This window comes from Arachis stenosperma, chromosome 2 (assembly GCF_014773155.1).
Source record: "Arachis stenosperma cultivar V10309 chromosome 2, arast.V10309.gnm1.PFL2, whole genome shotgun sequence".
Lineage (NCBI taxonomy): Eukaryota > Viridiplantae > Streptophyta > Magnoliopsida > Fabales > Fabaceae > Arachis > Arachis stenosperma.
In genome coordinates this window covers 120,358,791-120,420,653 of record NC_080378.1, presented here as the reverse complement: position 1 = coordinate 120,420,653, position 61,863 = coordinate 120,358,791, and the positions used below count along the sequence as shown (strand labels likewise).

Below are 61,863 nucleotides of genomic sequence, written 5' to 3'. Positions count from 1 at the left end.
AGTAGTGTTAGACACATTAAAACTGAAAGGACAGAAATTAGAGAAAAAGTTGGATCCATAATAATATACTTCTCCACTAATTATGTATTATTATATGAAATCATCAACTAACTCATGGTGTCTTCACAAAAATGTCTCAAATTTACGTATAAATTAAATAACATCATTTGTTTTTTTTTAAGAGTAAAGTATTAATTATTTTAGTCTCTAATATTTGAACGCTCTATTTTTATCTTAAATTTCATCCTATTTTAATTTTTTATTTAAAATTAAAAAAAAACTGTTATTATTATTTTGTTTTTTCTTTTTATTATTCTGTAATTTTACTATCAAATTACTACAATCACAAACATAGCCACTATAATTATGATATTTGCAGCTATATAAAAGAAAATTACAAGGGAGAAAATATATTTTTGGAAATAACATCCAAACTACAGTAGTAGAATAGTAAATTATTCAAAATAGAAATGAGTCCAAAAAAATATTACTCTTAAGTAAGATGAAGAAATGTAACACAATTCATCATACAGTAACATCAGCAATCCCTATACATATATAACCTCCAGCAGTTAGATAACTTGTGCTTACATAATGTGAGACCATCTCAGATGAAAAAGCCTGCCAAATTTTATTCTTAGCTTCTACTACTTCTCATGAGTCAATCACCATTCATTATTTCACTCTTATATTGGTTTTATTGGCTTTACTTTATTCACTTCTAAAGGTCAAAGCAATATTTACTTCAAATTTATCAAATAAATTCCTGCCTAATCTTTACCAATGACTATATAAAAAAATTTCAAATATGTCAATAAGTTTAGTCATTAATTTTAACCATGTATAAATTTTAGGTTTAATTATATTTTGCAGGTCCTATAATTTTATCGATTTTTTGCAAACAGTTTTATCACGATAAGGACTAAATTAAAAAAAATTAACGTCTAGAGACCCAATTAAATAAAAGTATAAGAATCTAATTAAAAATTTTATAAAGTTATAAAAACTTGTAGAATAATTAAACCTAAATTTTATGATTAAATCAACGATTAAAATTATCGAAATATCTAAAATATTATGTCTCCCTTGGATCATATAATATATACAGGGAACATATATGTTATTGATCATTGTTCTCAAAATTAAACAAGAAGAAACTTTTCTTGGATTTTCCTTTTGCTTCTCATTTTTTTTCACTTGAATAGTTGCCACCCATTGCTGACCTACCATTTCTCCTTCCACTATGCAAATCAGTCCTTTCATGCCCAAAAGAACCCATGCTTCTGCATCGTCACTTCATTTTCTCCCAACTTGTAACTAACCTCTCTTCTTTCTGAACAACAACCACTTTTTGTAAACCTATTATTGGTCACTCAATTTGTTTGAAGTTAAACCCTCTAATAGCAAATTTATATTTATATATTTATGTATATGAATATTCAATAATCTTAGAATATATATGATTTCGACTCCAATAAAAATGCTAAAAATATATTTTATATAAAAAATTTTGTTTAAAAATACGATTTATTTGTTTAGTCGCATTTTAAATAAAGATAATATTTTTATAATATATCAAAATCAAATCCTACGATTCATCATTATTCAATAATAAAAATAAAACATCTTTATATAAAGACAATTATAGAATCTTCATTTGAATATCTACCTGTATTTACAACTGAAAATGAGTAGCTGTAGATGTTTCTGGTGCATGTATTAAATGTGCTTCCGAAACATACATGTATTTTTCTCTAATATCTTTGTTATTATTCTCGTTATGATTTTTGATGATTTCTTCGTCTCCCATCATCATCATCATCATCACACTATCATCTTGATGATGATGAAAATGATGATGATGATGAGGAGCTTCTTGATCATGTTCTTGTTCTTCAGCCTTAATGATTTCCCTTCTCCTTGTTAACTTGTTAAAAGAATCCATTAATGCAGCATCCCTTGCTTCAATCCATGCTCTTTCTTTGGCCCAAAACATGTGCTCCTTCTCCAACCTAGTTGCCTCTTCTCTTCTCCATTCTTCTTCTCTCACCACTCTTTCCTTTTCTTTCTCTTCCATTGTCTTCACTAACTTCTCAAGCCATTCCTCTTGCTTCTTCACAAGCTTGCTCATTTGCGAGTCAATGAACTCCTTCATCTTCATCTTCATCTTCCACCTCCTCCTCTTCCTCTTCCTCGATTCATCATCATCATCAGTCTCTGATGATGATGTGTCAAACTCATTAGTGGAGTTTGTGATGAGGCTTACACTATTATTATTATTGTTATTGTGATGATGATGAGAATAATGATGATTATGAAACTTGTCTTGATTTGTTTGTAAATTAATAAGGTTGTTGTTGGTAACAAAGTTGTTGGAATTGTTGTTGTTGTCTCCAAACAAGGCTTCAAGTTGGCGAAAGAACCTATAATGCTTCCCATCTTGTCTTGCTGCTTTTCCTTCCTTTGTCTTCTTATAATATTTGTACAGATTCTCAAACTTCTCCCTGCATTTCTTTCCACTCCTTTGGTATCCATGTTCTTCTAACATTATCCTAATTATTCACAATTAACCACCATCATCAACACAAATTAAGTTCACTATTTAACATTTCATCGGTTAGAATTCATGATAATTAATAACTTAAGAATAAGATGGAAATTCATATGCAGTCGACTTCACATGAAGTTGATAGCAAAGAGTTGTTAGATTAAAATTTAGTTAAATCAGTTAAATCATCTAACGACTTTCAACTATTAACTTCACGTGGAGTCGACTGCACCTGAGTTTTCATCTAAGAATAAACTTGATATCTGATGTTGTTGTATTATATCAAAATTAGAAATGTTTTTGAGATAATAAAAATTAGTTCAAATCAGTTTAAAATTGTTTTATTTTATATTTATTAATTATTTTTAAAATAAATACATAATATCAAATATAATAAATATATAATTTTAAATGTTATATCTATAAAATTATGGACATTACATTAAAAAAAAGTAATCTAAATGACTGTCTCTCTAGTATTACTATATCAAATTAATTAAATATGAAATTGATTTGAAAGATAGTTAAATAATATATTAATATATAATATTTTAAATATATTCTAATAGCTTATTGAGTTACAACTTGAATCATAATTAAGGATATTATATTACTATATTGACCTACAACATCTTCTAAAATAAGATAACATGAAACATAACATTTTTATTAACAAAAGTATGTCCTAATAAGCATTTATTTTTGGAATTTAAATTATAATTTAATTTTAATACACGGTAAGTGTAAAGTAATTTTATACGTACATCTAATTACATAATATTATATTAGTAAAAAATTAAAAATAACTACTTTTTACATTAACAGCGTGAATGATCATTCAAAAAACAGATATGATTGCACGACTATGTAAAATACTTTATACTTATTAATGTATCAAAATTAAACTCTTCAAACTATATACTATGCCTAATATTATATATTATAAAATAATTAATGGGTACCATTTGTAATCATCAATTGGACAACACTATTTAGTATTTACATAATTAATGGTATTGGAACCCTAGTTTATGTGAACATTTTTGGTAATTAATAATTCTATTGAATGTGCATGCATAGTGACGTCTTTGTGTTCTTCTATTACTCCAATTGCCATAGAAAAGTGAATGTCTCCGAAGGAAGAGCCTCAATTGGTTTATGTCATTTCATACTATAAATATGTAGAAGACATACATGCAAGGTTCAAACTTCAAATCAAAGGGGGCAAAAATAATAAAGGGAACATTAAATTAAACTTAAACCTAAAAAAAAGTTCCAAATTTTGAAATTTCCAAAATGGAGAACGAGAACCGTACTACTAGATTTGATATGCAAAGGTTCCCCTTTAATTATACAGTAATTAGTACAGGATTATCAATCATAGAAAATTTTAATAATAAATATATATATTCCACCTTCCAAGAAACAACAAAATTAATAATGCATAATGATGCTTAATTTTTTATTTCCATTAAAAAAAGGCATAAAAATTAATTAACTAATTAATGAGAATGATCACACTTAATTCACACTCAATTTTATTCACATTCTTTCCACAAAAAAAAATCACAAAATTAGCATATTAAAACTTGAAGCTAGAATAATAATAAGATTTTAGCTAATATATGTCTTAAGTGCACATGATAAACTTAGTATTAATAAAAAATTTTAAAAATTTTTTATTTAATAAATATAAAACAAATGTATTAAAAATTTAAATTTTTTGTATTTCAAATAATTTTTTTTAATTTGCAATATTAAGGGCAGAAGATATATAAATAATAATTAGTAATAATTAATTAGTAATTAAAATTGAGAATAGTACCTGGAGACTTGTTCCCATAAGGGACCTTTGTGATTAGCATCTTTGAATTTAGGGTGAAGCTTAGATCTGATCTCAAGAAGAGTGAGAGTCTCTTGTCTTGGCCATCTTCCGTTGTTTGAGGATGCATCCCCACCCATGCACCCTCCCACACCTGATCCTCTTGTTGTTGATGCCAACTCGCTATTCATAACCACCCCACGTGGCGCTCCCATCATCTCAAACATCGTCATCGTTGTCTCCGGCAACGGTGGCAGGTTGCGGTGGTGGTGGCTGGTGGCTCCGCCTAGTGTTATTGGTGGTTGCGGTGGTTGGGATTGGTGCATAGGAGCGTTGTTCATTAACAGATCGGTTAAACAACCGTAGTGGTGGTTCTGCTGATGATGAAGTTGGTGATGATGATCTTCCATTTCCATTATTAGAATCTCTGTGTAGGGTAGAAGAAAGAAGAACAAAGAGAGAGAGAGAGTGAGAGAGTGAGAGAGTGAGAGTGAGAGAGGAACTTCTTCTCTATTTCAACCTTTTTGGCTTTTTATAAATTAAATATGTGGTGGAAACTCAGGTGCAGTCCACTTCACGTGAAGTTGATAATTGAGAATCGTTAGATGATATGGCTAAATTTTCATCTAACACCTCTCCGTTATCAACTTTATATGAAGTCGACTGCACTTGAGTTTTCACTTAAATATATATAATAATAATAAAAAAAAAAATAAAAAGTTAGTTAAAATTTTAAATTTCTAATAAAAAAAATATAGGAAATTAATTTTTAATGAATTAATGTTAACTAATTTTAGTGTTTAAATTTATAATTTAAAATTTAAAGTTAAAGAGTTATTATTTAAAAAATTTATATTTTAAAAAAATTAGCTGATATATTAACTAAAAAATTGGTTATCTATTATTATTATTCGATCTAATATTCTAATTAAGAGATTTTTTGTACTAAATTTCTCTCATATCTCTTTTACATAATACATAATATGTAAATATAATTATTTGTTTGTGTGTCTTTATATATCAAGTAATTTTATAATATGATATATAATTTATAATTTAATTATTATATTAAAAAATAATTTTAGCATAAAGTAAATAAAATAGAAAAATATTTATGCAAAAATTTACACATAAAAATTCAAAAGAAAAAAGTTTTATTATATGCAGAGGTGTATTAAAAATATAATAATTTATATATTTTTACCTATCAGTTTTTAGAATAACTAATTTTATGATAATAATTAAACTAAAAAAATTAGTCTTAGTATTATCCTAATTTTCTAAATAAAACAGATTTGTAAAAATCAGCTAACTAAATTAGAGAATATTAAAAAATTTTATATAAAAGTTATGTTGGTTGATTATTAGTTGATTTTTATTGTTCTCCAAATTTATGCACTTTTATTGCTAAAAAATTCTTGACTAAATATAGTTTTTACCATAATAAAAGTAAAGAAAAAAGAAAATGGGTGCATATCTTCATATATTTTATAGGTTCAGAAATTTAGGGTTTATTTGAAATTTAAATCATAATTTGGACAAAAGATTTTATATATAAGAAGTATTACATGAGAGGAGTACTTTATAATAGTAAAAGTTAAAAAATAGGTTGCATAACTTTACATAAATAATGATGAAGATAACTAATAATCTAATTGTAACATTATTAATTAGTATATATATAAACCCATAAACAAATTCGTATATCTTGAAATCACTTATCTTAAAATTAAAACTTTAAGTCAATAAGAATTACTTTCTTTTAATATACGAATAATTATACTGAATTACTTTCTTTTAGGATAATAAAAATTGAATTCTAACTTTTTTTTATCATTTATTATTACAATATCATGTTATAAAATTATTTATTTAAAAATTTAAGTAATAAATAAAAACACATAAATTATTATATTTCTAATAATATGATTTTATATTTAATAATCTTACTTATTATTCAATTTACATTTACTTTCACATAATTATTAATCTTTCTTTTTTACTTAGTTCTTGTATAGCACCAATGATTTGAGAATAGTGGAGAGAGAAAAAAAACGCTATATATTAATGTAGTTGGTATATATTAAGAGTGTATTATCTGTCAAGTTATTATTTTGGCTTTTTGAAGAACATCAAAATAACGTTGCTTCGTTGTGTGTCATTGTTCAGGTACAGTATAAGAAAGACTGAAAGAGTAAGTAAGGCCCTAAAATAATAATAATAATAATAATAATAATAATAATAATAATAATAATAATAATATAATTTTTGTTCCTAACGTTTGTATTTTTTTAAAACATATTCATAATTTTTAATTCTATTCAATTTTGTTTTTAACGTTTTCGATTTATTCAATTTTATTTTCAATATTTATAATTTGCATCAAAACTATTTTTAAAATTTTTTAATTTTATCCTTAATATTTTACATAAAATAATAATTTTGTCATAAATCGAATACATTAAGAATAAAATTAAATATAACTAAATGTTAGAGATATTAAAAAAAAAAACATAAACATTAGATACCAAAAATATATATTACTCTAATAATTAATTTACTAGTATATTACTGTGGAATATATTAATAAAATATATTAAATAAATTTATTAGGGTTAATGGAAGCATGTGTTAATATGAATGGAAGACAGCAAGTTTGCAATGCTGACGCGTGTATAGTGAGTACCATTGGATGCTGCACCTTTTAACTTTTCATAATGTTCCAAATTTAATTTCTACCCCAAGTTTTTTAGAATATTGAAACTATATAACTGGAAATACTATGACGAGAAATCTTTTTGTTATGCCTTTTCTCTCTCACACACACAATTAATTCTTAAAAATATTAAGTGTAATTATTTAATTAGAATTTCTCCTAACTATAAAAAACACAGAAAACTATCACAAAACCTGTGCAACTTATAAAATATGGATACTTTACTGAATTATTATATTTGTGGGTTAAATATATTTTAATTTTTAGATATGATACGTATTTAATATATATCTTTATTATATTTAATTGTGTCTTAATAAAAAATAATTATTTTAATATATTTGAATACATTTAAATATCATTACGTGTCAACGTATTAATTTTGTTTGGAACGTATATTTTTTAAATCGAAATAAATTTAGAAATAGTATATATTATTATTTATTAAAATAAAAAATATTTTAAATATTTTATATAACTAAAATAAAATATTAAAAATTAATCTAAATTTTAATATTAATAAAATATTAAAATATTATTATAATTTATTTAAAAAATACTTTATATTTTATATATATATATATATATTCATATCTTATAAAATTTTAAAATTTGTATATCAATATATCTTGTATCATGACGTATCTCATATTCATATCAGTATCCATATGTCATAGTTTGCATCAGATGAATAATACAAAACCTACTTGCTACTCGAGTCATTCATGATACTTTTCTTTATGTCCTGTTTATTTTTTTATTGTAAACTAAGCTTAATTAACAATATATTTAATGTGAGAAAAATCAAGGGTTGTTAGGAAAATTAACATTAGTTTATAATATGACACCTTCAGCGTATCAAAAGGCTATGATATGATACTGTGTAGGATGATGGAAGGCAGAACTTTCACTGTATCACATTTCAAGTTTTTTTTTTTAAGAGTTATATATATAATGATTTATATATTTTCTCTTATCCATTTAAATCTTTTGGATAAATAATTTAGTTACATGCTAAGTACTTTAGATATTTATTTAGACCTCCAAGATAAAGATATAATGAAATGATTATTTTTTTAGAAGGATCTAATGAGATAGAATTGATGGGTTTAAACTTGTATAAATGATATTTTGACCAAATCATGATGAGTTTACATTTATTTTTTTTTAAGTTATGATTTGAGTAAAAGTGAAAAAGATAATTATACTGTTAAAACATCTCATTTATTTAAAATTTTTAAAAGGAATAAAATGTATAAATAAACGGTTAGAGATATAATTATTTAATTTATGTTCTTCTTTTATTGGTTTAAATTAAAAAAAATATATAGTTTCATGACATACTTATTTATTCTCCTTATTATCCCACTCATGTGTCTGTAATTTATGATTATTAGTGTTTCTAGGTTTAACTCCTTAGATTTGAAATAATTATTGGCACACCAAAAATAAAAAAATTGAGTTCATGAAAATAATCCTATACTATACTCCAGAATTTATCTATACTTGATGATAATAATAGTATTAAGATTTTTTACTAATTGAGATAGTTAGCTGAAAATTTCAGCTAAGAATATTTTGGCAAGTTGATTATTTCAAATAATAAATTATTATCAGTTAAGCGAATATAATTAATGTAAGCTACTGCATACAAGTATACAACAATAATTTTTCTGTTTTTTCGTCACTTTTTCTCAACCTGTTGAGCCTTTAATTATTATGGTAGCGTATTAACTTGCCTCTTCTTTATAAATTATTTAATTGATAAATGATGTTTGAAATAAATATTCTTTCATCAGTTCTTTTCATTACTTTTATGTTTTAAATATTATTTATTTGGTTAGATATATAATTATTTAAGTCTTTACTTATTAATATCTACGGCAGCAAATTATGAGCCGTAAGGATTGTTTAGCGACGGTTAGATTAGTAGTAGTTGTTGGATATCGTCAGTTTCCAACACTTTAAAAGAGTGAATATTTCACTCGACGTCTGACAATTATTTCGAAAGGACAACGAGGTCTTAAAAAAAATATCCAATTCAGTCCCTGATCTTTTTTTTGGATTGATTAGTTTCTGTGTCCAAAAAAAATAACATTGACTTTTTTTAGCACAGGGGCTAAGCTAATCAGTCCCATAAAAATAAAGCTCAGAAGTCAGATTGAGTATTTTTTTTTAGAAAAAGTATAGGGAGCCAATGACCTAAGTGTACAATGTGTACAATGGAGGTTTAAGAAGTATTAGAGATATGATCATTAGTGTTACATTGTCCTGTCAGGTTACGCTTTTGGGATGAGTAGTTTCAGATATGGTATTAGAGTTCTAGATTCGAAAGGTTAAGAGTTCGATCCTTGGTGAACCCCAAAATTTGTTTAATTTTTTATTGAGATGTTTATTATCCTTGGTATCCGGATGGTTATCCTTGGTATCAGATGGTTATTCTAGATAGTATGGTGATGTTCATTTTATTCATAGACCAAAGATTTAGCCCATTGTACACATTGTACACTTAAGCCATTGGCTCCCTAGCACTACCCTTTTTTTTTATCAAGAATCTCGTTGTCTTTTGAGATAATTGTCAAAAGCTGTTTTGTGTTTTTTTCTAAAAAAATGTGCTCCATTAATTAAGCACCATAGAACCATTTAACGACATTTTATAACTGCTACAAAATTCTTATAAATTAAAACTACCACTATTTGAATACCGATTGTTGTCAATCTTTTGAGATAAATAAAATTGATATAAAAAAATGACTCTTACATAAAAAAAATTTAATATAAATACTTATATATTTTTATTTATTAATTTAATATTTAAAATAAAAAATTTTATTAGATAATGTATTTAATTGATTAATTTTTTTATTTATTGAACGTGTGTTATACATATAAAGATATAATTAGTTGAAATGACAAGTATTTATAATTAAATTAAAAAAATTGGATTTAAGCCTTGTAAATAATAATAATAATAATAATAATAATAATAATAATAATAATAATAATAATAATAAAATAAATAAATAAATAAAAGAAGAAGAGTTAAAATCTCTGTGGGAATTTAAAGAAGGAAATAATGGAAGAGCAGACAGGGGCACGTAATGGTGCAAAGAATCTCAAGTACTATCTACTCTCAGTTTGGCAGAATTGATGCGTTACTTTTCAAGAGTGTGTATATACATAATATAGCAGAAGTTGCAGTAGAACGTTAAATCCATGCATAAATAATTGAAACTTACACCAATAATCACGAGGAGTAAGTAACTCACATGCGTGCCTATATATAATTCACGTTTTAAGAAAATGATATATTCACTTTAGAATTTAGTTATAGTCTTAATAGTCAGATTCAAAATGACTAAAAAAGGAGTCCAAATTTCTTTATTAATATAACCATTTAGAGATAGAGAGCAAGGGTGTTGACATACAAATTTCTAACAATAATATACAATCCAATGGACAGTGTTGAAAATAAATATATTATTAGGTTACAATCGGGATAGTTTTGGTATGATTTAGTGACGCTTTTAAACTGTCGATAAATTTCATTTAAACCGTCGCCAAAAAAACTGTATTTCTAATTCATATATAGAGATAGTGCTTCATTGAAATCAATGTTGAAGCCTTTGTCACATGATGCCTTCGGGACCCAAGATCCATGAAAATGAAATCCCTTAGTTTGTTCAAATTATAACTTCAATTTGGCCATCATGAATTCACATATAAGTTTCTCTTGGTATGTGAGATTAGTGGGAAGAATAGAAAATGGGTTTAGTGGCTCATTTGGATATTTAATTTGAATAAATTTTTTTGTTAAAGAAACTTTACTTGTAGTCATATGATATATATTCGACAATATTATCTTTGCACCATTAGATGACAAATTATATTTTTAATGTTAGTATATTTTTTGGTATAATTTTACCACAATCTTAACTATATATACGTAGAATATCACTTGCTTAAGTTGTCATTATCTTTGTTTGATTTAACGTCATTTGATTTTTTTTCCTACATATGACTAGGTTTGTGTTTTTTTTTTTAAATAATAAAAATAAAGTTAGATAAGTTTGCCATTGGCTAAAATGAAGAGATCATCATATGCAATAAACAATTGCTCTAAATCTTTTTTTATTTTTGGGCCCAGTGGGAAGGGGATTATGTTTGAGGTTAACTTGAGTGTTTAATATTGGGCCTTGGCCATGGTCCAATAACCTCACAAAAGAAAAACAACTTCATGGAACCTATAATTAAGATATGGGCCCAGACAAAAAAAATGGCCCATTCATGACCAAAAATGGACGGCCAATTGAAGTGGTAGATTTTCTCTTATATATTGTTTAAAAAAGATTTCATAAACCCCATGCATACTACCTAAACATAATTAGATACTGACTTTTTCTTTCGTCACGTGCTTCAATAAAAATGTCAAAAATATTTTTTTAATAAAATATTTATTTAGCTACATTTTAAAAAGGTTAAATATGTGACTTATAGAAAAAAAAATAATTTAAAAAAATTAATGTTTTTAGTAAAAATAATACTTTTATAACTTATTAAAATCAAACTCTATAATTCACAATCTAATAATAAAAGAAAAAAACATCTTTATGAATAAAATTATTGTATCTAAAAATTATTTATATGATAATTAGTAGAACAGAGATAATAATGAGTGAAGAAAAAAAGGGTTGTCGCTACCATAAGAAATGAGCAACGATGACCCCAAAAGAATAACTTATTAGTTGAAACTCAAACTGTCTTAGATTCTTAGTGAATGAAAAAATTCTGAAAATTCAAAAGTGAAAAACACTAAACCTTACCTAGTAGAGATCAAAAGGTGCTCTACTTTTTTATTTTACTTTCAAAGAAGAATGGCCAATAATAATTAAAATGATTAATAAAACACCCCATCATCTCACCTCAAATTTTATAAGCCCATAATAGAAACAAGGTAATTAACCCGATAAATATTCAATCTAAGAATTTAGTTCAGAGTTTTTAATGTTCTGTAATCCACTGAATCAGTGTCTTGTCTATTCAAGGCTTTTCACAAAAATTCAGTGCATCAACCCACAGAAATAAAAGGCCTTTTCAGTGTTTATGCAAAAACGCGTAACAATAATGTAGTTTTTTTTTTATGAACTTCTTTAGCAAATTGAATAAACTGTTTTAATAAAGTTGCAATTTTGTGAATGTACATTTTGAAATTTGTATGTAGGAAAACAAAAAAAGGCTTGTCGACTGATAAATTAAAACATCTAATAATAAATTAATAGTAATAATAGTTAGTGTAGTATATATTTGCACTAATTATAACAGCAATGTGTGGAATAAAAATCCCGTAGGTGGGTAGATATTTTCAAATTAAAATCATATAAGTAGGTCCAGATAAAAAAAAAAGAATCATATAGCTGATTTAATATTGAAAAATTGAAATTCAAATATGAGGTTGCTAAGTGGGTAGTAGTTAACAAGATTATGACCCCAGTTTGAAATTAATAAAAAATTTAAAATCTGATTTGATATTTCCAAATAAAGTATTTTGTTTATAAAGTGTAAAAATAAAAATTTGAGTTTGTTTGACTACTATTTCTTTTTAATAATAATAATAATAATAATAATAATAATAATAATAATAATAATAATAATAATAATAATAATAATAATAATAATAATAATAATAATAATAATAGATTGAACATAATGATTAATTAATAAACTACAGGAGGACAAAAAAATATATTTCATTCAAAGGAATTACTAATAGCACCTAGCCACATATATGTATAAAGAAGTGTAACAATGAAATAACGCAAAGGGTTTAATTTTGATATATTAATAATGTAAAATATTTTATATTTTTATCTATATTTATTTTTTTGAACGATTATTAAATTTATCTTATTTAATATTTATTTATATTAAATAAAGCTACAAGTAATAAATTTTAGTGATTTTTAACTAATATTTTTTTCTTACTACATATTTCTGTAATTTTCACTACACTTAAAAAGTTAAAAGTTATATATGGTAAAAAAGAAGAGCTACTTAATTAACTACACATTATATCTATTGAAATTTTACCTACCAACAATCTCGCACTCTCTTTCCAAAATTAGAAAGCCTAATAATTAAAGTCATTATTCTTTCTTAATTATTCTATTCTACATTCCCAAATATCCAAATTATTGTAATATCATATATATTGAAAGTGAATTAAACGTTCACTATGGTTAAATTAAAGTAATTATTTTGAATATACACAACTGTTTAATTCGTTGCAAGTTGGTACTTTCGTTCCCCCATATATGATTCGTCAAGAAGTAATGATACAAACCATTTCAATTATTTTTTAAGTGCATGCACATCAGTCTCAGCCAAATGAATTACAATATATATATAATAAGGGTAATGTCACAGTAAAGAATATAGTTTTGGTAAAAAATAAAAATTATTTTTTTAGTAAAAAATTTCACAAAAAAATTATATTATGTACCATATATATATATATATATATATATATATTATTTTATAAATTTAGTAAAAATTTTTCTCTTTACTCAATTTTATTTTTTACTAAAGAAATTTTGATATAATAATATGACCTAAATCCAAAACAAAGACTGTAATGAATTGATTTATTAGAGTTGAAAAGAGAATATTCTTACGAAACTTAGATAATGTAAATAATTGAATAAATAAAGAAGCTTATATTGTTAGGCTGGGTTCCATTTTTTGATTGGTGTTAGATATACAATTATTTATATTATTTTTTTATTAATTTAATCTTTTAGAAAAAATAATTTTATTTTATGATATCAAAGCTATGTGTCTATAAGATTTAGAGTTCAAGCAAACATAAAATAAGAATCTGGTATATTTGAGAAAGAGTATTATAAATATAAATATTTATATTATCTTCTTCTATATATTAATTTAAATTTTTAGGAGAAATAATTTCATGATAATTAAAAATATTAAAAAATTTGATGTTTTAAGATTCTAAAGTTAGTTTAATCACGGAATAAGGTATAAATAGTTAAAATATCACTAAATAAAATTGTAATGCAACTCTGAAAATGAAACATGTATATTTACTATTTTAAATAAGAGTTTAACTAATTAAAGAGTTAATTTTAAATTTTTTCAGCCAACATCAACTCATTTTTATTATTTTATATTTTAAATTTTAAATTCTAAATTCTAAACATAAACTCTAAGATTCTAAGCCTTCTAAAAAATAAAGATAAAAAATAATTTTACAACAAAATTATTAATTTAACTAATTAACCCCTATATATTTATTCCTTAAATAGTTAAATTATTTGGTATTTTTCACTCTATAGACACACACACATATATATATGACACTAGCTAATGGAATAATGGGTAGCACCCCAAAAAAAAAAGGTGGCTTGTAAGGATTTTGTTTGCATATTTTCAAACTATAATATGAACAAAAAGCCTTTGAGGATGAACTATATCAAGTAACTTATAACTTTTTTCTTTTTTTTTTTGTCCACGGTATCTCTTAACTCAACAAGTTAAAAATTAATTTGTCGCGGATCGGAGTTCTATTTAAGGGTTTATCGTTGATCAATGGATTACTGCATGCACAAGACAGGATTCGAACCCCCGACACTTACTTAAATGGACGAGTGAGCTGATCACTCGACCAACCCAAATTGGTTTCAAGGAACTTATTACTAAGATTACACTAGTGCTGCTTTCCACTTCTACCTCCATATAACAATCAAATCTATGTATACATATAGTGATGTGTGAATTGCTCACTACTACTACTATTCACAAATTTGACTTTGTTTAAATGGAAACGATTTACCTTCTTTTCTAAAAGAAGAATATTCATTTAATTTTTATTTTTATTTTTAAAAACCAAATTAAAACACGCCCTCCAACCCAGATATCTTCGTGCAAGTAGCTGGAAACCCTTAATACGCCGCAAGATTCATTCATCAACAACTGGTTTGCACTAATCTAATTCATATCCCTTAATCTTCTTCTCCAACCTTCAATTTTCCCTTCAATTCTCAACCCACCATAAATTAAATGGATCCCCTCACCAATTTCCAACCCTCATCAAATAACAACAAACACGAATCGTCATGCATTCTACTTCTGCTTCTACTTCTACTGGCCGTCACCCCGTGTATCGCGGGGTGAGGCGTAGAAGTAGTGGCAAATGGGTGTCGGAAATTCGGGAGCCGAAGAAGCCTAATAGAATTTGGTTAGGAACATATCCTACTCCAGAAATGGCTGCGGTTGCATATGATGTCGCCGTCCTTGCCCTAAAAGGCAAAGACGCCGAGTTAAACTTCCCTAACTCGGCTTCTTCGCTCCCGGTTCCGGCTACCTTATCCCCACGTGACATTCAAATGGCCGCGGCTAGTGCTGCCGCGGCGGCCGGAGCAGCAAAAGATGCCCTAAATGCTGAAGGATCAAGTTCAAGCCAAGGGAATATTAATAAAAGCAATGAAAATAATAATAATAATAATGTTCCTTCATCATCAATGGCACATGATTTTGTGGATGAGGATTTGATCTTTGACATGCCTAATGTTCTTGTGAACATGGCAGAAGGAATGCTTCTTAGTCCTCCTCCTTTTGACATTGGTGGTGGTGAAGATGAACCAGAAAACATGGATGATGAGCCAAGCCTGTGGAATTTCCCTTAAGTAATAAACCCTTGGTTTTTTTATTATTATATTATTAATTATTATTGCATGATGAATAATGATAACAATAATGAAAACTAAAATAAATAAATAAAACCAAGGAAAAGGTGTCATGTAATATAAATTATGGGCGAACCCTCACATCAAGGGTTTGCTTGGCCAATAAGAAATTAATGTATTGTTTATTTAGAGAGTACTGTTCCATTGTATGCATGTATTATATTACTACTTTATTTCTAGCATTGATGTTTAATTAGTTTCCATTTGTTTGCACCTTAATTTTTATTTTGTAATGTTCTCTCAATTTATTAAATGTCATATATGTATTTAGTGTGTGTAAACTTTATGTTATCGTTTATTAATATTATCTTCTTCTTTATTTATTTTTTTTCTCTTTAATTCTTTTTCTTAATATTATCTTAAATAATGTTGTTTAGTATATAATATATATGTATATATATATATATATATATCACTTGAAAAATCTTATCAAATAATGTTGTTTAATTTAGTATAATTCTCTTCTGTTTTGTACTTGATATTCTATCCTAGAGAGACACACACCACATGCAAATAAATATATCAAAGTTAAATCATTGAATTTAAAAATCTAATTTAAAGAAATAAAAATTTTCAATACTTATCAAAATCTTATCTCTCTAGCTATATATAATGTAATATTAAGAATAATATAATGTTATATAACTAGCAAATATTATCATTTTTTAACTAGCATTTGACCAATAATAATTTATACATATATTTATTAGAATTTATACACATAAATTAATATATTTTGTATTGTATTTTTCAAAATTTATATATATAAATTAATAAAATTTATTTATTAAAAATAATTTAATATTTATGCGAGTGAAATGATAACAAAAAATACTAAAAATTACTTCTCCTAGTAGCATAATACAATGGGTAGTTACCTTCTTCTTTCATGACACTGAAGAAGTTGTTCACTCACATGGATGAGAGAGAGGATAAGATAACCATCTTAATTAGTTTGGTAGGTAAAGAAGAAAGAGTAGGAGATAGAGTTTAGTCTTAGAGAATCTATTATTACTTTGTTGAATGAATGTTCTTCATGTCCTAATCTATTATTACTTTATGTCCCAAACTATTTGTCTCCCTAATTTACAAGAATGAGTTTACCATAAATATCACAACATGCATGTATATATGTGCTCCAACAATTACCCTTCCTTGACCACTCAATCTCACAACAACTTGGAAATTTTACATGTGGCATTTCCAACAGTTAAAAAATAAAAAAATTAACTTTTAGTTAATATCAACTAAGTTTTTAAAAATATTTTTATTTTAAATATTAAATTCTCTAACAAATAAAAATTAAAAAAATAATTTTACAATAAAAAATTAACTAATATTAATTAAAAATTAATTTTTTATACTTATTCTAATTGAAAATAGAAATCACTTAGAGGAGAAATATTGTGTTTATGGAATACTAAGATAAGCATAATTATTATTTTTGGTTAGTTTTTATAATTTTATTAAATATATAAATACATAATGACTGATTTGATTAATATTTGATTTTTTACGTACAAATAGTAATTTTTTATAATCGCATCAACCAAAAGGATAGTAACAATGGGCTGAGTCAATATTAGTGATAATTAGGGTTAAAAAGCAATGGTTTAAGCACCAAGAAAAAGCTTAATTATTAGCACCCTTTCCATTTATTCACTGTTGTTATGATTATGATTGTGCCTTTTAATTCTGTTCATGACCACAAATGACACATGCACCTTATCTAATCTTAGCATAATAGTGTTTTAGATTATCCATTGCGGTTTCTTCAAACACAACAAAGATTTTGTACAACCCATACTAACATATATACGACTGTCTCATAACATAAACCACTAACTAATTAGTGCTTAACATATTTAGATGCATTGAATTTTGTATTAAAACTTAATCACAATTTTATTGGCTGAAGAACAAGCTCTCCTAATTGGGAGAAGTAAAACCCTAGTAGAGTCCGAGAGTTTTATTTGTTTTCAATGAGTATTTTGTTATAATAAGTTTAACCCTAAATTATTAGGGCCAGTATGTCTAGGTTTTATTTTTTAAATTATTTTTTGGTATATTTAATCATTACATTAAGTTAGATTATTATTGTACTTCTTTTTTTTTGGTCATGCACACACTTAGAGACATTAGAAGGAAAGAGCAACACAGCAATATATATATATATATTAAAAATGAAACTAGTCGCCAAGCCTCAACCACTATTATTATTATTACATTTTTTTTTGTATTAAAACGGGACATAAGTCCACAAAAAGATTTAAAAATAAATTAAATGGGGATAAAGAGATTTTTTTTATTATCGGCTTAAATGTTTATTTGTCTTAAACAATCTGTATATTTATTGTCTTCTTTATAAGGATGTACAAAAAAAATGTCTCATTACTTTGATCTTAAGTTATAAATACTTCGCCAATGAGTCATAGCTCATACGACATTCCGTCCCTTCCCCATTTTAAAGGTTTTGGGTTCGAGTTCTATCAGCTACAACCAAGAAAAAAAAATTGGTAAGTATGTGAGAAGTGTGTGGATGTGTATTGTGTACCTAAAATTAGGAGTTGTCCAATCCATTGGGGTACTATTAATAATACTACTAATTTCTTATTTTTTGATATTTTAATATATTTTTTATTATATCTTTTCACTCAATTGTCTAAAAATTTAAGTTCTTTTTTTTCTCTATGGTATTTTCTAATTCGACAGGTCAATGACTAATCTGTCGCGAATCTAAGCTCCATTTAAGGATCTATTTAGCCAACAGATTACTACATGTACAATGCAGAATTCGAAATCTCAACATTTATTTAAGGTTACGAGTGAGCTAATTTATTTGTTTTTTTTTTTTTTTTTTGTCATTACCACATTTGGTTTAATAATTTCTTTTCTATTCGTTTTGGTTTGACAAGGGGGCCTAAGCCCAAAAAAAAGGTAGGCCAACTCATTTATCCCAAAATGTGAAAATGGATTTTGTCTTTTGTCTGACTTGATACATCAATCTTCTTTCATTTTGGTCTAAACTTAATTAATCAATCTTGAGGAATATAATATTGATTAATGTTTTTAGTTGGGCCGAGTATTGTTGGGCCCATAATCAATCCTTATATGGTCCAACATCTTCCCAACGTTCCCCCTACAAACATTTGCCGCAATTTTCAAACCACTTATTCTGACAAAAAAAAGAAACACTTATAATAAAAGGGAAGAAAAAAATTGGTAATGTCTTGGGGGGAAAATCCAGTTGCAGTTTTTTCTATCATGTCTTATTTAAAATTTTAAAAAAATTCAACCACTCAGAATTCATAAAAAAAAAATATTGGTAGACGAGTTAATATTTCATGAGAGAATGACCAGAAGTCAAACTTTAAAAATCAAAACCCCAAGAGTAATAGTGGACATTAAGATGTAATGTCTTTTACATACACCTTAATTTTTCTAAGCATTATTTATATTAAAAATGGGTCAAACTTTATATAATTTGACAAAATATGTCATTACTAGTTAAAAGAATTGAAATAAAAAAAAATTTCTGACCTTCACATAAATTATGAACACATAATATATAAATGAAAAAGTAAAAAAAGAAAAAAAGAAAAAAAAATTATTTAGTTCAAGTAACAAATAAAGTTTTATGTTCAATTATAATGCAACCATGTATGATTTCATTACTCTTCGCTACGATTTTATAAGAGATATATAGAGTATGGTGGGTACTTAACGTATAATTATTGATTATAAACTAATCGAAAATATTTGATAATAAAAAAAATAGATAAAAACAGTCAGAATTTGTCTTATTTAATATTTATTAATTTTAATAATAATTAATAAATATTAAATAAAATAAGTTCTGACTATTTTTTTTCTATGTAACATTTTAGGGTTTATGATTAGGTGAAAACTCATGTGCAGTCGACTTCACGTAAAGTTGATAGTTGAGAATCGTTAAATAAAAATTTAATCAAATCAATCAAATCATTTAATGGCTCTTACCTATCAAATTCATGTGAAGCCGACTGCTGCACCTGAGTTTTCACGTTATGGTTATTAATCACCCCATAGAGTTAAATCTATAGTAGTTTCTACACCAACCCAATTGAAGCCTCTTTCCAAAGCCGGTGGAGTTATAATCAAGGCTTCAGCCAAGCTATTCATCAACCCTGGCATGTTAAACACTTCCTCTTCATCCCAATAGAAGCTTCTAGAATCTTCTCCAAAACTACTATCCGAAGACAACTCCTCCTCATGAGAAGAACCATCATTACTTCCACGGATACTCATGATCTCTTCTGTGCCTTCAACAAAGTGATTGTTCGCGACCTGCGTCGCAGTTATCTGGATGCTTTTGAGAGAAGTGGTTTCAGCATTGAGTCGAGGCAGCGAGGCGGCCGACTGAGGGAAGTTTAGGGAAGCATTGTCGCCCCGGAAGGCCAAAGCCGCGACATCATGGGCTATAGCCGCCATTTGAGGGTGAGAAAAGGTTCCAAGCCAAACCCTAGTTTTGTTGTTTGGTTGTCTAAGCTCACAAACCCATTTTCCATTCCTTTGCCTCACACCTTTGTAAATAGGGTGCCTTGTCTCTTGGAATTTCTTCCTCCCTGCCTTTCTTTTTTGCATGTTTAATTTTCTATTTTGTGTTGTGTTTGAATGTATAAGGATTAAGGAACAATATATAATGTGCCTTTTAAAACTTTATAGGGTGTAACAAAATTTAATGTGACACACATTCATATAATATAGCACGAGGGAAAATAGGATAAAAATGAGTGGTGTTGTTGATTTTGGATACTAATTAAAATAAATAAATTGGAGCTCATGCAGCATGCAATTTTATATTTTGTATTTATTGATTCTCTTTTATATGATTTGGGTGACAACAACTATACATATAGTAGATGAGAATAGAGAGTGACATGCTTGACTTGTGTGATGTGTGACATAATAAGAGATATTTATTTTCAACACGTGTTCTAGAAACATTTCATTAGTCTTGTTTAATTTACTCTAGCTAGTTCACTCTTTGTCGCATATACCAAAATCAGTTATCATATATTTATATATTTTTTAACTTGTTTATTTTTAATATATATTTTTAATATATATTTTGTTTTAATAACTGATTTTAATATATACTTAACACGATTGATTAAAAAATATTACCTAACATTTGAAAGAGAGATTAAAATTGAGAGACTGATATTAAAATAAATCTCAATATTATGTTTGGTATAAAATAAAAAACAAAGATTGAAATAAGAATAAAATTTTAATTTAATTTGTATAAAAGATAAAATCGAAATTAATTAATTAAAATGAGAGTATATTAAGAATAAAATATTATTAAATTTTTAGTTTTTGTCTCCAAAAATTTTAGTTTCTGTGTCTCCATTTTTAGAAATACTGAAATTCTAGAGATAGTGATGAAAATTTCTAGATCAACAAAATATAATATTGAATCTCAATTTTTTAATCTCCATCCCAATACCTCAAAATAAATGTTAGTTAAAAAACTTTAATGTCAATTAAATATATACTTTAAAAATTCCTAATATTAATAAAAACATTAATTAGTGTCTTTGAAGCGATTTAAGATATTTGTGGTAGTATGACTGATTAAGACGGTGTGAGAAACGTGCTTAAATGTTTGAAGCCACATATTTTAAGCTCCACGTGGAAGAGCGTGAAGCCTGCTTCACATATTAAAGTCACGTGGTGGAAAAGGGAATAATGAAGGCATTCGTGTTTTTATACACGTAGTTAATAAATAAATAAATAAATATACTAGGGAAAAATGGGTTCATATGCTATTTTAGTCACGAAGATAATGTTAATTAATTGTTGATCCTATTTTAGTATTTTTGTTGTTTAAAAGTGATTTAAGTATTGATCATTATTAATTTTTATATATATGTTCATAAACAACACTATGAAAAATTGCACGTGTAGTGCGAGATAAAATTAATTAATTCAATAATGGAGGACGAAGAAATTAAAGTGAAAAAAGAAGTCAAGAAGTTGAAGATATATATTTCTTAATTAATGTGGAGTCAAATTAAAATTAAAAAACTTAATTAAAAAGTGAAGCATAGTGTATGGTTTAGACATGATGATAGGAACAAGAAGGCCCACTAGAGGTCGGTTAGTGAAATTAAATAATTATTTGGAAGCTTTTTAAATATTTTAGGACTATATATATATATATATATATATATATATATATATATATAGTTATTTACATTATGGTCAAGTTTATATAATATTTTATTCTTTTAATAATATTATGATTACAAAGTGAATATTCATGTGATATAAGAAAGATTAAATATTAAGCAATGCAAACTTAGCAGAATATAATAAAATACATAGAAAAAAATTATCACTTTTTTTGCTATAAAATATATATTTCAGTTATATCTTGTTAAATATTTTCACATATACAGTTTTCACATGAATTATCATCAACAATTAAATTATATTGATATTTTCACCTTTCGCTTTCTGTTGTAGTTTACAACTTGTCACCTTCTTTAATTCATCTTCTTCTCCCAAAATCAAACATTCAACATCACCATACTAATACCTAAAAAAACTGCAGATTAATGATAATAATATGTATCCTTTCAGTATCAAACAAATAAAATACTGTATCCATTTATAAAAAAAATTAATTAAAAAATAGTCAGAACTTATCTTATTTAATATTTATTAATTATTATAATAATTAATAAATATTAAATAAAATAAATTCTAACTTTTTCTTTATCTGATCTTCTTAACATTATCGTATATAAAATTATTTGATGACACACTCATGTATGATGTAATGTATATATCTAACAGTAAATAATCCATTTTTTAAATGTTAAAAAAACCCTAAATTCCAATATGATCACCTAACAAGTTAGTTAACCGTATGCTATTTTCATCAATTATATATTAAGTAATAATCATATTTATATATATATATAATATTATTTGATAATATTAGAAAAACAAAAATAGTTTAAATATATCTTATTTAATATTTATTAATTATAATAATAATAATTAATAAATATTAACTGTTTTTGACTTTTTTTTGTTATTAGATATTTTTAAATATCGTTTATGATATATTAGTGATAAAATGTGTCGTATACAAACTTAAAATTAGAAAGTTAATCATGTTTATTAGTATCGTAGATGTATTTTATCCTTAATTGAATTGTGAGTGACACATAACTACTTAAGTAATAGAAGTATTGGGTTGGGCCAGATTAGATTTAAGTAGACTCAGATCCAACCTAAAAAGATAACGGATTTACTTTGATCCGACCTAAAATAAAATCGGATCGACCCAACGAAATATTAGTGTTCATACCCTGGCCCAATGATAAGGGCCCAGGTCCACCCAAAAGGCCTGATTCGATAGATTAAGCCTAGCAAAGCACCGACCTCCACTCAAGAAGTCGGTGTCAACCACGACTTAGCATGAAGAAGTCGGTTATGAGATTAGCTGGCAGATAAACGCTCATTCGAATGAGTAACCGCCCCGAAAATCTCTCTAACCACTTCACAAAGCCGTATCTTAACCTCCCCAAGATAATGGGACGGTTAACACCCTAAAGATACGGCACTACACCAACGGTGGTTATTGGCTCACCACTATAAGTACACTGACACCAATCAGGTATAAAAGAGAGTTCCAATACATTCTAAACCTGCTTAACACTCTTGCTAACTTAGGCATCGGAGTGTCTTTGCAGGTACCACCCCCCATTCACGCGCGAGCACAAGTCGGACGGAGCCTCCCGAGTTGCGGACCTACCTGGAGTTCTCCTCCATCACACACTTGGGCCGCCGAACGCCATTCATCGTATTAATCTCCGGTTACCTACCGTAACATTGGCGTCGTTGCCGGGGACCCGAGAGATCATTCAACGATGGCGGATAGATCCCACGAAGAAGGCCATGTGGAGACAGATTCTGAACAAGAGAATCTGGACATGGGTAATGATAACGAAGACATGGCCCAACAACAAGATAACGACCAACACAGAGAGGGTACCTCCGGAGTGAAGAATCCGAAGGTAAACTCCTCAGATGGACGTGAATCAGAAAAGGGCGGACCATCCCACATAACTGAATTGATGGGACTAGTCCATAGTCGCCTGGAGCAATTGGAACAAGAGCGGGAGAGGCAAAAGGAAACCGAAAGGTACCTTAAAGAGGAGATGGAACGGCGAAAAAAGTTAGAAAGAAAACTCTTGCAGCTAGAATCCTCCCTCAAGAACTCCCGCGATGAAGGAGAAGATCAACTCCCAGGTGGAGAAGACCCTTTCAGCGAGGACATAATAAGGGCAAAAGTTCCAAGGAACTTCAAAAGCCCTGATATGGATCTCTATGATGGAACTACGGATCCAAAGCATCATCTTAGCAATTTTAAAAGTCGGATATATCTAGCCGATGCCTCCGACGCTACGAGATGCAAGGCATTCCCGACCACTTTATCGAAAGCAGCGATGAAGTGGTTCGATAGCCTCCCCCCAAGATCCATCACTAGTTTTGAAGACCTCTCACGGAAATTCTTGATGAGGTTCTCAATCCAAAAAGATAAAGTAAAACATGCGCCGAGCCTCCTGGGAATAAAACAGGAGGTCGGAGAGTCTTTACGAGCCTATATGGAAAGGTTCAATAAGGCATGTTTAGAGATTCAAGACCTGCCCACGGAGGCAGTAATAATGGGGTTAGTCAATGGACTTAGAGAAGGTCCCTTCTCACAGTCCATATCTAAAAGACACCCAGTCTCTCTAAGCGATGTACAAGAAAGGGCCGAAAAGTACATCAACATGGAAGAGAATGCCAAACTAAGAGACCTGAGTTCGCGACCTGGACCCACTTCCTCCTCTAGAGAGAGAGAGAAGGAAGTCAAGAAGAAGGAAGAGCTCGGTCTCGAGAGGCCCAGGAAGTATCACTCTTATACTCCTCTAAGGACTTCTATAGTGGACGTATACAGAGAAATTTGCAACACTGAAAGGCTGCCACCCCCAAGACCTATTAAAAATAAAAAAGGGGGAAGTCGCAGCGAGTATTGCGAGTACCATAAAATATATGGTCACTCCACCAACGACTATTACGACCTTAAAAACGTGATAGAAAAGCTGGCTAGAGAAGGTCGGCTTGACAGATACCTCGTGGAGAGGTCGGACACCCATGGAAAGAGAAAGCGAGAGGATATGGACAGGAGAGATCCTCCACCACAGACCCCCGAGAGACACATCCACATGATCTCAGGAGGATTTGCGGGAGGTGGAATCACAAAATCTTCTCGCAAAAGACATCTCAAAAGAGTCTATCAGGTCGGGGATGAGACACCCGATCTCCCCACTATATCATTCACAAAAGAAGATGGGCAAGGGATAATCCCCGGGCATGACGATCCCGTGGTAATAACTATGATCCTAGCCAACGCCCATCTCCACAGAACCCTAGTAGACCAAGGAAGCTCGGCGGACATCCTTTTCAAGCCCGCCTTCGACAAGCTAGGGTTAGATGAAAAAGAGTTGAGAGCTTACCCCGACACCCTATATGGGTTAGGGGATACGCCAATAAAGCCGCTGGGATTTTTACCCCTTCACACCACCTTTGGAAAAGGGGAAAAATCAAGGACTCTGAGCATAGACTTCATAGTCATCGATGAAGGGTCAGCCTACAATGCCTTAATCGGCAGAACTACCCTTAATCGCCTTGGAGCAGTGGTATCAACTCCTCACCTCTGCATGAAATTCCCGACTCCAGGAGGAATAGCAACGGTGAGGGGAGATCAAAAACTGGCAAGGAAGTGCTATAACGAAAGCCTAAATCTGAGAGGAAAGGGCAAAGAAGTCCACACCATAGAGCTGGGCGGCACAAGGACCAGAGAAGAACTACGACCCCAGCCGGGAGGAAAAACCGAGGAGATACAAGTCGGTGAAGAGGAAGGAAAAAACACCTACATAGGAGCCAACCTAGGGGAAACCCTGAAACAAAGGTTGGGTGAACTCCTAAGAGCTAATTCCGACCTCTTCGCCTGGAAGGCTTCTGACATGCCCGGGATTGATCCCGAGCTCATGTCTCACAGGCTCTCGGTTTACCCTGGGTCCCGACCTGTACAGCAAAAGAGACGCAAGCTCGGCCCAGAGAGGACCTCCATAGTAGAAGAGCAAGTACAGGCGCTCCTGGAAGCCGGCTTTATTAGAGAGGTCAAGTACCCAACATGGCTAGCCAACGTAGTGCTAGTCAAAAAACAAAATGGTAAATGGAGAATGTGCGTCGACTATACCGACTTGAATAAGGCATGTCCTAAGGACCCTTATCCCCTACCGAGTATTGATGCCCTGGTGGACTCCAGCTCAGGGTACCAATACCTATCATTCATGGACGCCTACTCGGGATATAACCAGATCCCGATGCATGAGCCCGACCAAGAGAAAACATCGTTCATCACACCAAAAGCCAACTATTGCTACGTGGTCATGCCATTCGGACTGAAGAATGCAGGAGCCACGTACCAAAGGCTGATGAACAAAGTGTTTTCCCCCCATTTAGGGAGCTTAATGGAGGTATACGTCGACGACATGTTGGTAAAAACCAAGCAAGAAGTCAACCTCTTAACCGACCTCTCACAAGTCTTCAACACTATAAGGTTGCATGGGATGAGACTAAATCCCGCAAAATGCGCCTTTGCAGTAGGAGCAGGGAAATTTCTAGGCTTCATGCTAACACAAAGATGGATTGAGGCCAATCCCGACAAATGCCGAGCCATCCTAGAAATGAAGAGCCCAACTTGTTTAAGAGAGGTTCAACAGCTCAATGGCCGACTAGCAGCCCTCTCCAGATTTTTGGCAGGATCGGCACTAAAATCCCTTCCATTATTCTCCTTATTAAGGAAGGGATGCCAGTTTGAATGGACTCCGGAATGCGAGGAGGCGTTCCAAGAGTTCAAAAAATTCTTAAGCCAGCCTCCTATCTTAACCCGACCAGTACCGGGAAAAGACCTTGTCCTATACCTATCCGTGGCAGACAGGGCTGTCTCATCAGCCCTGGTCAGAGAAGACGAGGTCGGTCAACACCCGGTCTACTTTACCAGTAAGGTTCTACAAGGCCCTGAGCTAAGGTACCACAAACTAGAGAAGTTTGCTTACTCCTTAGTGATAGCCTCACGAAGGCTACGACCTTACTTTCAGGCTCATACAGTAAGAGTCCGTACAAACCAACCCATGAAGCAAATCCTCCAAAAGACGGATGTTGCAGGGAGAATGGTTCAATGGGCGATAGAGCTCTCCGAGTTCGATTTGAGATATGAAACTCGGACAGCAATCAAAGCCCAATGCCTCGCCGACTTCATTGCAGAACATGCAGGAGAACAAGAGGAAAAACCGACTACATGGGAACTCTATGTAGACGGATCCTCCAACAAAACAGGGAGCGGCGCAGGTATAATATTGGTAGATGGAAAAGGAACCCAGATAGAGGTCTCCTTAAAATTTGAATTTCCGGCTTCAAACAATCAGGCAGAATATGAAGCCTTGATTGCCGGATTAAAGTTAGCAGAAGAAGTTGGCGCTACAAAGGTGATGATCTACAGCGACTCACAAGTGGTGACTTCCCGAATAAGTGGAGAATATCAGGCGAAGGACCCCAATATGAAGAAATACTTGGAAAAAACCTTGGAACACCTTGGGCACTTTTGCGAAAACCGAGGTTAAGCACATAACTCGGGATCTAAATAGCAGAGCTGATGCCCTATCCAAATTAGCAAGTACCAAACCCGGAGGGAACAATAGAAGCCTGATCCAAGAAACCCTCCAAGAGCCCTCGGTTTCAAAAACAGAGGATCAACAAGAGGTACTTGAGGTAGTCGGCCTAAACCTCGGGTGGATGAATCCCTTAGTCGAATACCTGAAATTCGACATCCTCCCCAAAGAGGAGAAAGAGGCTAAAAAGATCCGAAGGGAAGCACAACATTATACTTTGGTGAGAAATGTCCTTTACAGAAGAGGGATATCAACACCATTGCTGAAGTGTGTACCGACCTCAAGAACCACCGAGGTGTTGGAGGAAGTACATAGTGGGATCTGCGGAAACCATCTCGGAGCAAGGTCACTAGCCAGGAAAGTAATCCGAGCAGGATTCTATTGGCCGACCTTGCAGAAAGATGCAACAGACTTTGTGAAAAAATGCCAGCCATGCCAGATGCATGCAAATTTCCACGTGGCTCCACCAGAAGAGCTCATCAGTATAACTTCCCCCTGGCCTTTTGCAAAATGGGGAATGGATTTGTTAGGTCCTTTTCCCCAAGCACCAGGGCAAGTCAAATACTTGATCGTGGGAATAGATTACTTCACAAAGTGGATAGAAGCAGAACCACTAGCCACTATCACCGCTCAAAGAAGTCGCAGGTTCCTCTACAAAAACATCATCACAAGATATGGAATACCCTATTCCATCACCACAGATAATGGAACACAATTCACCGACGCCACCTTCAGAAGTTTGGTAGCCAGCATGAAAATCAAACATCAATTCACCTCGGTAGAACACCCACAAGCCAATGGGCAAGCCGAGGCAGCTAACAAAGTCATACTGGCAGGACTGAAGAAGAGACTACAGGAAGCAAAGGGAGCTTGGGCTGAGGAGCTCCCCCAAGTGCTATGGGCTTATAGGACAACCCCCCAATCCGCCACAGGGGAAACACCCTTCCGACTAGTCTACGGCGTAGAAGCCATGATTCCTATAGAAATCAGTGAGAAAAGCCCAAGGGTAATTCTCCATGATGAGGTCGGAAATATACAGGGGCACAAAGAGGAGCTCGACTTGCTCCCCGAGGTCCGAGAAAATGCCCAGATAAGAGAAGCGGCACTAAAGCAAAGGATGATCACCAGATACAACAAGAAAGTCATTCGAAGAACATTCGCCTTAGATGACCTGGTCCTAATCAGAAACGACATTGGAGTCAACAAATCAGGAGATGAAAAGCTCGCCGCAAATTGGAAAGGGCCATACAAAATCAAGGAAGTGTTAGGGAAAGGTTATTATAAAGTAACCGACCTAAATGGCACTGAGCTACCAAGGTCGTGGCATGCTTGTAATTTAAAAAGGTACTATAGTTAAAAGCGAACTCTACTCCCTGATGTACTCTTTTCCCAACTTCATGATTTTTTTCCCAAAAAGGGGTTTTTTCTGGAGAAGGGTTTTTAACGAGGCATCATAGTAGAGACTAAGGGGACAGACTATCAAAGCCCTTAGTAGCGAGAGAAGGTACCTCCCCAATCAATAAAGATCTTTTTCATTTATAATATCTCTTACAAATATCCTCCTTTATTTTTCTAAGTCTTTCTACGAAACGCGCCGACTTAAGCTCGACAAAACGTGAAAATCCCATGAACCGACCTAACATGGTCGTCAGGATGAAACGACGAGGTACAAGTCGGTGTAAAGAGGTTATATGAGTTGATCGTATTAAACTCGGGAACAGTCCGACTCATAAGTCGAAGACAAGAACCCGAGTAGAAAAACTCGGAAATATTCCGAGTAAATGAAAAACGCATCGCAAAAATAACCTAAGTCATAAAAACTCACTAAAGCAAAAGTTGAGTATAAAGGATAACAAAAGAGATATCAAAACCTGGAAAAAGTTCAAAGGTTGCATACAAACCTTCGAACGAAAAGGGCTTGAGAAAACAATACAAGCTAACAAAGGGTTTTTTCAGAAAAGATCAAACATATCCAAAACAGAAAAGCATGTGCACGCACAAGGTAACTTAAACCCTTATCCAAAAAAGGGTATTTATTTTTAAAACCCTTATCCAAAAAAGGGTACGGATTGGAATATTTTGTTTACGGCCTTAAAAGGCCAGAGAGAGAAATTGTTCACAAGCACCAACAGATAAATAAAGTTTAAAAAAGGGGGGACCCACAGGCCGGGCCCCCATATAGCCATAAAAATAAAGAAGTCATTTTTTGATCGGAGTAGAGGAATCACCACCACCAGGAGGAGCACCACCAGGACCGGGAGGAGGAGCCAAAGAGGAAGTCGGGGTAAGGATTGAAGAACTCGGAGCATCTTGGGGACGAGGAGGAGACTCAATAATCCTCTGTCCCCGAGTCTTTAGGTCTGACTCGGAAACGACCTCAGGAACAGGAGGATCAACAATGGCGCCATCAATAACTACTTTGTCAGGATGTAGTGGAGAAAGGTCCAAGTCGGGAGCGATAACTCTGACTTGTTCCAAGAAAATTCTCCAAGACTCCTCGGCACCATCGGCGATAGAGTCCTCCAACTCGGCATATGCGTTCCGAGAATTCAGCAAGTCCTTCCTCACGGCCACAATATCTTGAAATAAGCTGTGGTAGCTGTCTTGCGCCGTTTTCCTCAGATTCGCCTCCAAGGTGCATTGGGCCCGCAGCTTACCCTCCTCCTCCTTCAGGTGATCCCTCTCCTTCCTCAATTTATCCCTCTCCTCCTTCAACTCCTTCTCATGCTTTTCATAAATAAGAATCCTCCCCTCTAACTCCTCAACCCTCGAGGATGCCCCCAAAGAGCTGAGGGGAGCCTTCTCAAAAATGTCCAAAAGTTTGCCACAAACACCCGCCGCCCTAAAACTCTCCTCAGCCATGGTGGTGAGGTGGTTTCGAACAGAAACATCATCCATACTGATAAAAGGATAGATGTTCTTTCGGACGAATGCCATAGCATCCGCCTTAACCCCACCATCGAAGGAAGAAGAGCCAGACTCTAAAGTCTTGCGCTTCTTCTTCTCGGGCTCGGAGAGAATTTGGGCTGAAGGGGGTGGTCGGGGCAAACTCGAGGAAGAAATTACAATGGGTTGAGAAGGAGTGCCAGTGTTCTTAGGAGGAGGAGGTGGAGGAGGAGGAGAGGTGATCGCCCCGGACCTAGCCCGGGACTTCGCCTTGGCCTCCCGGACCCTTTGGTAGGCCTCCTGAGCGTTCTTTTTTGCCATATCTACAAAAGAAATAACCAAGTTACAAGTCGGTATAATATAAGTCGGCGGAAACTACTCGGAAATAAAGAATGCATGCACTACCTAGTTGAGATTGAACGAAAGTCGGTGTTCCCTGAAGAATTTTTCTGGTATCCAAATATGGGGACCTCCCCCACGCCTCTCGGAAAAACCCTACAATGGCCGCCTCCACCTCATCCAGGTCATCGGGACCATATTTCTCACAAGGGGAAGGCGGCGACCAATAAAGGGGGAAGCGGGGGGAGGAATGCTCATCCAGAAAAAAGGGATGGTGACCCTCTACGGCTTGAACTTTGAAAAAGAAGTTTTTAAAGTCGTGGAAGGATTCGTCAAAAAGGGTGAAAATCCTCCGACCTTGAATGGCTCGGAAGGATACCCATTGTTGTTTGTTGTTTAGCCCACTAAAGGGCTTAGTCATATGAAAGAGAAAGAAAAAAATCTTCAAGGAGGTCGGGAAATCCAGAGCATGGCTTATAAACTGGTAGATCTTCAAAAAACCCCAAGAATTGGGGTGAAGTTGAGTAGGGGCAACTTTACAGTGGTGCAACACGGATATCTCGAAATCGGAGAAAGGGAGGAAAACACCCAAGCGGGTGATCATACACTCATACATAAAGAAAAAATGAGGGGCCACCTCATCTCCTCTCCCAAAACAGACCCGGTCTTCAGGACCCGGGATTATCAGTTCATATTTGGGCTCGTCCTCCTCTGAAGTACAGAGCCTGTGATGAGTGCGAAGGTGAGTGATGAACTCAGCGTCAACCAACGGTTCCTCCCCAAGGACCGTAACATCTACCCACTGAGAAAGAACGTCTACGGAAGCCATTTTTTATATAAAGAAAAGTGGCAGAAACCTACAAAAGGAAAAAAGAAAAAAAAGAAGAAAAGGAAAAATCAAAAAATACGGCCTCTAAGGAGAAAGATTCGAAACTAGAATCTACAGGTCAACCTATCTACTCGCAAAACAAAACATGCAAACATAAAGCATTACATGAAAAAAGCAAAACTAACCTTTAGCCGAAAATGAAGGTTGGAGAAGAACAGAAGTCTTCGAACGCAAGAATGCAGCACGAACAAAATAAGGAGAAGTTTGAAAGATTGCAGAAACGGAAAATGGAAAAAGAGGGAAAGTATTTATAAATACGCTAAGGGGCATAATGGTAAAAAACGAGGCAGTCATTAATGAGACTGCACCGTTACCAAGGTCCTCAATCCCTAAATGATCCCTCAACGGACACGACGCTTGAATTGACGTAACTGTCAGAAACTAAAAGTCACGAAAATCACGTTGGTTTCCAAAAACTGCGTCCTTTCAAACAAGTCGACTATATACCCGAGTTGAATACTTGAACCCAAACTTTAGAGAAAATTTGGGCTCAAGTAGGGGCACTGTTCATACCCTGGCCCAATGATAAGGGCCCAGGTCCACCCAAAAGGCCTGATCCGATAGATTAAGCCTAGCAAAGCACCGACCTCCACTCAAGAAGTCGGTGTCAACCACGACTTAGCATGAAGAAGTCGGTTATGAGATTAGCTGGCAGATAAACGCTCATTCGAATGAGTAACCGCCCCGAAAATCTCTCTAACCACTTCACAAAGCCGTATCTTAACCTCCCCAAGATAATGGGACGGTTAACACCCTAAAGATACGGCACTACACCAACGGTGGTTATTGGCTCACCACTATAAGTACACTGACACCAATCAGGTATAAAAGAGAGTTCCAATACATTCTAAACCTGCTTAACACTCTTGCTAACTTAGGCATCGGAGTGTCTTTGCAGGTACCACCCCCCATTCACGCGCGAGCACAAGTCGGACGGAGCCTCCCGAGTTGCGGACCTACCTGGAGTTCTCCTCCATCACACACTTGGGCCGCCGAACGCCATTCATCGTATTAATCTCCGGTTACCTACCGTAACAATTAGTATATACAAATTTGTAAATTTTATATATTAAAATAATAAAATTTTACTTTTAAAAAATAAATTTAACAAATGTTATATCATATTTATATAAAAATAAATTATTTTAAAATAAAAATAATACTGTATATATAATAAAAATATACTATAACATTACTAACTAACTTTTATATATATATTGTAAAATACAATTTTGGGTCTCGTAAATGATCCGAAACAAAATTTAAATTTAACGCAAAAATAACATAAGATAAAAAATACAAAATTTAAACCCAACAAAATATATCTCAGATTCGAACCAAATTTCGAACGGGACAGATCTTGAACACCACTGATGAATAGTGATATTCCTCGATCCTCATCATGCATTATGGATTCTTCTTCTTCCTTTAATTTGTTTTTCTAGGTCGTGTTCCTCATGGATTCTTCAAATGTTCTTATCATCAATCACAATTGTTATCCACTATGCTTTTCCTTTTCAACTTATAAGGGCTTGTGCTTCACGTTCCCACTATCTTTTTCTCCTTCTTCTTCTTTAATTTTAATTTAATTTTTTTCTTTTTGAATAAATTGCCACTTTCTCTAAAAAAAAGTGAAGAGAAAATAATGGGTTTCCATGTCCCGGGCATGAACTAGCTTTGTTTTGTCAATATCATGCCATTCTAATTATTGTGCTTAAACATATATATGTTCCCCAATTTCAATATGTACTCCATGTTTGTAACATGATGAGGAAAAAAGGGTTCACAACCTAACTTAAATGGAGACGAGTGTGAATGCTAAAGCTTCACATTATTAAATAAGAATTGACAAAGTGATGTTTACATAATATATTAATATAAAGTGTTTATAAATACTACCACAAAAATCACTTTTTAGTGGTAAAATTTTAGGACATAATATAGTTACTATACGTTTTATTTAAATTATATTTTTATGAAAATTATATATTTATTATTATTATATGTTATAATAACAATTATATATTTTTTGCGATTATTAAAAAGTTTTTACTGGCATATATATAATTGTTGTTAAAATTTTTTACCAACAAAACATAAGACGGTTAATATTTAATTGTCGATAAATATAATAACAGTTATTTTTATTATCACTAAAAATAAAATAAATAGTTGTTAAAAGTAATTTTTTTAATAGTAAAACTAAGTTTGTTGTTAAGATGTAACGAACAATTTGTTATTAATAAATGTTAGGGCCAATACTTTTTGCCAATATTAATTGATACTTGACTAACACTTTATTTTTATATTATTATTAGTATTTAGAATTTAAAATGTTAGTTAAGAATTATCCAAAAATAATAAATTTTATATGGTCATATAACATTACTCTTTGTTATTATATATAGTTTTATAAAGTTTTGTTAATGAGGGTGTACACGTACATATGTTATCCTTTATTTGGCCTCTTTATCTCTTATCAAGCCCTTTCTTGTATTACCGTTGCTTTCGGATAAGCTTAATTAAGAAAAATGATTTAATTAAAATTTTCATAACAAAAATACAAATGATTAGAAAAACAAAAATACAGAATTTAAACGGAGTAATGCAGCTCCTTTACAATATCTTTTAGAATGAGTCTAATATCACTTGGCACTACCAGAAATATGGTAGTTTACCACGGAAAAATACTCACGAACAAGAAATAGTGGCAAATTTCGTTGTAATCACTTGCAACGTTTTATTTTTTCGTGGTTAAATTGTGCGAAAGTTCCCCACATTCTTGTTTGTCTGTGGCTAATTTAAATTAGATTCTCCCAATTGCCACAAAACCAATGCTCACCATGGCGAAATCAAACGATGTTTACTTTCAAATTACGCGCTTCTAGTGTTTCCTTTCATCCCTTTCAAAAATTTTATATGCAGTTCCTCCTTTTTCCAAATTTAAACCTTAATAATAAATTTCAATTTTTAAGGGTGCAAACTTATCTAGTTTGTCGATAATTTTTTCTCTCTCATTCCCAGCCATTTTCAATTGATAAGATATGCATTAGTTGGAATAATATAAAAAGAGTACATATTTATAACTCTAATTAATTGAGAATGAATGATAAAAGTATAAAATTCATGATAAAAAAAGTATATTTTTTTTGTCCCTAATTCACAATATGTATTAATTTTTTAAATTTTATTTTTCTATTTTTTTATTTTTTTAATTAATTTAATAAAAAAATATCCGACATAAGTTAACGTAGGTTTATTTTTGAAATAGTTACAAAATTTTAATTTTTTTTCCCGGTAATTTTTTTATTTTTTTAAATCCGAGTCAAAATTTATAATCCTAATTAGTATATACCGTCTTTGAAATATGATATATAATTATAATTTTATTTTTTTTATTAGAGTTAACTATTAATTTAAATTAAAAATTTCAATTACGTGACTGAAATAAATTCAAATGAACGTTTACAATAACATAAGTGAAATTTTGGGCGAAAAAAAATAACTTCCCACTCACTAGAAAATCAGAAGAACTCTTTCACATGTTCAGACTATTGTTCAGTTTTTCCGTATCCTTAGTAAATTTAGCATTGAGTAACCAAAGATGCATTAGTTTTTTTTGTAACTGGAAGATGCATTAGTTGAAATAGTATAAAAAGAGTACATATTTATTGTTTTAATTAATTGAGAATAAATGTTAAAAGTATATATAAAATTCATGATAAAAAAAAGTACTCTCTTTTTTGTCTCTAATTCACAATATGTATTAGTTTTTCTAAATTTTATTTTTTATTTTTTTCATTATCTTTTTATCAATTTAGTAAAAAAAATATCCAACATAAATTAAGTGTAAGTTTATTTTTGAAACAGTGAGTAGTATGTACCGTCTTTGAAATATGGTATATATTATAATTTATATTTTTTATAGTTAACTATTAATTTAAATTAAAAATCTCAATTACTGAAATAAATTCAAATGAACTTTTACAATAATACAAGTGAAATTTTGGGCGAAAAACTTAAAAGTAATTTTCACTCAACATCAAAGTAAAGCCCACTCACTAGAAAATCGGAAGAATCCTCTCATAGGTTCATACTATTGTTCAGTTTCTCTATATCTTTAGTAAATTCAACGTTGAGTCACCAAAGAAAGTCCCAAAATAGCAGAAATCAAGATTTTGCAAGCAATCCTGAATTACAAAGAAGAATGGAAGGAACCTAAGCAGCCCCTTTTTATGTTTATCTAATATTCTCTCGAATCTTTATTCTTTTTTTTTTATTTAAAATACTATTTTTTTGACTATTCACTAACTCTTTTCCAATATTTCTGTGTAGGAACTAGATCTAGATCTGCGTGTATCAGTGCTGCAACTTTGGCTCTTGTCCATGCTGGGATCTCCATCCAAGTTTGTGTTTTCTTTTAAATTGTTCAAACTCCCGAGTACATAGTATCTAATTATCTATTTCTTTGTATTATCAATAGCATTTTTGTTTTAGTGTTTGTTTCAATATTTAAGCTGCTAATGGATAAATATGTGAATAATGGTAACTTAGAGTAATGGATGCATGTTGCCGGGGAACAAGGAACACTTCCCTAGGAGGTCCGCATGAAAGTTTTATTCGAAAGTTATCTGGTAAGCTCAACTTTCTACTTTAAAATATTGACCTTGGTAATTTCTATCACATTTTTATTTTTACTTTAAGTTCTTTGTCTCTAAATGGTTTTGATTCAATCATTCTTGACAGGCTTGCTTATTTACTTACATGAAGCAATTGAATTGAAAGTTGTTCACCAGGATATCAAGTTTAGGATATCAAGTCTAGTAATATATATATTGATTGATGACGAGTTCAATAAGATGTTTTATGTTGTGAAAATGAAAACTCAGCATTATTGGGTATGCATTCCTACTTTTTTTTCAAGTACATTAAAATATTATTTTAAATAATGTCTTGGGACTTTTTTTTCATGAATTAAGAGATAACACAATCTTATTTGAATATTTTTGCAGATATTCCAATGAAGATGTTAAAGATCTAATAATGATACATTCTAATACTTGATTTTGTAATAGTTTAAACTCATTTAGTTCAGAATATTTGCTTTTTAACACTGTTACTTAAATTTCATATTTTTATTACTAAAAATACTACTTATATGGATATGGCTAATCTTTTTAATTTTGTATGATATAATTTTGTTCTAAGTAGCATTATTATTATTATTATTATTATTATTATTATTATTATTATTATTATTATTATTATTATTTATTTATTTTTTAATTTATCTTTTATGATTAGCCACGGAAAAACCGTGGCTAAATAACCCAACAATGTTTAGCCATAGAAAAAATGTGGCAAAAAAGCCCAGCTTACCAGTATTAGCCACGGAAAAATTGTGGCAAAGCTATACTTGTTGGTTACAATGTTGTCATTTAGCCACGGTTTAGAGTGTGGCCAATAACGTAAAAACCGTGGCTAGTCAGATGTCTCCACGGATCATAAAACTGTGGCTAACCGGCCGAAAACCGTGGCTAACTGAAAAGGCGTCGCCCTTGTTAACCACAGAAATGTATTCGTTGCTAAAGCTTAATTGCCACAGAATTTCTTGATTTTAGCCACGGTTTTTTCCGTGGCTAATCACCGTATTTCTGGTAGTGTGGAGGCCAGTTCACATAATGGTAAGTTTTTTTTTTTGGGTGGTTAAATAGATTAAACCGTCTCTAATATTAGGTATTATAAACTTACTTACATCATATTCACACACATAATATTTAAAAATTTTATCCATTATTTGGCCTAACCAAATTTCAAATCCAAATACACTTGTTGTAAAATATATATAATAACTACAAAATCAGGTCTTGTATACAAAATGGTAACTTGGCTCAGCATTTAGGATCTTTTATTTCAACCGATGTGCTTAATTTGTACTTCCTAGTTCATGTTGAGTAAATCTTCAATCTTCTTAAAAATCCAAATGCATGGCTTGGTTAGATAATTTAATATATTTGACTAAATTATTATATAATGATTTTTAATTTTTTACTTTACATAAAAATAATAGTGAAAATTTAAGTAAAGTCGACTTTACGTGAAGTTGATACATGAGAATTATTGGATGAAAATTTAATCAAATTAATTAAATTATCTAACAGCTATCAAATATCAATTTCATGTGAATTCGATTTCACCTGAATTTTCACAAAAAATAATTATACCGAGTATTTATCTTTTTGGACTGTAACCTGTTAGCATAATGGGTTCTGTTCAAGATGTTCAAAGCCCACTAGGAAGGCAACCACACCTTAATGGGCTTACAATAGAATGTCCTTGGCAGGTCATCTGTGATGGGCCTACTAAAAATCCATAATTAACTCATTAAGTAAAACAGACCCATTAACAAAAAAAAAGACAAAAAAAAAGAGGGGGCTCATTAAATAAAATAACTAGCAAGTTACTTTTTTAAATGAACTAATTAACAGCACCCTCCTTTATACTTTTTGAATAAATTCCTTATCCACAAGGGTACCAAATGATATTGATTGATCACTACTGATAGTTGAAAGGCATAATCAGCTACAGAGAAGCTAAGTAGCCATGAATAAAAGACACAATGAATCAATTTTGGAAAAGAAAAAGAAAAAAAGGAGAAACAAATTACAAAGCAAGAATGAAAAAAGATTGATTAGTCATTGTCAAATTGTTCCTTTCTTGCTTCAGCTTCTCAAAATTACATTATTCTGTCTACACTACACTGGCCTAGACTCTCATATTCCTCCTTTTAATGATGAATAATTCAAGCAGTGAAATGTAATTATCATGTTAAATTGCTTTCTTGATGAGACCCTTTTCTAAATCCTATGCTAACTTAGAATATTTCTGCACTGAACTGTCTTTTTATAGTGAAAGTTGAGTACGCATGTTTTGCAATTTTATTTTGGTTTATAAGAAGTATAAGCAAACACACACTATCTTGAACAATGAATAACCAAATTGGAATCTAAAGTTTTCAAATAAATTTTGAACATAACATGATTAGTGAAAAACTGAAAATAGAAATGACAGTGTATAAGAAACAAAGGTAAATAATTTACAACATCCTCAGCCAAGTACTACATAAGTCATGTACACATTTCTTATGTTTCCCCTTAAACTCACATAATCTATTTAGGGCTCTGTTTTTATCTAATTAGCCTATCCTAATAAGTTGCATGTGAGACTGTACTCTTCTAATAAAGAATAAACATAATTATTCATACTACAATCCTGTCATCAACAGCTTTAGAATTTGCCCATATGAACATCCAAAAGATCAAGTGTGTCTACCCTGATGTTATACCTTGTGATCTGAAGGTCATGGATTCAAATCTTGGGGTTTTTCTTAGAACAGGGGTAATGTTAGGAGTCATATATTTCTTTTCAATAAACTAGTTCCTCTGAAAATTCCTCCATTAAAAGGGCAAAGATAGCAAGCTCAAGTTCTCCAGCCAAGTCTCTTACCTGTTGTGAATTTTTCTTCCACCCACTTTCCTCTCTTGAGAAGTCCTCATCTATCATCATATCAATGGTGTTGGACTCCACTTCCTTCCACAGTTCCAACCTCTTACAAACCCTTTCTATCACCATCTCCTTATCTCTTGGGCAATCAAATTCTGCAATCTCTTCCTCCATAATGAGATCATAAACTAGTCTCTTGAGATCCTCCGGAACTCGCCATCTGCTTGATTGGTTGACGATTGCATAAACTATTTCTCTCAATTCCTTTTCTTCATGTGACAATTCGCTATCGCCGTCTCCACAACTATCCTCATTGATATATGTTCCATACTGGTTGTTTTCTTGATCTAACATTCTTTGCTCAAGTTCCAATGGATCTAACTCTGCCAATTTCTCAAATCTACTTAGCCGGTATAATAGTTGTTGCTTTGTTCCTGTGAAATTTAAACACAAAAGATGATCAATTCTAAATGTCAAATTAGTTCTAAAAATTATTTATCATATAATGAATAACTTCTTTCAAAAGTTTAAGCCAGTCTGAAGCACTCAATCAAAAAGGATTCAGTAACATGTGATGATCTAAACTCAGACCATAAAAGGCATGACATATTTATACCTAACACACAAATGCAAATACAACATGTTTAAAAACTTGAATAATTGATATGCTATTTTAGACCCTATGGAAAACAGCAACAAATTAGAAGCGTGATGATGCATTGAATTAAAGGTTTATTAGAATGTAGAAGCTAGTGTTTGAAGTGGTTGGGAGTTGAAGATACAGTAATAAAGTTAAAATGCAAGGTATCTATGTTTAGCAATGGCTCACTCACCACATGGAGATGGACCACTTTCAACGAAGTTGGAAAAGATAAGGAATAATAAAAATTCTCAACAACTAATCTTTAAGAGTTAAAAAGTACCACCAAGAAGACTTGATAAAACAATGAAAACAGTTATACATATTGCTGCAAATAATAGTGAATATATATTTCCCCAAGAAAGTAAAATGTGGGACATGATCAAATTTGCAATGTATTGGTTGTGTCTAGTAATAAACAGAGTAGTAGTAGGCCAAGTCCACATTGAATGCGAAAACAACTATCTTTCAAAATGGAACCCTACAAAGATAGAGAGATATGATTGATGGTTGGGATATCATCTTATTCAATTAGAGACCCCCTCTTGTGCCATTTTGCAACAGACAATCAACTTTGAAGAACCGTGTACGATGTTAAATGTTTATGGAAAACGACCATACAACAACAAGGGGGAAAAAAAAAGAATTTTTTTTAAATAGTAAAAATGAAATTTCTTAGTCTATTGTATGTTTTCATAAATAAAATAAAATAGTAAAAAAATAAAAAAGGGAAGGAAAATAGCATACTCTGTACATTGGCGTAGCTACAATCCAAATCAAAACCTTCCTCATCATCATCATTGCTTTCATGAACATCATCATCATCCTCAAATGGTGGGTCTAAAACTGATACAGGACTACATTGTTCTTTTTCTTCTTCTTCTTCTTCTTGCTTCCCTGATTGGAATTTGTTGATGCTATCATCTCCATTATTATTATTATTATGTTCTTTGTCCTAATATGAAAAATACACAACAAACAATATTAGTTAGAATATTCTCCTAATTGGGTTGTTATAACATAATTCCTTAATATATAATAATTGAGTTTGTTATTGACTTCTATTTTGTTTTAATATTTGGTTACTTATTTGCCATATAGGACCCTACGCGTAATTAGAACAAAAATACAAACTAGAAACTATTATCTAAAGTCGAATGTCGGGGTCTATAATAATAACAACAATAAAACAAACAAAAGAAAAAACAAATAAAAATCTTTTGTCTTGTTTTGCAGAAAATTTATACTTACCAGAATAACCAATTAGAAGTGTAAAACAAAACAAATTAAAAAAAATAAAAAGGAAAAAAGATTTGCATGGCAGACACATGATCGAAAAATACAATTATGGAAATCCATGAAACTGTTCACTAATATGCAACTGAATTGACATATTTGACCCCAGCTTAGATTTGATCTTTCAAACAATTTTGCCTGAAAATCATAGGGGCATTACAGTCATTGTAAGCAGAGTCTCCGGCAAAATCTGCAAACCCAGATCCCATTTGCCGACAACAAAAATATAAACCACTGAGCAAATGTCAACTCACGAGCTGAACTCGGTTCCCCAACTCAGTACTTAATAGTACCGAGTCAGACCAGCGAGTTCTGACTTTTTTTTTTCAATCAAAATCACCGGATCTCTGTTATTTTCTTTAATCTAACTAATTCAATAATTCACATAATTAATGGCTTTCATTAAGAAATTAAGCAGTAAGTAATAATATTAGTGACATAGCTTTTTTTTTAAATGGCTTTCATTAAGAAATTGAATTTTCGCTTGGTAATTAATTTTGTTCCTTCATTCATGATATGTATATTATATTATTTCCTAACTAATAATGTAGTTTGAATTAAATTGGCCTGTCCTTTTAAAGCAAAATTAATAAAGGTATAAATTAGATATTTTAAATTAAATGAAATATATAAGAGACTTATCACTAAATAAAGTATAGATTTAATTGCAAATTAAACTAATAATTACTATTTTAATTTAGAATTTATCTATCTTTTAAAAGTATACATTAAAATTACAAATTAAAATTTTTTTTATTAAAAATACAAAAGATTAATTTTTTAATATATCTATTTTATATTTAAAAAAAATAATTTTTATACTAATAAGTAATAATAATTTTATTATGTGGTTTAACAGCACTTGTTAACTTTTTTTTTAATTGAAATTTTTTATTAAAAATAAATTAAATAATTAAAATATAAAATCGTAACGAAATTTAACTCATAATTTTTTTTTAAGAGTTAAATGATATTTTGGCAGAATGTATGAAAACGACGAACCTCTGTTCTGTGGCGATTTGGAGACGATGCCGGCGAGGAGAACTCCGGCGTACGGCGGCCGGAGGAGGAGGTGGCGGAAGGACTCCGTTGCAGAACAAAACGGAAAGGGCTTTCACAGAATAAGTCATTATCATCATCATCATGAACACTACTCGAAGAACACACTCCTTCTTCACTGCAGGAACACCTGAACCCCACACCACTAGCGTCCACCATAACATTCTCCTTCTTCTTGTTCTCTTCTTCTTCCTTTGTTGTTGTTCTTCTTCCCAAATCTAGCTCGAATTTCAAGATATCCTTCACCTTCTTCTTCCTCTTCACATTGTTATCATTACTCTGAATTTGCCTCTTGTTCCTTCTTCCCCTGTGCGTGAATCTCCTAAAGAAGGAACCGAAGAAGCCAAATCCATTGGCGTTTCTGGAATTGGAGTGCTTCTGAATCCGAAGCGCAGCTTCTAGAAGAATGGAAGCTGTTCTCGCGGGAACATGAAGGAACATTGCGTTGGGCGAAGAAGCACGTGCACTGCACGGACTCTTAGTACTACTCCGTTGCGAGAATCTGAATAGCGGGGATTTGGTGATATCAGGTGTGGTTGTTGGTGGTGCTGTGGAAGAGTAATTGAAGCAGAGAGCGTTCTTGCAGAGGTGATGAATTGGGAATAAAGTTGAGGTTTTTAGGGTTCCTGTTTTTTGCTTAGAAAAATGAATTGTGAGCTGGTTTTGCTTGTCTGAGATGTAATTGTTGAGGAGGAATGGCTCTTGATCTTCGCTTAGAAGCTCGTGTAAGAAGTGCTTGTTCTTCTTCTGAGCCATTGATGTTGAAAAACCAGAGAGAATGAAAGCTCTTATTTTGGGTACAAATAACAAAAGAGAGAGAGAGAGAGAGAGAGAAGCAAACACAAGAGTTCCGTGATTCAAATCTAAGGTTGAGAAATACAGAATAGAGATGACTAAATTAACGAGCCAACTAACTACTACTATATAATAACCTCCTCATATAATAATTAAAGAAAAAGTAGAAGTAAATAATAAAAATACTAAATAATATGAACGATCAGATATTTATTTCACTAGGTGTGTGAATGGTTGTTTTAAACTTTTAATATTAAAATTTAGATAAATAATTTGAAAGTATAGTATATTTTTATCTGATTGGTGATTATTTATGTTGTTTAAAAAAAGTCATTGATTATTTAACATAATTCATAATTAAATAGTAAAAACTCAACTGAAGTCGAAGTTAATTCCAACTGAATTTTTACCTAATTAAATATAAAATAAAATAGTTAATAAATTATAACTTTGAATAGCGTAGTCTTTTTATACTCATTTAATAGTTGTAGGTTCAAATTTCACTATTAAATTTATATATATATATATATATATGATAAAGTATATCTTCTTTTATTAAAATTCGTTTAAAATTTTAAAATTATTTATAAATTTTATTTTATTTTAATTTTATACTAAAAATTTTTAAATTATATTAAATATATTTTTTAATAATTATTTTTTAAAAATTAAAAAATAATTTAATAATAATTTTACAAAAATAATTTTAAATATAAATAAATTAAACATAATTACCATGCATCATTAGTGGGTTGCTTCTAATCTCACAGATATATTTTGTCCGCATGTATGACTGTGTGATTCAATAAAGTATGTATCTTAAAATTTGATATACTTCCAATCTATTCATTTCTTTTGGTAATAACTTAGATGTTAGAGACAATAGTAAAATAAAAAGGTCATTTTTAGATAATGGTGTAAATAGAATAATATATATTGAATTACACTTTGACTAGCTTAATTGCCCCATAAAAATGGTGAAAATTAATAAAAATTACGTACCATGGTAATTAATTAAGGGTAGGCATGTGTCCTTGTCAGAGATTGTGACACAAAGTATGAGAAAGGCTTTGACTAATTATATAGTGTTGCTGGTTTTTATTTTTGTTACAGCTATATAGTGTTAATTAACTTAATAAAAGATAACTGATATAAAAAAAATCAACTATTAAATATTTAATGGAATGAATATTATAAACATTAACAACATTTTTAGTTAAGTTATATATATATATATATTTTTTTTTGTGTATTAGAAAAATATACATAACCAAAACTATCTTGTAACACTTTTTTTTAATTTTTTTTAGTATAAAACCTAGAACTTTATTAATCAATTATCACTGCTCCAAAATCCAAAAAAAAAAATATTTATATTAGTAATCGTTAGATAATTAATTTTTTTTATTTATTGAAATCGAATGTTATTATTTTTTCAATTTATTAATAGTTCGTGTTAAATTTAATAATGGAACAACATTAAATCCGTTTAAATTTTTATAGAATAAAATAAGACGTTTAAAATATTAAAAATTAAATTATAATTTAAACCAAATATTAAAAACTAAAATAATATTTTTTATATAAAATATATATATTAAAATATATTTTTATATGTTTAAAAATTAATTAAATATATAATTTATATACAAATATATAATTACTGAATTTTAAAATACTTGTGACTTTTTAATTATCATTTGTTACTAAATGTGGTTGATGTAGTGGGGAACAAGACACAGGTAATGAAGGCAGTGATGAATTATGAGTTGTGAGTGAAAAAACCTGGTTTCTGGTCCAGAATCCTGAATCCTGAATTCTGAATGCTGTCATATATATATATATATATATATATATATATATGTCTCAGCACCCAAGCTTTAATTTGATTTTTCACTTTCCACGTAACTCTCTATATTTCTATATTAATTAATTTCCAATAATAATAATAATAATAATAATAATAATAATAATAATAATATATAAGTTATTTGAGTTGTGGTGAAAATCAAAGACACTAGCTATATGTTATTTGAATCGATGTTGATAGTGAAGATATAGTCTCTTTAAGGAGGCACTAAACGACAACATTCAAAAACACTACTCAGTGTCACAGTTCACAGTTGGAAACAGCGGAGAACCGGATCTTCACCATTTCCAAACCCTACTAGTTGACTTTGATTAATTCTATATCACAAAATCATAATGTTCATGTTAAATTTTTAAGAAAAGATGTATCCTAAAAATTTAGATTTAGTTGTTTTTATGTGAAATTGATAGTTAAAAATTTTTAAAAGATAATTGAGTCAAATTTATCAATTATTTTTAGGTGAAAACTTAGGGGAAGTCGACTTCACGTAAAGTTAATAGTTGAGAGCCGTTAGATAAAAATTTAGTTAAATCAGTCAAATTATTTAACGACTCTCAGTTATCAATTTCATGTGAAGTCGATTGTACCTAAATTTTCGCCTTATTTTTAACTATTAACTTCACATTACGTTAACTATATTTGAGTTTCTACCAAAGATATATCATAACATATATTAGAACTTCTACGATTAAAAAAATTTAGAATTCGATTCTTGTTAAATAAAAAAATAGTATATGATAAATAAAAGAAGAAAAAAATTTATACAAAAATTTAAAAATATTATTTTAAAAAATATATTAAAAATATAATTATTTATGCATTTTTAATTTTTTATTAGTTTAAATTTAAAAAAAAATAGTATTATGGTAGTTAATTTTTTATTATTATTATTATTTGCTTCCAAGTAAAAATTAATTATATCGTGCTTTGATATGTTTTATTACTATTAGTGTAAATTATTTATTTATTTATTTAGTTCATATTGTGCTGTAAAAACAAAGTATTTTGGTCTGGGGAGAAGTGATAATGAGAGCAATATGGACCATGACCCACTTGATTTAACAGTTTCAATTTGTTTTTTACTACTCGATCTCATACACTATGTAAACTGTGAACTGTCAAGATCTATGAGTTTAAAGTTTTTTAAACTTTGAACTCTTTCAACTTTAAAACTTTATCAATTTATATTTTTATTTATTTAGTTATCTCTTACTTTCTTTTTGTCTAGAGTAATGAAGAAATAGTGGTCAATAATCGTGTTTAAGATTTATCAATTGAATAATTAAAAATGTTATTATACTAAAATTAGTTATTAAAATTAGTCATTAATATATTTATGTATAAATACAATATGTAATATATAGTTTAGTTTATTTATATATAATATGTATTTAAATTTTAATATTTATTTTATATTGGTGAATAATTTTAATAATTGATTTTAGTATATATATAATATAACTGTTGAATAATTAATGTTATTTATATATTGAATCTTTTGTTTTTTTTATCAAATAGCATATATAAACGAAGAAAGCCAGATGAAGATTTGCATATACTTGAATAAACATACATTTAGAAAAGAATAATGTTATATAAATTTTTTTTAATTTTTTTAATATTTTAAATTTTAAATACTAAATTATAAATTATAAATCTTGATAATATTAAAATAAGATATTATCTCAAGATATTAACTAATATTAAAAAAATGTGACCCTTTAACATTTTTTTCAGAAGATATATACATAAAAATTACATACAAAGGAGCAGTAGAAGAAGAGACAATAGATTAAATTGCCATGCATGCACTAACCCTAAAAATGTTAAATCTTTAATTTATAAACAAATAAAGTTACTGTATGTGGGTCGGTGGGTGTCACTTCAAGCTTGCATTAAAATGTAGACAAAGTCAATTTATCTAGCTTATCTAGCAATTATTCATTAACACATTTTAGACGAAGGTATTAGGGTCAGCGACTTTTGTAATTTATAGTTATTTAATAATTATTAATAATATTTTTAATAATATAAAATTTCATTTAATAATATGATTTTTTTTGTTGAATACTGATAAAAATTTAATACAGTTGTTAGTCTTAAATTTTTTTATTTCAGATTTTATATATAACTTTGTTGCTGCTGTCTCTTCGTGAATTTTATTTTAAATTCTTGCTATAATTTTTTTTAAAATATAATTTTAATATTTCGATAATATAATAAAATGTTTTATATAATTATATATAAAAAATAATTTGTTTATGTTTATACGAAAAAATGGGAATGGTTGGTCGAATAGGGAAACAAATGGCACCTCCCCCGTGACACTCACATTCAAATTAAAGGCAAAAATAGTACAAATTAAATATATGTGGCCCTTGATTGAATTTCTTTTACAAATGATTCCAAAACATATATCACATCAATTAAGATATAATTTACTGCAAGGTAGTACACTCGCTTATTATTATTATTATTATTATTATTATTATTATTATTATTATTATTATTATTATTATTATTATTATTATTATTATTATTATATTAGGATAAAATTTTTTTCCTAAAAGTTTGTCAAATTTTTTAAGAACACTTCTCTTATTTTTTTTAATTATTATTTAAATTTGTCCTAAAAATGTTTTATTTATATCAAATGTGTCTTCAAGAATTGAAGTTTAAAACCAATAATTTAGCAACAATACTTGACAATTAAAAATTATTCTTATAAATTGTTGCTAAATTAATCATAAGTTTCTTAAAAAATTACTAGTTAGAAATACATTTAATATAAATAATTTTTTAAGACAAAATTAAAATAAAATATAACTTAAAAATATTTTTTAAATTTTTGACAAATTTTAAAAATAAAAAATATATTATTATTATTATTATTATTATTATTATTATTATTATTATTATTATTATTATTATTATCGATCTATTGAGAGAGACTAGTATTATATATATTAACATTTGATTTATATAAATAGAAAAGAAACCATTTTATCTCTTATACCGTACCGTTTTCATTGTCTCTCTATATTGAAGTATAAAATTAAAGAAGAACCAAAATCATATCCATCAAATTAATAATCATCTACCTTCTATAATTAGAGTTAAAATCCAAATATGAGCGATTGAGAAGTCCAACACTGTTTTAATTTCTTCTGTGAAAGCTGCTTTTTAACTTTTACCAAATAAATTATACACGAGCTAAGCATGCACTTTTTAATTAACTGCTTAAAGAGTTTATATTATAGGAAGCTTTTCACATGTGCCAGTTACTTTATTGGTATACCGGTATGACATGTACGGTTCGGTTGATGGTCATTATTTTGTCGTGTGTGTGTTTTAAAATACCAAAAACATCCCTATTTTGCAAGTTAAAATTACGTAAAGGATTAGACTCCGTCAACAGCTTGTTTTAGCCAAGTGTAGCCAATAATGGTGAAAGTGGCTTGAGCTAATGGTTACTGGTTAGAGTGGATGGGCTATTTGTTCTTTTAGGTGACGTGTTTCTTGAAATGAGATAAAATAAGATAATAAAATAAATATAAAAGACAAAATTAAAAATTTTATATTTTTATATTTTGTTTGATAATAAATTAAAAAATTAAAATTTAATTTATTTTTATTTTTTTATTTAATAAATTTGAGACAAAAAAATATAATAGTAAAAATACAATTATAAAAATTTATAAGAATAATGAATAATAAAAAGTTAATTGTATTTTTTGTTATTATCTTTATATTTTTTGTCAGGATGAACACAAAATATACTAATTCAGTATCTCTAAATACAATATTTCTATCCATATCTCTTCTGTCAAACACAATTTTATATCTATTTTATCGATTTTTAGCAAATCAAAGGTGACTTGATATCTATTATCTGGAAGCAAAACCTATTCATCTTTGTGAGTACCGATTTTTTTAAAATGCATAAAAAACTTTTCGATTAAATAGAAACTTAAGGAAGTATGAAAAAATAAATAAAAGACTTTGAAAATGAATTGACTGAATTTGAAATGAATTGCATTGAATTTAAATAAAATAGTAAAATGTCCTCGATTAGATCAAAGGACTTTTGAAATGAAAAATAAAAATACTGTAATGTAAGGTTTGAACAGAGAAAATAAATATTGCTTGAATGATAAACTTGCAAGAAAAGTAAAATTTGCAGAAAGTGTAAATAAAAAAGTTAAAACAGTGGAAAGAATCCTACAGAAAAGTAACTCGAACACAAACTCAGTAAGTCGCTGGAATGAGTGTGCTTGAGTATTTTCTGAAGCAAAATTTCAACATTTATTCCTTCTCTTCTTCTCCTATTTATAAGAATCTTCTACCAATTGGGTTAAAATGTAACCTCCATGTTCATTAATTAATCAGTAAATGTTCTTGCTTCTTTTGCTTGACAAAAGTAACCACCAAGGAATAGCTTTCGAAACTTGGACCCTTTGATTTAATATTTCGAATAGCTAGCTGAACAAACGTGATAGTTCTGACTCTTGTCCTGTATTCCTAGTCATAAACTTTTCGATGCAAATCTTTCTTTGAAGACACGTGCTTACTGACTCTTGAATACACATTTTTTTCGAAATAAATTATTTTTGATTTAACTATTTTAGTATCTCTATCCCAGTATCATGTCTCTCTAAACAACACAATATTAGATTTTTACCAATCTTGCAAAAGATCAAGTGGATATTAAATCAGTTACTAAATTTATTGCATAATTAATTTTCATCTTAATTCTGTAATAAATAGACAAATTAACTTTTATTATTATTTAGAAAAATTGTTACAAAATTATCAAAATTTATATTTTTTTATCATTATTTAGCTATTGGCTCAATTATTTTAGTTTAATCTTTTTAATCTAATATCTAAAAACATATTTTACTTTTAGATATTAATGACTAAATGATGACAAAAAAATTAAATTCTGATGGCCTTTAGTATTTTTTATTAAATATAAAAATTTGAATATATATATATATAGAATAAATAATTTAATATAAAAAATAATTTCTTTTAACAAAATAAAAGTTTAAACAGTGATTTGATAATTAAATAATTAGAAAACTAAAATAATTTTCATAAAATTTTCTTAATATCGATCCAGTCATAAATTAATTAACACTAATTTACTATGATGATTAGTATTTTGTTCAATCTAAGGTAGAGTATGCCTAAAATAAGCACAACACTTATATGTTTATTAGATGTGCCATATTTATATAGACCATTAAATTTTATTAGATGAAATCAAAGGCTAATATAAAGAAGGGTATTGATGGACTCTAATAAATACAGAATATCTTAGTACATAAAGAAATACTTTAAATGGCAATACTTTAATACACAATACTTTAAATGGCAACTAAATCTTTTATTCTTAAATAATTATAAAAAATATATAAATAGAAAATACATGAATATTTTTATTCATTAAGATTAATTATTATATAATTTTTTTTATAATATTAAAAAATTATATTAAAATAATTTTAAACTGTAACATAAAAATATGAAATAATTAAAATTTGAGTAAAGTATTGTTTTTGTCCCCAACGTTTGGGGTAAGTCCCAAAGTTGTCCCTAACATTTCAATCGTCCTATTTAAGTCCCTAACGTTTCAAAATTGACTTAATGTTGTCCTGCCGTTAGGGATCCATTAACAGAATTGACGGCGGAACAAAATTGAGACGATTTTGAAACGTTGGGGACTTAAATAGGACGAAAACGTTAGGGACAAAAACGATATACAAAAATAATTTTAATTTAATTTTATCTTTCAATAATATTAATTTTTTACTGTATATAGTGTTTAATTATTTTATAATTACATCTAAAAAATTACATTTAATCACATTACTTTCATTTTAAATCATTTTTTTTATAATTTTAAAGAATTTTGATACATTAAAGACAAAATGTATAATTTATATTTATATATAATATATATTATTTTTTGTCTTTTCTGCAAGTTTATATACTAGTCATTCTACAAACATTTCATGATAACTAAAAATCTTTAAGAGTAAAATTATAAAAAAAAATTAATTTATTTAAAATGAAAGTAATATGATTAAGTATAATTTACTTAGATGTGATTAAAAATAATTGAATACTATGTATAGTAAAAAATTGATATTATTAAAGGATAAAATTAAAATTTATTTTTATGTATCATTTTTGTCCCCAACGTTTTCGTCATATTTAAGTCCCTATCGTTTCAAAAATGTCTCAATTTGTCCCGCTGTCAATTCTGTTAACGGATCCCTAACGGCAGGACAACATTGAGTCATTTTAAAACGTTAGGACTTAAATAGGACGATTGAAACGTTAGGGACAAAACGATACTTTACTCTTAAAAATTTATTTTATATTACTTGACAAATAATTAGATTGTTATATTCAAAATTTATTAACTAATTACTTTGTTAAAAATATTATTATATAATTGTTCATAACCTAACCCAATGTCCAGGCCCAGACCCAAACACCTTAAGAAGGCCCCATCAGTAAGGTTGGCCTTCCCCCGCAACTGACATCCGCATAGGAGGTCGGTTCCAACGCTAGGAAGTCGGTAAAGAGTTAACTGGCAGATAGCACTCATTCAAATAAGTAACTGCTCTAAAATCTTTCAACCTACTCCCCAAGTCAAATCTCAACCTCCCTAAGATAAAGGGACAGTTATCCTCCTTAAAAGGTGGAACCATCCCAACGGTAGCTATGGGTTTACCATTATAAGTATACTGACAATCCTCAGGTAATTAGAAGTCCCATACTCTTAAACTTGTTTAGACTCTTGCTAACTTAGGCATTGGAGTGTCTTTCCAGGTACCACCCCCGTTCCCTTGCACATACATAAGTCGGACGAGGACTCTTGACCGGGAGTCGGATCAAAAGCCTCCTCATTCACCGATTGGGCCAACATTGTGAGTCTAGCCCATCAATCTCCGGTTACCCAACGTAACAATAATATATTTTTTTATCAAAATATTTTAAAAAAATTTATTTAAAATATTATATAAGTATATAACACATAGAGATATTAACTTTTTTTTTTTTTTTAATTAAAAAAAACATAATAAGTATTAAAATTATATACAAGTCGGACTATTGCAGAAATATAATCACATAAATGCAACGTGAATCACCCTAATCACATCTCTATGTAAATTAAATGAGTCAGACTAGATTTAGCTTTCTATATAAATCAAACAGTCTGGTTCGATTTATACATATTTGCATGTTATCCTAATAAATCTAATCAGGTTGTTTCGATTTATGCATGCGTGCATGCTATCCTATTTACAATCTAAACATAGTGATTAGATTTACACATGTCTAGGTCATTCGATACTTAGAAAGTGATCTAGGAGATTCATATAAGATTTTTTAATAACCATATTTTTTATTCATTTGATAATTTAAAAAATTATCAATAACTTTATACTATTCACATACGGTTTCTACCTTCTTCAATTCTCCATATTTATAGTTGCACTAAATTTTCGTATTTTTTTTGTTTTAGTTAAGTTTAAAATTTTAAACATTATTTTAGATTAGTAACATACACGAACAAAAAATTATTAATTTCTAAAAAAATCGATGTAATTTAAAATTGTTCATTTGAAATTAACACATTATTTTTATAAAAACAACATTTAAATTAGTATTCAAGCAAAAAAATTAGTATTAAAAAGAATAAAAATTAAAAATTTTAATAAATTTTATTTGAACATATATAATTAAAAATTTAAACGTGTTGGTTTATATAAATATAATGAATTGGTGGTTTTAAATGGACAATTTTAATTCACTAATTTTACGTAAATTCATATATTTTTCTAAAAATTAGTAATTTTTTACGTGTACACTAATAATTTAAAATTGATGTTTATCTCTATTGTAATTTGAAACCATTTATTTTGAATTGTTCTGTACAAATAAACATGAAAAAGTTATTAATGGGATCAAATATTATTTTCTCCAATAGAACTCTATTTAGTTTATTTAATGGGATAAAATATTATTTTGGTTCTCAATGTTTTGGCCAAATCCTAATTTGGTCCTTAACGTTTCAAACGTCATACTTCAATAAAAAAAAATTTAAATCTCCTATTTCAATCCCAAAAAATATTTAAGCAGGTTTAATGTTGTCCTACCATTAAATTTGACACAAGCAATTCGCATATTGAATAGCCAATAACATTCGATTTCAGTATATAAGTAATATCGATCCACCAACGGTCACTAATATAAAAATTTTTTCTTTTGATTTTGAAGCGTTCATAATTGATTATTAAGATTTAAAATTTTGTACCAAAAAAATGAGAAAAATGTTATAAAAAGATTTTGACTATATATATTTTTTTAATATATAGAAGAAGATATGACTTAATTAGTAATATTATTAACGTCTATATCAGTCATTTTATTAACTATTAGTGTTAAATTTAATAGTAAGACTATATTAAATCTGTTTAAAATTTTTTGGAATGAAAATAGTATTTAAAATGTTAAAGACTAAATTAAAATTTGTTCCAAATATAAAAAATCAAAAATACTACTTTATAAAAAAAAGAGAGTGTGGCACGTTTTTTTACTATACTATATTAATACTAAATAGATGTATAAGACTTAGCTCCATTTGTTATCTGTGGGTCGGATTTCTCAGCCTAAATAATAAACAAAAAAAAATAAAAAAGACTGTAAATTTAACAATTATGGTTTCAGAGTTTGTAATCTCATAATAATGCTAGCCAAAAATCATACAAAATGATGCACTTAAAAATTATTCATTATCCTTAAATTAATATAAGAAAAATTATGTACCAAAAAGGTCTATTAACCGTTCAATAAAAAAATCAGCCAAACCAAAATAAAAGGTCATGACAAAAAAAAATTGAAAACATAAGATAAGCCATCCAAAATAAAGGACTAAGCCACCAAGCCACTCCACCAACAAGAGAAGCTTGTGTCAAGAGGCACCAGGATGTAATTTCCATAAATCATACCTCGTGGAACGCAAAATTTGGTACACACCTCACAATGCTTTCCATTATAAACACATGTTACATAAAAAATCACAACCCTTTGTTTAATTAATTATTAAATCTAATGGACACTTTACATGGACCATGAGAATTCCAAAAAAGTGCTGGACCATTTGAAAACTTTCCTATATTATATATGGTAATAATGCAGGTAAAAGAACGTATGGATTGTGTTAATTATTATATATAGCAAGAAATTAATAACAAATTTTTGCACGCTCGTGTTATTTTATATATATATATATATATATATATATATATATATATATATATATATTAATTAATTAATTCTAAACACTTCAAGATCTTGTCATGCCGTATATATGGAGTACATATTATGATACCGTAATATTAGAGACACAATAATTAAAGCTAATTTATTTAATATGACATTTATAATTATATATTTATTATATTTAAAATTATTTAATTATTCTAATAATAATTAAAAAATATTAAATAATATTATTGTTATAATATATATTACTCTTGCACTCACTTCAATTCCATTCTATGTAGTGTTATATTTAAAATAAAAAATTTGACTTTCACTTTAAGGTGAAAATTCAGGTGAAGTTGACTTTACGTGAAGTTCATATTTGAGAGTCGTTAGATGAAAATTTAGTCAATTCAGTCAAATTATTTAACAGCTCTTAGATATCAACTTCACGTAAAGTCGAATGTATCTGAGTTTCTACTTCACTTTAAACATGAAAAATATTCCATGTCCAACAATAGACGTTAAATATTAAAAGAAAAAAAAAAACTACAAGACAGAATCTTCATGCCACTTTTTTAATTAGACAATCACTTGGTACTATAATGACTATAATGTATCCACTTTTAAACCCAAGCCAAAGTGATTGATATATATTACTTTACAAAATAGATATAATCATTGGGAAGAAGACTTTAATTCTTTTCTTTTTCTTTTTTCCTTTATATTATTCTCATATCTTTTTATTCGTATTTCTCGCACATTCTATGGAGTAAAAAGTGATGAACCACTTTTATGCATGCTCATCTTTGTGGAAAGTGAGTGGAAGAATATTATCAATTATTTAAGATTGATTTTAGAATAGGGTGATGATCATATTTTGTAGAATTCTATCTATATATCTTTTACACACCATAGAGTTTGGTTTTCAAATATATATTTAAAGAAAAAAACTAAGCAAAAAGTTTTTGTTTAGAGTTCAGGATTCAAAACTAATCAATGAAAGTTAATTAGTATATAAATATATGAATAAGTATAAAAAATTATTTTTAATTAAATAATATGAGTTTAATTTTAATATACTGACAGTATAACGTATAATTATATCTGTTCTTTTGGATTATCATTCATACTGTTAATATAAAAGATAATTATTTTTACTGATGTAGTATTACATAATAATTAAATGCACATGTAAAACTATTTTATACTAACAGTGTATCAAAATTAAATTAGTCAAATATTTATTATAAAATTAATTTTTAATATTTATTTTTAAAAATTAAGATAAAAAAATTTTAAAAAATTAAATGATTGGACTTTGAATTTTGAAAACTCTTTTACAAAAGAAGTAGAAACATAGCGTTTATTATTTTAAAAAAATGAAATATTATAAATTTTTTCGTTAAACAACAAAGGAATACAGTCAATTTTACATGAAGTTGGTAATTGAAAGTCGTTAAATAATTTGACTAAATTTTTATTTAACGACTCTCAATTTATCAATTTTACGTGAAGTTGACTGCACATGAGTTTTCACCATTTTTTTTATAACATATTTGTCTCAATAATTATCATTAAACTAGAAATCTTATCACATAATTCACTTTTTAACTTTCTGGTGAGTACTTATATTTGACACATTTTATTTCTTAATATAATCCATCCTATTTTCTTACACAACAAAACAAGCATGAATGTTTTTTTCCCGTTGTAATAAAAGACAATTATTCATGATGGCAACTTTACTTAGCCGTCTTTAACTTTTATCTGTCACGGTTAAAAATATAATTATTTATATATTTTAATATATTAACTTAAATTTTTAAAATAATGAATTTTATATCTAAAAAAAATATAAAATTCAATCCTTAGCTTATTATTTCTAAAAACAAAAAGAATTTTAGAATAAAAGTTTGCGCTTCAATTTCAAAATATAGTAATTAGTTAATGTATCACTATTATTATGTAACTTTTAGTAATAATTTATTGATTTAATTTAATTTAATTTAATCTCATATGATCAGTTAGGCTAGATTTCTATAAAAACTTGAAAAATATTAAGAGTTCTAACTATTTTTTATTATCTTCTTAATTTTTAAATAACAATTTTTTAATTTTTTTTACATTTTTAATGTTTTCCATAAATAACATATATATTCAAAGTTTTACCTATTTAAATATTAAAAAAATAAAGTAAGATTCCCATCATCATTCACAAAACTTACCATAAGCTAATAAGCCAACATTTAACTAAATATGTTATATTATCACTTATCAGCCATAATGATTCGGCATGGTGAGAATGATATCTTGAACATTAATTTTTTATTTAATTAAAAAAGTATGATATCTTAAACATATAATAAATACATATTTCCATTTTCAAACGTGACGTCATTTCTATCAATTAAATAGTACATGCATCCATGCAAAACCTTCCGGCGATGATTGTTGACTAATTAATAATAATAATAATAATAATAATAATAATAATAATAATAATAATAATAATAATAATGTATTATGAAACACAGACATTTCACTGAGTTACTGTGTCTATGTGTCAGACACATTTCGGACACGACACTCGCCAACACTTATTCGACATGCGTATTTGGTGTATCCAACTGTCTTAATAAAAAATAAAAAATTCTTTTTTGAATACACTTGAACACACCTAAATACCATCACGTATTGGCGTGTCCAATTTTATTCTTGACATATATTTTTGAAATAAATTTTGATATATTATATATTGTTATTTATTAAAATAAAAAATATTTTAAATACTTGATATAATTAAAATAAGATATTAAAAATAATTAAAAAAATTAATTTATATTTTAATATCAATAAAATATTAAAATATCATTACGATTTATTTAAAAAATATTTTATATTTTATATATATATATATATATATATATATATATATATGTCTTCGTATCTTATAAGATATTAAAATTTATGTGTCGGTGTGTCCTGTGTCGTATCATGTCCTGTGTATCCATGCATCATAGATAATAATAATAAGGTATAATGAAAAAATGTGAGAAGTAAAATTAAAACAAAAGAGGAACATATATATAGGCAATTAAGGTAATTCTATTATAAAAATATTTATATATTAAAATTAACTATTATGTATGTATTTTTATTCAGTTTAATTTATATTTAATATTTTATATCTTAAAAATATTTTGTATTAATAATTAATTTTAATGTACACGTAACATAATTTATTATATTAATAACCCGTTACCCACTTCATTCGTTAAAGTTTCATTTGATATATGTAATGTATAATTGTGATAATTGATGATTGAATAAAAACAAACACGAAAATCTTTACAAAAATATTGTCTACACTAATTTAATTATTTGATTCATAAAAAAGGAAAATGAAAAAGACCGCAAATCCAATTTGTTTGTGGAATGAAGCTCCCATCTATTCAGAATTCATTGCACCAAGATTTTCATAAACGACAAAGCAGATATATGTTTTTTTCTGTAATGAATGCACCGTCATTTTTCGGTGCTACTACTCCTTATAGTCATTTATTAATGAGACGGAATTCTTGGATTTTTTTATTTAAATTATTTAAATATAATATTTATAAAAATATATAATCCGTAACGTAGTTACATATTTACGTTAACTTTATATATCTTAGGTATAGAGATATCAAAATTTATCAAAAATAATTTAGATATTCTATATCTAAAATACAAACAATATTAAAATACGTGCATAAATTAGGTGCGGTTTACTTAGAATAAAGCTTTAAAAAATTTTATGATCCTATATTCGAAATATAACTATAATAAGTATGGTGGCAATATATTCCAGAATACTTTTAATTTCTATTTTTTTATTTTTCAGAGATAATTTATTTTTCGATATTTATCATGATACTACTACTTTTAAAAGGCTAAAATTTAAGAATTAAATTCTAAAAAGTTTAGATATAAAATTATAATATTATATTATAATATCACTTCTCTAAAAAATTTAAGCTAATAATAATATAAGAGAGAGTAACATGAATAATTATATTTTTAATTATATTAATATATTTTAAAATTATTTTTATAATTATTTTTATTGTGAAATTTTATTAACGAAAAATTGTTTTTATGTTTTTTTAAGATATTAAAAAGCAATTAGGAATATTTTCTTACTTTTTTCCAAATATTTACAATTTTTTTGGGGTGTTATATCATCATTTTTCTATTTATAGTGTGAAGAATAATCTATATATAAAATCAAGAATGAGAAAGTAAATAATATAAAATAATTTGCATATGGTTTAACTTTTTAAATAAAAATTAATAAATTATGCCAAAGTAAAAAATATAAAAGCCCTTAAATGAATACGTAGAACATATATACTAAATGATTTAAGAACAATTAATCATTGTTATTTTCCTCATGAGTACGGTAATACTATTTTTTCAAAAATTTTAAGTTCTTAAAAATATATAAATAATTATATTTTTAATATATTTTATTATATAAAAACTTTTTTTAAATTTACGTAAATTTTTTATTTTAAAATAACAATAATTAAATTTTAAATTTTTATATTATAAAAATTTTAATATCATATTATGATATTATTTTTTTAATTTAAATTAATAAAAAATATATAAATAATTATATTTTTAAAAATAAAAATTGTTTTATTTTATTTTATTTTATTTTCGCTAATAATAAAAGAAGGCACCATCTAGAGAGAGAAGTAATTTTCCCACGTGTGTTTTAAGGAGTGGTACTACGTCCACGTGGCAGACATTGTCTTATGCCCCAAAAAACATGCGACGTGGCACTTTCTGATCACTGCATAGGATTCCTTATTCTATGTCCTTAGAATGCAATGCATGCAGTCAGCCACAAACACAAATATCAAATATTCATCAAATAAAAAAATTTCCACATTTTTTTTTGCTATTAACACATAAGATTAATCAGATCTTAGCTTGAATATTCCCTAAGACGACAAAAAAAAAAAAAAGAATACAGAGAATACAAAGAGGAAAAAAGAAAGAGAGAAGACACACACAAAAAAACTTTTATCCCTAATTTTTCAAATGGATTTACATTTGATTTTTCATAATTTTTATATTATATTTTTATATATATGTGGAATTTATGATAGTTATTATTATAATTGTTACTATAGTTATATAATTTTAGTTAGGTGAAAACTCAGGTGCAGACGACTTCACGTGAAGTTGATAGCTAAGAGTTGTTAGATAATTTGACTGATTTGACTAAATTTTCATTTAACGACTATCAGGTATCAACTTCACGTAAAATCGACTGCACATAAATTTTCACCATTTAGTAATACTTAAAAGATATTACTAAATGAAAATTTACAATTTTTAAGGTTTTTAAAACTTTTAATTAAAAATTATTTTTAAATATTAAAAAAGATATTTTTTTACGCACCAAATGACACCACGCGTCGTCGCATAGAAAAAAGCATAATACGTTTTGTAATTATTATTGTATGTATGTATTGTTGTGTTGATGTTACATTATTATAAAAAAAAATATGGTCAAACATGTTATTCATGATTCAACCATACTTGGCTTGGAGGCATACAAATCAAATGGATACAATATACGAATACGACAGATCGTATATAATAATATATTGAAATAGGTCACTCTTATAGGGGACATGAAAATCTTTCTACTTTTTTTATATCATAAGCTTTTACAGAAGCAAAGATGCACATAAAAAACATTACATATTTTAATACCAAGAAACGACATGTATGTATTCATCAATAATCTCTTTCTTCTATTCAAAACTATTTTCATTGCTTCTCTCTATATGCAGCCGTAAAAATGTTGTTTATATATTTTTTTTCTTTTTTTTTTTTGTCGATTCTCTATTACATGATTGTGTTCAAGTTCGTGCAATCCTTTCTTTCTGTTTTCCGATTGAATTTATTATTTTTTTATAGAAATATAATTAGGATAAACAATTATAGAGAGTATTTAAGAAATAAAATGACTAAATTTTTATAATAGTCTTTAAAATTTATGGTTTTGATAATTTTAATTTTCTATATTAAAAAATTATTATATTAGTTCGTAAGATTCAATTCTAGATATTATATTAGTCTCTCTGTTCTTTTTGACGTTGAGTAAGCAAACAAAATATTGAGTTAATTCTAACTTGTCACGTTAGACACATGACTAAATGATATCGTTTCGTTTAATTTTAACATTTAAACAAAAAAAATGAGATCATTTTGGAGAGTGAGAGGAAATATAACAAAATGCTGTCATTTAGCTCTGTGTCTAGATTATGTGATAAGTTATAGCTAACTCAGCACTTCATTTACTGACTTAATACTAAAAAAGATTCTGAAACTAATATATATGATGTTTGAAACTAAATCTTAAGGATTAATATAGTAAAATTTTAAATTTGAGAAACTAAAATAATAACCATCATAAATTTAAAAGACTATTTCGGAGAGTTAGTAAAATAAAATACAACAAAAATATATTATTATTATTATTATTATTATTATTATTATTATTATTATTATTATTATTATTATTATTATTATTATTATAGCACCATGTTTACTTGTTTAACAACAACCACCAAGTTGATAAGTTCTAATAACAAAGAAGGAAATTAATAATTATATACAATTCGACAACTAAATAAGAAAATATAGCATCATGTTTGATATTTGTTATATACTTCTATATCTATATCCATCTACACAATCTGATTTTTTTTTTTGACAATGTATGAGCTTCTATAATTAAAAAATCTAAAATTCAATTTTTGTTATTAAAAAAAATTAAGTAAAAGGCAACAAAAAAATATATTAATTCATGCTTTGAGATTCAAAATGGAGTTCCATTTGAAAATATATAATTATTTATATACTTGTGTATATATATTAACTTAAATTTTTAGAATAAGTAATTTTAATAATTTTATAACTTCATGATTTTGAAAAATGAATAATATGTGTATTTTACCTTCTCTTATATATGATTATGTATTTTAGTGATAGATTAATATGAATACTAAATAATGCACGTACATTCTTGAAAGAAAGAAGCTTCGTTGAAAACATAAAATGTGTGCATTGAATGGGATCATATATATTAGCTATATAGGTTGAGAAAATGAACCAATTAATATTAATAATAATGACAAGATAGTCATGGTACCTCAGCATGTTCCACCATACTGAAATTGCACCTGCATGCATTATTTTTATTATTATTATTATTATGGCAACACCGTTTATATGTATGGTACGGTAGGCCTAATAATTAATATAATTAACAACTATATTAAATATACACCAAAATTATTTATCAAAATAAAATTTATATTAAAAATAAATTAAATTATATATATATTTATATATAAATATATAATAATTAATTTTAATAATTGATTTTGGTATGTAAATAATAGTTTTATATAACTAATAATTAGTATAATAAACGTGTTATTGGCTTCATGTAGCGATTACGGATTACCTCGTGATTTTTCTATGAAAATATGAATATATAAATAGTTGTATACTAGAATCCGATGTTTATAAACGAATCTATTTATATATATAGAAGTAGATGCGTCGTGGAGGGTTATTTTTGGATCCTAATTACACGACAAGAT

At 28.6% G+C, this 61,863-nt stretch overlaps 4 protein-coding genes across 4 annotated transcripts; 1 reads left to right on the top strand and 3 right to left on the bottom strand.

Moving 5' to 3' along the window:
- Positions 1–1,632: 1,632 nt before the first annotated feature.
- LOC130962227 (trihelix transcription factor PTL-like) lies at positions 1,633–4,859 on the bottom strand. Its single transcript, XM_057888381.1, has 2 exons — positions 4,374–4,859; positions 1,633–2,552 (listed from the first exon to the last, which is right to left on the bottom strand). Exons 1-2 carry the CDS (start codon positions 4,784–4,786, stop codon positions 1,676–1,678), a joined length of 1,290 nt encoding a protein of 429 aa, XP_057744364.1. The 5' UTR covers positions 4,787–4,859; the 3' UTR covers positions 1,633–1,675.
- Positions 4,860–15,215: 10,356 nt separating this feature from the next.
- LOC130960069 (ethylene-responsive transcription factor ERF024-like) lies at positions 15,216–15,785 on the top strand. The gene has a single exon (XM_057885413.1). It carries the CDS (start codon positions 15,216–15,218, stop codon positions 15,783–15,785), a length of 570 nt encoding a protein of 189 aa, XP_057741396.1.
- A 3,742-nt stretch (positions 15,786–19,527) lies between these two features.
- LOC130961960 (dehydration-responsive element-binding protein 1B-like) lies at positions 19,528–20,539 on the bottom strand. Its single transcript, XM_057888015.1, has one exon. The coding sequence runs from the start codon at positions 20,466–20,468 to the stop codon at positions 19,899–19,901; it is 570 nt and encodes a 189-aa protein (XP_057743998.1). The 5' UTR covers positions 20,469–20,539; the 3' UTR covers positions 19,528–19,898.
- Positions 20,540–38,780: 18,241 nt separating this feature from the next.
- LOC130960452 (uncharacterized) lies at positions 38,781–43,121 on the bottom strand. The gene is made up of 3 exons (XM_057885848.1): positions 42,181–43,121; positions 40,630–40,837; positions 38,781–39,676 (listed from the first exon to the last, which is right to left on the bottom strand). Exons 1-3 carry the CDS (start codon positions 42,991–42,993, stop codon positions 39,165–39,167), a joined length of 1,533 nt encoding a protein of 510 aa, XP_057741831.1. The 5' UTR covers positions 42,994–43,121; the 3' UTR covers positions 38,781–39,164.
- Between the last annotated feature and the right edge of the window lie 18,742 nt (positions 43,122–61,863).

Excerpts from the sequence above, each read along its gene's own strand:
- LOC130962227 (XM_057888381.1), bottom strand. The coding sequence starts at position 4,786 with ATGGAAATGGAAGATCATCATCACCAACTTCATCATCAGCAGAACCAC. Across the intron at positions 2,553-4,373 it reads TTATGGGAACAAGTCTCCAG|GATAATGTTAGAAGAACATG; the intron begins GTACTATTCTCA and ends GTGAATAATTAG.
- LOC130960452 (XM_057885848.1), bottom strand. The coding sequence starts at position 42,993 with ATGGCTCAGAAGAAGAACAAGCACTTCTTACACGAGCTTCTAAGCGAA. Across the intron at positions 40,838-42,180 it reads CAAATCGCCACAGAACAGAG|GACAAAGAACATAATAATAA; the intron begins GTTCGTCGTTTT and ends TTTTCATATTAG. Across the intron at positions 39,677-40,629 it reads TAGCTACGCCAATGTACAGA|GAACAAAGCAACAACTATTA; the intron begins GTATGCTATTTT and ends TAAATTTCACAG.
- LOC130961960 (XM_057888015.1), bottom strand. The coding sequence starts at position 20,468 with ATGCAAAAAAGAAAGGCAGGGAGGAAGAAATTCCAAGAGACAAGGCAC.
- LOC130960069 (XM_057885413.1), top strand. The coding sequence starts at position 15,216 with ATGCATTCTACTTCTGCTTCTACTTCTACTGGCCGTCACCCCGTGTAT.